Here is a 72,089-nt window from a genome sequence, read left to right as displayed (position 1 = left end):
CCAGTGGCTCTGGGAGGGAGCAGTGAGGAAATCTGGGATTAGGGGCCTCCGGCCCTCGGATGGGTGAGGCAGTGGAGAAGCCCTGAGCTCTGAGGCTGGAGTGCTTGGGCCTGTTTAGTTCCTCTTTGGTCCTTTGGCCAAAGTGAGTAGTGAGAGGGCAGGGAGGGAGGGGGCCCTCGCCACTGGTTTTCTCAATGACTGCAGTTGTGGGGGGGTGCTCCCCGCCCCCGACCTCCCAGGTGGGGGTTTCACTCTGTATTTCGCCAGCGGCTTCCGAGAAGAGGTTGGCCGGGGCTTTCCCGCCAGGGCTGCTCCTCCTTCCTCTTTCCCCGAAAAGGAAGTTGCTGAGAAATTACTGAACTTATCTGGGTTGCAGTTTCTTTCTAAGAAGGGGCAGGGCTAGAGGCCTGCCCTAAAACCCTGCTCCCACCCAGCCCTGGCCCCTACATGCCTGCCTCAGAGGGACCCAAGTGAGGAAGCAGGGATGGGAAACGAACGGGGACAGAGAGGCAGGAAAAGACAAGAAAGACAGAGAGGCCTCGGAGGCAGGGGCAGAGACCTAGAGAGACAGGAAGAAAGGGGTGGAAGACAACAATGGGAGAGGTCCTGGACTCAGTGGTTGCACTTTGGCTCTGGGGTGGCTGCGTAAAAGCAGTGTGGCCCAGGGGACAGAGCACAAACCTGAGAATCGAAAGACCTGGCTTCTAATTCTGGCTCTGCCACTTGCCTGCTGTGTGACCTTGGGAAAGTCGCCTAACTTCTCCATGCCTCCTGTCCTTCATCTGCAAAATGGCAATTTCCCCCCATTCTCCCTCCTGCTTAGACTGGGGCCTGATTCCTGTGAACCTACCCCATTGCTTAGTAAAGTGCGTGGCACATAGTAAGTGCCAAGATGATGATTGTTATTATTATCATATATTCTTATTATTAGCAGCAGCAGCAGACCGGAAAATTTAGGCCACAAACCCACTTTGGGAGCTGGATAATAATGATAATTGTGGTATTTAAGTGCTTACTGTGTGCCAGGCATTGTACTAAGTGAAGGGGTAGATGCAGCAAATCAGGCTGGACACAGTCCCTGTCCCCTCTGGGGCTCACAGTTTAAATCCCCATTTTACAGATGAGGAAACTGAGGCCCAGAGAAGTGCAGTGTCTCCCCGTTCTAGACCGTGAGCCCGCTGTTGGGTGGGTTGGCAACATATAGAGACGGTCTCTACCCAACAGTGGACTTACAGTCTAGAAGGCGGAGAGAGACAACGAAACAAAACATATTAACAAAATAAAGTAAATAGAATAGTAAATACGTACAAGTAAAATAGAGTAATAAATATGTCCAAACATATAAGCAGGGCTCAGTGGAAAGAGCCCAGGCTTTGGAGTCAGAGGTCATGGGTTCGAATCCCGGCTCCACCACGTCTGCTGTGTGAATTTGGGCAAGTCACTTCACTCCTCTGAGCCTCAGTTCCCTCATCTGTAAAAAGGGGGTTAAAACTGTGAGACCCCCGTCTGTATATATGTATGTACATATTTATTACTCTATTTATTTATTTATTTTACTTGTACATATCTATCCTATTTATTTTATTTTGTTAGTATGCTTGGTTTTGTTCTCTGTCTCCCCCTTTTAGACTGTGAGCCCACTGTTGGGTAGGGACTGCCTCTATATGTTGCCAACTTGTACTTCCCAAGCGCTTAGTCCAGTGCTCTGCACACAGTGAGCACTCAATAAATACGAGTGATTGATTGATTGATTGACAACCTGATCACCTTGTATCCCCCCCAGCGCTCAGAACAGTGCTTTGCACATAGCAAGCGCTTAACAAATACTGTCGTTATTATTATTATTATTATTATATATACAGGTGCTGTGGGGAGGGGAAGAGGAGGGGGAGAGGAAGGAGGGGACTCAGTCTGTGCCCCGCTCCAGTTGCCCACTGTTGGGTAGGGACCGTCTCTGTATGTTGCCAACTTGTACTTCCCAAGCGCTTAGTCCAGTGCTCTGCACACAGTAAGCGCTCAATAAATACGGTTGAATGAATGAATGAGTGGGAGGCCCAAAAGCCCGCTTTCCCGGCAACTAATTTCAGTGAAGTTGGGCAACCCCGGGTGGGGGAAGGGGGGCGGCTGCAGAGGAAGCATGGAGGCCGGGGTGGGGATGGGGATGGGGGGGTGACTTCCCCTGGGGTCAGTTGGAAAGGACAACTGGTCAAACCCCCAGGAGGGGTTGGGCATTGGGAAACTAAGGCAGAGGGGACCACAGGGATCGAAGGGGCAGAGGGGCAATCAATCATCATCATCAATCGTATTTATTGAGCGCTTACTATGTGCAGAGCACTGGACTAAGCGCTTGGGAAGTCCAAATTGGCAACATATAGAGACAGTCCCTCCCCAACAGCGGGCTCACAGTCTAAAAGGGGGAGACAGAGAACAAAACCAAACATACTAACAAAATAAAATAAACAGAATAGATATGTACAAGTAAAATAAATAAATAAATAAATTGATACCTCCCATCCCCCCGTGTCACCCTGGATTCTCCTTTCCGCACGACCCCTCTCCAGAGGGAATTTGGGAATTTTCCCCCTTTCCTTCAGGATGAGCATCCCCCCCCGCCCCCCCCACCCCTTACTTCTCCCCATGGCTCTCACCTCGCTCATCGCTGCCAGGCGGGGCGGGCACGTGGGAAGGAGGAGAGGTGGGGAGGGGGCGAGGGAGGGTCGGGGGTCACCGGGGGGGGGGGGGGGGAAATGGGTGGGAATGCCAGGGGAAGGTGGCACGTCTGCCGGGATCACAGGTGGCTTCGCCCGTCCCGACCGGCGCCGTCAATGCCAAGCCGTGCCGATCAATCGTATTTATTGAGCGCTTACTTTGTGCAGAGCACCGGACTAAGCCCTTGGGAAGTCCAAGTTGGCAACATCTAGAGACAGTCCCTACCCAACAGTGGGCTCACAGTCTAAAAGGGGGAGACAGAGAACAAAACCAAACATACTAACAAAATAAAATAGATATGTACAAGTAAAATAAATAAATAAGCCCCACTTCTGGTCTGTGGCGATCTCCAAGCACTGAGCAGCCTTTGCTTATCTTGCCCTTCCTCACCTCCGCCCCACCCAGGAAAAGAGGTTGGGGGCATCCAGGTTCTGAGTGAAGGGGAAAGGAGGGACAAATGAAGAGGCCTGGAGATGGGGATGGAGGGCAGTGAGGAGAGCCAAGGATGCCTACCGATCGATCAATCAATCAATCGTATTTATTGAGCGCTTACTGTGTGCAGAGCACTGGACTAAGCGCTTGGGAAGTCCAAGTTGGCAACACAGAGAGACGGTCCCGACCCGACAGCGGGCTCACAGTCTAGAAGGGGGAGACGGACAACAAAACAAAACATATTAACTAAATAGAATAAATATGTACAAATAAAATAGAGTAATAAATCCGTACAAACGTATATACATATATACAGGTGCCACTCGTGGCTCAGTGGACAGAGCCCGGGCTTGGGAGCCAGAGGTCATGGGTTCGAATCCTGGCTCCGCCACTTGTCAGCTGTGTGACCTTAGGCAAGTCGCTTAACTTCTCTGAGCCTCAGTTCCCTCATCTCTAAAATGGCGATTAAGACTGTGAGCCCCGCGTGGGACAACCTGATCACCTTGTATCCCCCCCCCAGAGCTTAGAACAGTGCTTCACACATAGTAAGCGCTTAACAAATGCCATTATTATTATTATTATTACTATTATTATTACAGGTGCTGTGGGGAGGGGAAGGAGGTAAGGCAAGGAGGGGGAGAAGAAGGAGGGGGCTGAGTGTGGGAAGGCCTCCTGGAGGAGGTGAGCTTTCAGTAGGGCCTTGAAAGTAGGAAGGGTGGAGACATTGGGTAGGTGGGAGACGCCAGGCTGGAGGGTCGTCCGAGCCCACCCACGATGGGCAGTCTAGGCCTCCCGTCCTGCCTGGAGAGGAGGAGTGGCTCAGTGGAAAAGAAGCCCGGGCTTTGGAGTCAGTGGTCATGGGTTCAAATCCCGGCTCTGCCAACTGTCAGCTGTGTGACTTTGGGCAAGTCACTTCACTTCTCTGGGCCTCAGTTCCCTCATCTGGAAAATGGTCATTGACCGTGAGCTCCCTGACCACCAAGAAACCAAGTCAGGCCCAGAATCCAGGGTCTGGGGAGCCCTGTCGGATGCTGAGCCAAACTTCCTCTGCCCTGCAGGGACAGTGACCAGAAACCTGGTTATTGATTGCAGAGAAGCAGCGTGGCTCAGTGGAAAGAGCCCGGGCTTCGGAGTCAGAGGTCATGGGTTCAAATCCCGCCTCCGCCACTTGTCAGCTGTGCGACTTTGGGCAAGTCACTTCACTTCTCTGGGCCTCAGTTCCCTATCTAGACAATGGGGATGAAGACTGTGAGCCCCCCGCCCCCCCCACCCATTGGAACAACCTGATCACCTTGTAACCTCCCCTTAATAATGATCGCATTTGTTAAGTGCTTACTATGTGCAGAGCACTGTTCTAAGTGCTGGGGGGGATACAAGGTGATCAAGTTGTCCCACTTGGGGCTCACAGTCTTCATCCCCATTTTACAGATGAGGGAACTGAGGCTCAGAGAAATGAAGTGACTTGCCCAAGGTCACACAGCAGACATGTGGTGGAGCTGGGATTCGAACCCATGACCCCTGACTCCAAAGCCCGGGAACATAGAGAAGCAGCGTGGCTCAGCGGAAAGAGCCCGGGCTTGGGAGTCAGAGGTCGTGGGTTCAAATTCCGGGTCCGCCACTTGTCAGCTGTGTGACTTTGGGCAAGTCACTTCACTTCCCTGGGCCTCAGTTCCCTCATCTGTAAAATGGGGATTAAGACTGTGAGCCCCAAGTGGGACAACCTGTATATGTTTGTACATATTTATTACTCTATTTTATTTGTACATATTTATTCCATTTATTTTATTTTGTTAATATGTTTTGTTTTGTTCTCTGTCTCCCCTTTCTAGACTGTGAGCCCGCTGTTGGGTAGGGACCGTCTCTGTGTGTTGCCAACTTGTATTTCCCAAGTGCTTAGTCCAGGGCTCTGCGCACAGTAAGCGCTCAATAAATACAATTGAATGAATAATAATAATAATAACGATTCATTTATTCATTCGTTCAATTGTATTTATTGAGCGCTTACTGTGTGCAGAGCACTGCACTAAGCGCTTGGGAAGTACCAGTTGGCAACATCTAGAGACGGTCCCTAATGATGGCATTTGTTAAGCGCTTACTAGGTGCAAAGCACTGTTCTAAGCGCTGGGGATGTTACAAGGTGATCAGGTTGCCGCACAGGGGGGATCACAGTCTTCATCCCCATTTGACAGATGAGGGAACTGAGGCTCAGAGAAGTTAAGTGACTTGCCCAAAGTCACACAGCCGACAAAGTGGCGGAGCGGGGATGAATGAACAACCTGATGACCTTGTAGCCTTCCCAGTGCTTAGAACAGTGCTTTGCGCATAGTAAGCGCTTGCCAAATAATAATAATGATAATGATAGCATTTATTAAGCACTTATTAAGCGCAAATACCATCCTCCTCCTCCTCCTCCTCCTCCTCCCCAAGCCTCCCTCTGCCCCTCCATCCCCTCCTCAAGTCCCCCTGGCAGTCAGTCACCCGTCCGGAGCTCCAGGACAGAGGCATTTGCCAACTTGTCCCTCCCAAGCGCTTAGTACAGTGCCCTGCACACAGTAAGCGCTCAATAAATACGATTGATTGATTGCTGGGACAATGCTGCCCTCTGCTGGCCCTCTGTGGGCTGGCCCTGCCCGCCTCCAGAAGCGCTTACTCTATAATAATAATGATGGTATTGGTTAAGCGCTTGCTATGTGTGAAGCACTGCTCTAAGCGCTGGGGGAGATAACAAGGTTGTTCATTCATTCAATCGTATTTATTGAGCGCTTACTGTGTGCAGAGCACTGGACTAAGCGCTTGGGAAGGACAAGTTGGCAACATCGAGAGACGGTCCCTACCCAACAGTGGGCTCACAGTCTAGAAATCATCATTATTATTATTATTATTATTATTATTATTATTATTATTATTATTATTAAGTGCTTACTATACAATAATAATGATGGTATTGGTTAAGCGCTTGCTATGTGTGAAGCACTGCTCTAAGCGCTGGGGGAGATACAAGGTTGTTCATTCGTTCAATCGTATTTATTGAGCGCTTACTGTGTGCAGAGCACTGGACTAAGCGCTTGGGAAGGACAAGTTGGCAACATCGAGAGACGGTCCCTACCCAACAGTGGGCTCACAGTCTAGAAATCATCATCATCAGCAGCATCATTATTATTATTCAGTGCTTATTATATAATAATAATGATGGCATTGGTTAAGCGCTTACTATGTGTGAAGCACTGCTCTAAGCGCTGGGGGAGATACAAGGTTGTTCATTCAATCGTATTTATTGAGCGCTTACTGTGTGCAGAGCACTGGACTAAGCGCTTGGGAAGGACAAGTTGGCAACATCGAGAGACGGTCCCTACCCAACAGTGGGCTCACAGTCTAGAAATCATCATCATCAGCAGCATCATTATTATTATTCAGTGCTTACTATATAATAATAATGATGGTATTGGTTAAGCGCTTACTATGTGTGAAGCACTGCTCTAAGCCCTGGGGGAGATACAAGGTTGTTCATTCATTCAATCGTATTTATTGAGCGCTTACTGTGTGCAGAGCACTGGACTAAGCGCTTGGTTAGGACAAGTTGGCAACATCGAGAGACGGTCCCTACCCAACAGTGGGCTCACAGTCTAGAAATCATCATCAGCATCATTAACATTATTAAGCGCTTACTATATAATAATAATGATGGTATTGGTTAAGCGCTTACTATGTGTGAAGCACTGCTCTAAGCGCTGGGGGAGATACAAGGTTGTTCAATCGTATTTATTGAGCGCTTACTGTGTGCAGAGCACTGGACTAAGCGTTTGGGAAGGACAAGTTGGCAACATCGAGAGACAGTCCCTACCCAACAGTGGGCTCACAGTCTAGAAATCATCATTATTATTATTATTATTATTATTATTATTATTATTAAGTGCTTACTATATAATAATAATGATGGTATTGGTTAAGCGCTTGCTATGTGTGAAGCACTGCTCTAAGCACTGGGGGAGATACAAGGTTGTTCATTCAATCGTATTTATTGAGCGCTTACTGTGTGCAGAGCACTGGACTAAGCGCTTGGGAAGGACAAGTTGGCAACATCGAGAGACGGTCCCTACCCAACAGTGGGCTCACAGTCTAGAAATCATCATCATCGTCATCATTATTATTATTATTAAGCGCTTACTCTATAATAATAATGATGGTATTGGTTAAGCGCTTGCTATGTGTGAAGCACTGCTCTAAGCGCTGGGGGAGATACAAGGGTCATCAGGTTGCCTCACGTGGGGCTCAGAGTCTTCATCCCCATTTGACAGATGAGGGAACCAAGGCACAGAGAATAATGTTACATCATAATATAATATATTATTATATTATCATACATTATATTATATGATATATGGCATGATATATCATGCTATATTATACTATATCATATTACATTATATTATTATCACATCACATTATATCATATCATATATTTTATAATAATGCAACACAATAGATAATATATTATAATATATAATATATTACATTATATGCTATAATAATACATCATACATCATTATATTATGACATATGGTATATTATAATAATATATTATATACCATTACATAATAAATATCATATCATTTATAAGATTATATAATGTAACAAGCACATTATACTATATATTAACATAATATAATAAATATACAATATATTATAGTGCATATAATTGCATGTATATCGTATATTCCAATGTTATATATAATATATTATATATTATAATATTATTAATGATAATGGCATTTATTAAGCGCTTACTATGTGCAAAGCACTGTTCTAAGCGCTGGAGAGGTTACAAGGTGATCAGGTTGCCCCACGGGGGGCTCACAGTTTTAATCCCCATTTCACAGATGAGGGAACTGAGGCCCAGAGAAGTGAAGTGACTCGCCCAAAGTCACACAGCTGTCAATTGGTGGAGCCGGGATTTGAACCCATGACCTCTGACCCCAAAGCCCGGGCTTTTCCCACTGAGCCATGCTGCTTCTCTAGAGAGAAGTTAAGTGACTTGCCCAGTGACACACAGCAGACAAGTGGCAGAGCTGGGATTAGAACCCATGACCTCTGACTCCCAAGCCCGGGCTCTTTCCACTGAGCCACGCTGCTTCTCTAGCCATGCCGCTTCTCTGTCAAGCACTGTTCTAAGCGCTGGGGTAATAATAGTAATAACAATAATAATAATAATAATAATAAGAATAATAAGAATAATAAGAATGGCATTTATTAAGCGCTTACTATGTGCAAAGCACTATTCTAAGCCCTGGGGTGGTAATAATAATAATAATAATAATGGCATTTATTAAGCGCTTACTATGTGCAAAGCACTATTCTAAGCCCTGGGGTAATAATAATAATAATAATAATAATAATGGCATTTATTAAGCGCTTACTATGTGCAAAGCACTATTCTAAGCCCTGGGGTAATAATAATAATAATAATAATGGCATTTATTAAGCGCTTACTATGTGCAAAGCACTATTCTAAGCCCTGGGGTAATAATAATAATAATAATGGCATTTATTAAGCGCTTACTATGTGCAAAGCAGTGTTCTAAGCGCTGGGTAGATGCTGTCGCACATGGGCCTCGCAGTCTCAATCCCCATTTTACAGATGAGGGAACAGAAGCCCAGAGAAGTGCAGCGACTTGCCCCTGGTCACACAGCAGACAAGCGGTGGAGTCGGGATTGGAACCCACAACCTCTGACTCCTAAACTCGTGCTCTAGCCACTAGGCCACCCTGCTTCAGATTATCGCTGAGGAGACAGGGAGGAGAGCTGGGATTATTATTTTTTTATTGTGTCGTCTAGTTGTTCCCGATTCATAACGACTCCATGGATATACTTTCTCCTGGGCATCCCGTCCTCTGCCATAATCCGCAACTTTTCTAATGGTTCTCCCGTTGACAGATGAGGGAACCAAGGCACAGAGAATAATGTTACATCGTAATATAATATGTTATTATATTATCATACATTATATATTATATGATATTATATGATATATGACACGATATCACTATATCATATTACATTATATGATTTGACGTTATCGTCGTGTGGTCTTTATCCATCTCGCTGCAGGTCTGCCTCTTCCACGTTTCCCCTGGACTTTTCCTAGCATTAGTGCCTTCTCCAGAGAATGAATCCTCCTCATTAAGTGTAGAAAATATGCTAATCTAAGTCGAGTCATTTGGCTTTCCAAAGACCGCTTCGGTTTAATTTGTCCCAAAAATGTGGGGCAATGTCAACCACCCTCCTCCTTTCCCTATGGCTTTCCCCCAGAGTGGTGGGACAATTAATTCTCCTCCGCTTCAAAGCCTTATTGGAGGCACATCTCCTCCAAGAGGCCTTCCCTGATTGAGGCCACATTTCCTCTTCTCCCATCCTTTCTGTGTTGCCTTAGCACTGGGATTTGCTCCGTTTATTCACCCCTCCATCATCATCATCAATCATATTTATTGAGCGCTTACTATGTGCAGAGCACTGTACTAAGCGCTTGGGAAGTACAAATTGGCAACATAGAGAGACAGTCCCTACCCAACAGTGGGCTCACAGTCTAAAAGGGGGAGACAGAGAACAAAACCAAACATACTAACAAAATAAAATAAATAGAATAGATATGTACAAATAAAATAGAGTGAAAAAAAATATGTACAAACATACATATTTTTATGTATGTATACATATACATACATATATACATATGTATATACATATGCATATACATATATGTATATACATATGTATATACATATACATATACATACATGTATATGCATACATGTATATACATATGTATATACATATACATATACATATATGTATATACATATATACATACGTATAACATATATACAGGTGGTGTGGGGAAGGGAAGGAGGTAAGATGGGGGGATGGAGAGGGGGACGAGGGGGAGTGTAGCTGTAATTAATTTGTTAATGTCTCCCCCTCTAGACTGTAAACTCCTTGTGGGCAGGGAACCTGTCTTACCGACTGTTATAATAATAATAATAATAATGGCATTTATTAAGCGCTTACTATGTGCAAAGAACTGTTCTAAGCGCTGAGGAGGTAACAAGGTGATCAGGTTGTCCCACGGGGGGCTCAAAGTCTTAATCCCTATTTTACAGATGAGGTCCCTGAGGCCCAGAGAAGTGAAGTGACTTGCCCAAAGTCACACAGCTGACAATCGGCGGAGCTGGGATTTGAACCCATGACCTCTGACTCCAAAGCCCGCGCTCTTTCCACTGTTATACTGTGAAATTGTACTCTTCCAAGCTGTCTGCTCTGCACCCAGTAAGCACCCAATAAATACGATTGAGTGATTGATTGAGGTGATTAGCTTGGGGTGTCAAGAGACCCAGATTCTAGTCCCGCCTTAGCCTTGGCCTGTTTTGTGAAGCAAGCAGGCATTGAAGCAGCATGGAATAGTGGCTAGAGCCACTACATGGTTAAGGTCATGGGTTCTAATCTCCGCTGCGCCACTTGTCTGCAGTACGACCTTGGGTAAGCCACTTAACTTCTCTGTGCCTCAGTTACCTCACCTGTAAAATGGGAGTCGAGACTGCGAGCCCCACGGGGACAGGGACTGTGTTCAACCCTATTAGCTTGCATCCACCCCAGCACTGAGTACAGTGCCTGGCCCATTGTAAACACTTAATAAATACCATAATAATAATCAATATTCATTTGTCGAATAATAATAATGATAATAATAATAATGGCATTTATTAAGTGCTTACTATGTGCAAAGCACTGTTCTAAGCGCTGGGGAGGTTACAAGGTGATCAGGTTGTCCCTGCCGGGGCTCACAGTCTTAATCCCCATTTTACAGATGAGGTCGCTGAGGCACAGAGAAGTGAAGTGACTTGCCCAAAGGCACACAGCCGACAATTTGCAGAGGCGGGATTTGAACCCACGACCTCTGACTCCAAAGCCCGGGCTCTTTCCTACTGAGCCACACTGCTTCTCTAAATCAAATTTGATTCGAGAGCTTCTCGAATCAAATTTGAGTGCTTATTGTGTGCAGATCATTATAATAATAATAATAATGATGGCATTTATTAAGCGCTTACTATGTGCAAAGCACTGTTCTAAGCGCTGGAGAGGTTACAAGGGGATCAGGTTGTCCCACGGGGGGGCTCACAGTCTTAATCGCCATTTTTACAGATGAGGCCACTGAGGCCCAGAGAAGTGAAGTGCCTTGCCCACAGTCACCCAGCTGACAATTGGAGGGGCCGGGATTTGAACCCGTGACCTCTGGCTCCAAAGCCCGGGCTCTTTCCACTGAACCAGAAGTGCTTACCATCTCTGGGCCGCGGTTTTTTTTTTTTTTTTATGACACCCCTTCTCTGCACACAGTAAGCGCTCAATAAATACGATTGATTGATCGATTCTCTACCTCACAGGGGTGTCAAGAGGTCCAAGTGGAAACACTGAAAGGACAGAGGGGCTCTAAGGATCAGGGTCATGGAAGCTCAGCCGGACCATCCACCTCCTCCCCAGCTTTGTTCCTTATCCCGTTCTCTTTCCCTAGAGATGGGTAAAGATTGCAGGCTTCGTTTTAAAAGACGGAGCCGGGCAGGGGAGAGGGGATATTGGAAATTAGAGCGTCTGGGGAGGCTGTCGGCCGCTCTCCCTCCTTTTTTTCAATGGCGCCCTACTGAGAGCTCACCTCCTCCAGGAGGCCTTCCCAGACTGAGCCCCTTCCTTCCTCTCCCCCTCGTCTCCCTCCCCATCCCCCCCACCTTACCTCCTTCCCTACAGCACCTGTATATATGTGTATATGTTTGTACATATTTATTACCCTATTTATTTTACTTGTACCTATCTATTCTATTTTATTTTGTTAGTATGTTTGGTTTTGTTCTCTGCCTCCCCCTTCTAGACTGTGAGCCCACTGTTGGGTAGGGACTGTCTCTATATGTTGCCAGCTTGTACTTCCCAAGCGCTTAGTCCAGTGCTCTGCACACAGTAAGCGCTCAATAAATACGATTGATTGATTGATTCAGCCCTCTCAGAGTGGCACCCGGAGGGTTTCCAGTCTCGGCTACGGGAGGGAGAGTCAAGCGGAGGCCTACCCGTTCCGTTCCTAGCTTGGCCAGCGGCTAGCGAGCGGAAGGCAATCTGCTTCAAGTCAAAACTCACGGGGGAGAGTCGAGGACGGAGATTGGAGTTGACCGCGCGGAAGGCGGCAGTGGAAAACCACTTCCGGATTGCTACCGGAGAAGCAGCGTGGCTCAGTGGAAAGAGCCCGGGCTTTGGAGTCGGAGGTCATGGGTTCAAATCCCGACTCCGCCAGTTGTCAGCTGCGTGACTTTGGGCAAGTCACTTCACTTCTCTGGGCCTCAGTTACCTCGTCTGTAAAATGGGGATTAAGGCTGTGAGCGCCCCGTGGGACAACCTGATCACCTTGTAACCTCTCCAGCGCTTAGAACAGTGCTTTGTACATAGTAAGCGCTTAATAAATGCCATCATTATTATTACCAAGAAAACTCTACGGATCCACTACCAGAACGACTGCGGATGGAGAGCGGCACGTTCTGGGAGAGATGCGTCCCTGGTGTCGCTGTGGGTCGGAAACGACTGTAACCTCTCCAGCGCTTAGAACAGTGCTTTGTACATAGTAAGCGCTTAATAAATGCCATTATTATTATTATTATTACCAAGAAAATTCTACGGATCGCTTGCGAGGTGTCCAGCACTGTTCTAAGCGCTGGGGTAGAGACAAGGTCACCAGGTGGGACCCGGTCCCTGTCCCGCATGGGGCTCGCAGTCTAAATCGGAGGGCTGGAGGAGTTTATCCCCATTTAACAGACAAGGTAACTGAGGCACAGTCTTCATCCCCATTTTACAGGTGAGGGAACTGAGGCTCAGAGAAGTTAAGTGACTTGCCCAAGGCCACACAGCAGACATGTGGCAGAGTCGGCATTCAAACCCATGACCTCTGACTCCAAAGCCCGGGCCCTTTCCACTGAGCCGCGCTGCTTCTCGTTACAAGGTGATCAGGTCGTCCCACGGGGGGCTCCCAGTCTTCATTCCCATTTTCCAGATGAGGGACCTGAGGCCCAGAGAAGTGAAGTGACTTGCCCAAAGTCACCCAGCTGACTAGTGGCAGAGCCGGGATTAGAACCCACGACCATCTGACTCCCAAGCCTGGGCTCCTTCCATTGAGCCATGCTGCTTCTCCAAGCTGCTGCTTGGGATCCGAGGCTGGTGGTCTTTAGAAGACGCCCCTGCCCCCAGCACCTGTATATATGTTTGTACATATTTATTACTCCATTTATTTTACTTGTACATATTCTATTTATTTTATTGTGTTAATATGTTTTGTTTTGTCGTCGGTCTCCCCCTTCTAGACTGTGAACCCGCTGTTGGGTAGGGACCGTCTCTATATGTTGCCACTTTGGACTTCCCAAGTGCTTAGTACAGTGCTCTGCACGCAGTAAGCGCTCAATAAATATGATTGAATGAATGAACAGGGAAGCGATACGGAAAAGTCACTCAGCAAGCGATTCAGTCATTCATTAAATTCACTCAGTCGTATTTATTGAGCACTTACTGGGTGCAGAGCATTGTACTAAGGGCTTGGAAGAGCACGATATAGCAATAAACAGAGACGTTCCCTGCCCACAGCGAGTTTACAGTCTAGAGTGATCGGCAGAGCTGGGATTAAAACCCCGGGCCCATGATTCCCAGGCTCTTGTTCTTCCCACTAGGCCCTGCTGCTTCCCTGATAGAGAAGCTTATCGTGGGCTTCCAGGCTGTCCATCGCCTCGCCCCCTCCTACCTCACCTCCCTTCTCTCCTTCTGCAGCCCACCCCGCACCCTCTGCTCCTCCACCGCTAATCTCCTCACGGTACGGCCTCGTTCTCGCCTGTCCCGCCATCGACCCCCGGCCCACGTCCTCCCCCGGGCCTGGAATGCCCCCAATCCCTCTGCCCATCCGCCAAGCTAGCTCTCTTCCTCCCTTCAAGGCCCTACTGAGAGCTCACCTCCTCCAGGAGGCCTTCCCACACTGAGCCCCTTCCTTCCTCTCCCCCTCGTCCCCCTCTCCACCCCCCATCTTACCTCCTTCCCTTCCCCACAGCACCTGTATATATGTATATATGTTTGTACATATTTGTTACTCTATTTTACTTGTACATATCTATTCTATTTAGTTTATTTTGTTAGTATGTTTGGTTTTGTTCTCTGTCTCCCCCTTTTAGACTGTGAGCCCACTGTTGGGTAGGGACTGTCTCTCTGTGTTGCCAACTTGTACTTCCCAAGTGCTTAGTACAGTGCTCTGCACACAGTAAGCGCTCAAGAAATACGATTGACGATGGATGATGATGGGGAGAGGGAGGGGTCCCGCAGACGCCCGTTCACTCCAGCTCATCCGAGGAATCCCCATCCGCCTCCGAGGGGCCCTCGCCGCTAGCCGCTTGCGCCATGGCGCTCATCCAACGTCGCTTCAGCTCCTCGGACTCGGCCCTGAAGGTGTAGGCCTGGCCTGACTGAAGCAGCCGGAAGGCTCGGGGGTCCGTGGGGGGTCCGTCTTTCACCTGGTATCCAAGCAGGGGGATGGAGGTGTGGGCTTTCACGTCCTACAGCAGAGGGAGGAAGACCGTGAGCCCCTTGGGGGACAGGGACTCATCATCATCATCATCATCAATCGTATTTATTGAGCGCTTACTGTGTGCAGAGCACTGGACTAAGCGCTTGGGAAGTCCAAGTTGGCAACATAGAGAGACAGTCCCTACCCAACAGTGGGCTCACAGTCTAAAAGGGGGAGACAGAGAACAAAACCAAACATACTAACAAAATAAAATAAATAGAATAGATATGTACAAGTAAAATAAATAACTATGGACTATGTCCAGTGTGATTAACTAGTACCTACCACAGTGCTTAGAACAATGCTCGGCACATAGTAAGCTCTTAACAAGTACAATTATTATATTATTCATTCATTCAATCATATTTATTGAGCACTGTGTGCAGAGCACTGTACCAAGCGCTTGGGAAGTACAAGTTGGCAACATATAGAGACAGTCTCTCCCCAACAATGGGCTCATATTTACTATTCTGTTTATTTTATTTTGTTAATATGTTTCGTTTTGTTGTCTGTCTCCCCCTTCTAAACTGTGAGCCCGCTGTTGGGTAGGGACCATCTCTATATGTTGCCAATTTGTATTTCCCAAGTGCTTAGTACAGTGCTCTGCACACAGTAAGCACTCAATAAATACGATTGATTGATTGATTAATATAATATATAATGTGGTCTTCCCAGACTGAGCCCCCTCCTTCCCCTCCCTTCCCTCCCCCTCCCCATGCCCCCTCCTTACCTCCTTCCCCTCCCCACAGCACCTGTATATATGTATATATATTTGTACTGATTTATTACTCTATTTATTTATTTTATTTGTACATGTTTATTCTATTTATTTTATTTTGTTAATATGTTTTGTTTCATTGTCTGTCTCCCCCTTCTAGACTGTGAGCCCGCTGTTGGGTAGGGACTGTCTCTAGATGTTGCCAACTTGGACTTCCCAAGGGCTTAGTACAGTGCTCTGCAGACAGTAAGCGCTCAATAAATACGATTGAATGAATGAATGAACTAGTAGCTACCCCAGCGCTTAGAACAACGCTCGGCACATAGTAAGCTCTTAACAAATACTATTATTATATTATTCATTCATTCATTCAATCGTATTTATTGAGCGCTTACTGTGTGCAGAGCACTGTACTAAGCGGTTGGGAAGTACAAGTCGGCAACATATAGAGACAGTCCCTACCCAACAACGGGCTCATTATATAATATGATATATAATATAATAAAATATATAATATAATATATTCTTCTTATATACTGTGTATATATGTATATACTTGTAATTCTATTTACTTTATTAACGGTGTGTTTATATAATTGTATTTATAATGATCCCACTGATGCCTGTTTACTTGTTTTGATGTTTCTCTCTCACTCAATCGTATTTATTGAGCACTTACTGTGTGCAGAGCACTGTACTAAGCGCTTGGGAAGTACAAGTCGGCAACCTATAGAGACGGTCCCTACCCAACAACGGGCTCACAGTCTCTTCTCTGGGCCTCAGTTACCTCCCCCCGGCTTCTAGACTGTGAGTCCGTTGTGGGTAGCGATTGTCTCTATTTGTTGCTGAACTGTACTTCCCAAGCGCTTCGTACGGTGCTCTGCACACAGTAAGCGCTTCATTACATATGATTGAATGAATATTATTATTATTATTTTTGCTACTATTATCTCAAGGGCAGGGGGAAGAGGAGGCCCCGGCTGCTGCTTTTTTCTCCCCCACCCCCTCACCTTTTGGGATGGCTTCCTCCTTAGGCCAGCGCCTGAATGTCCAGTGATGTCCAACGCTTCCTGGCCGGCCGATATCCGCCCCCCCGACCCCCGACCCCCGTCCCTGTCCGCCCCCAGGCCCGTTCCCACCTGTGGGGCGGCGTAGATGTACAGGACCAGCGGGTCATCCCGGGGGATCACGAACCAGCCCCGCAGGCCGCCCTTCCCACCCTTGTCTCCCAGCAGCTGCAGGAAGCTGCAGATCAAGCTCTGCCCCGACGCCTTCGCTGACTCTTTCTGGCAGACAGACAGACGGACAAACGGACAGAGTCGGTCAGTCCCCGGACCGGCGGGAGGCCCGATCCCCAGCCTCCAGGGTGACTCCCCTCGTCCCCAGGCCCCAGCCCCGAGGACTCAAGGCCTCGGCCTGTGGTCCCCCACCCCAAGCTTTGCCTTCCCGCTCCGGCCCCCACCCGCCTGCACCTCCAGGATCCCCTTCCGTCTCTCCTCCTTTTCCTCGGGGAGCAGATTTCCAGTCAGGAAGACGTAGCATTCCAGGCAGACGCGATTGGGCCGGTTCTCGTCGTATTTCAGCTCAGCACGGAAGTCCGAGCATCTGGCACAGACCACCTTCGGGGAAGGCTGAGGGTCAGGCCCGGCAACCAGGGAGGGGGACGGGGCGGGGGGTCCAGGGAGAACCGGAGGGCGGGAACCGGGAAGGGACGGGCGATGAGGGTGAGAGGCAGAAGGTGATCGGTAATATTTATTGAGGCTTACTGTGTGCAGAGCACTGTACTCAGTGCTTGGATGAGTAAAATATAACAGGTGGTAGACATGTTCCCTGACCACAACGAGCTTACAGTCTAGAGGCGATGGGATCTTCCAGTTATCGCCCCATCTCCCTTCTACCATTCCTTTCTAAACTCCACAAGTCAGTTGTTTACACCCACTGCCTCCACTTCCTCTCCTTCAACTCTCTCCTCAACATCCTGCAATCTGGCTCCCCCCATCTTCACGGAAACTGCCCTCTCTAAGGTCACCAACTTATATACATATATACTGACTGTATATATGTATATATGTTTGTACATATTTATTACTCTATTTATTTTACTTGTACATATCTATTTTATTTATTTTATTTTGTTAGTATGTTTGGTTTTGTTCTCTGTCTCCCCCTTTTAGACTGTGAGCCCACTGTTGGGTAGGGACTGTCTCTATATGTTGCCAACTTGTACTTCCCAAGCGCTTAGTACAGTGCTCTGCACATAGTAAGCGCTCAATAAATACGATTGATGATGATGATGACGATGATGATCTCCTTCTAGACTGTGAGCCCGTTGTTGGGTAGGGAGACCGTCTCTATATGTTGCCGACTTGTACTTCCCAAGCGCTTAGTACGGTGCTCTGCACACAGTAAGCGCTCAATAAATATGACTGAATGAATGAATCTCCTTCTTGCCTGATCCAACGGCCTCTACTCCATCCTAATCCTCCTTGACTTCTCTCAGCTGCCTTCAACACTGCGGACCAAACTCCTCTCCTGGAAACATTATCCAACCTTGGCTTACAGACACTATCCTCTCTTGGTTCTCCTCCTATTTCTCTGACCGCTCCTTTTCAGTCTCTTTCGTGGGCTCCTCCTCTTCCTCCCACCCCCTAACTTTGGGAGTCCCTCAAGGTTCAGTTCTGGGTCCCCTTCCATTCTCCAGATACACTCAGTCCCTTGGAGAATTCATTTATTCCCACAGCTTCAACTACGATTTTTATGTAGTCCAGTGCTCTGCACACCGTAAGCGCTCAATAAATACGACTGAATGAATGGATGTGGAAGATTCCCAAATCTACCTCTCCAGCCCTGGCCTCTCTGCTTCTTGGCAATCTCACGATTCCTCCTGCCTTCAAGACATTTCTACTTGGATTTCTACTAGAGAAGCAGCGTGGCTCAGTGGAAAAAGCCCGGGCTTTGGAGTCAGAGGCCTTGGGTTCAAATCCCGGCTCCGCCAATTGCCGGCTGTGTGACTTTGGGCAGGTCACTTTACTTCTCTGTGCCTCAGTTCCCTCATCTGTAAAATGGGGATTGACTGTGAGCCCCCCATGGGACAACCTGATCACCTTGTAACCTCCCCAGCGCTTAGAACAGTGCTTTGCACATAGTAAGCACTTAATAAATGCCATCATCATTATTATTATTATTACTTGGGAGTCAGAAAGTCATGGATTCTAATCCTGGCTCCCCTACATGTCTGCTGTGTGACCTTGGGTAAGTCACTGCTCTTAGTCTAGGCCTCAGTTACCTCATCTGTAAATTGGGGTTGAGACTTTGAGCCCAATGTGGAACAGGGACTATGTTCACCCCGATTTCCTTGTAACCACCCCAGCGCTTAGAACGGCACCTGCCACATAGTAATCAATCAATCAATCAATCATATTTATTGAGTGCTTACTGTGTGCAGAGCACTGTACTAAGCGCTTGGGAAGTACAAGTTGGCAACATATAGAGACAGTCCCTACCCAACAGTGGGCTCTCAGTCTAGAAGGGGGAGATAGAGAACAAAACCAAACATACTAACAAAATAAAATAAATAGAATAGATATGTACAAGTAAAATAAATAAATAGAGTTAGAGGTCATGGGTTCAAATCCCAGCTCCGCCAATTGTCAGCTGTGTGACCTTAGGCAAGTCACTTCACTTCTCTGTGCCTCAGTTACCTGATCTGCAAAAAGGGGATTAAGACTGTGAGCCCTCTGTGGGACAGCCTTATCACCTTGTAACCTCCCCAGCGCTTAGAACAGCGCTTTGCACATAAGCACTTAATAAATGCCATCACTATTATTATTATTACAAGCAAATCAGGTTGCACAGAGTTCCTATCATTCACTCATTCATTCATTCAATCGAATTTATTGAGTGCTTACTGTGGGCAAAGCACTGCACAGAGTGCTTGGGAGAATACAAAATAACAATTAACAGACACATCCCCTCCCTACAACAAGCTTGCCCACAGAGGGCTCGCAGTCTTAATTCCCATAGTAAGTGCTTAACAAATACCATAATCATTATTATTATTATTATTGTTATTATTATGTCCCACTGTCCCTTCAAACTAAACTGGTCCAAAACAGGATTTCTCATCTTCCCCCCCCAAACCCTGCCTCCCACTAACTTTCCCATCCCATCTTTTAGACTGTGAGCCCACTGTTGGGTAGGGACTGTGTCTATATGTTGCCAATTTGTACTTCCCAAGCGCTTAGTACAGTGCTCTGCACATAGTAAGCACTCAATAAATACGATTGATGATGATGATGATCCCTTTAGAAAATACTACCACGCACCTTGGCACCTTGGCATTAGCCTTGATTCATCCATCTCATTCAACCTGCACATTCGGTCTGCCACCAGATCCTGTCAGTTCTACGTTCCCAGCATCTCTAGACTCTGCCTCTTCATCCCAACTGCTTCCACACTGACCGGAACACGGGCTGCCTTGCTAACCACAGGGAAGGGCAGGGAAGGGGGCTTGGGAACGGGACTACTCACGTAACCACAGGCCCGACAGTGGTGCCGCCGGCGGGTGAGGGCGTTGAAGGGCTCCCGGCAGCGCATGCACATGGTCACCATCTTGTCTCGCACCCACTGTGGGGCCCGCAGACCCAGTTCCTCGCACTTGAGCTGCGTGTGGGGAAGGAGAGGCTAATCATCCCCTTCCTGGGGCTCTCCCCCACCAGCCTCTCCCTCCAGCTCTCCCTGACCACTCCCACCCCCCTCCGCGTGTCCCATGTGGAGAGGACCGGACCCAAGGGTCTGGGCTCCAAACCTTGACTCTCCCCATCTCCTCCAAGAGGCCTTCTCTTTCCTAAGCCCCCCTTTCCTCTTCTCATCGTCATCATCATCAATCGCATTTATTGAGCGCTTACTGTGTGCAGAGCACAGGACTAAGCGCTTGGGAAGTACAAGTTGGCAACATATAGAGACAGTCCCTACCCAACAGTGGGCTCACAGTCTAAAAGGGGGAAGACAGAGAACAAAACCAAACATACTAACAAAATAAAATAAATAGAATAGATATGTACATAGATATGTATAGATATATAGAATAGATATATAGAATAGATATAGAATAGATATCATCATCATCATCATCAATAGTATTTATTGAGCGCTTACTGTGTGCAGAGCACTGGACTAAGCGCTTGGGAAGTACAAGTTGAGAACATATAGAGACAGTCCCTACCCAACAGTGGGCTCACAGTCTAAAAGGGGGAAGACAGAGAACAAAACCAAACATACTAACAAAATAAAATAAATAGAATAGATATGTACATAGATATGTATAGATATATAGAATAGATATAGAATAGATATAGAATAGATATCATCATCATCATCATCAATCGTATTTATTGAGCGCTTACTGTGTGCAGAGCACTGGACTAAGCGCTTGGGAAGTACAAGTTGGCAACATATAGAGACAGTCCCTACCCAACAGTGGGCTCACAGTCTAAAAGGGGGAGACAGAGAACAAAACCAAACATACTAACAAAATAAAATAAATAGAATAGATATGTACATAGATATGTAGAGATATATAGAATAGGTATATAGAATACAGAATAGATATAGAATAGATATAGAATAGATATGTATATATGTATAGACATGTATATCTCCCACTCCCTTCTGCGCCACCTTGACTGGTTCCCTTTCTTCATCCCCCGTCCCAGCCCCACAGCATTTATGTCCATATCTGTCACTTATTTACATTAATGTCTGTCTCCCCCTCTGGACTGCAAGCTTGTCATGGGCAGGGAATGTGCCTGTGATATTGTTATACCATCCTTCTCTCCCAAGTGCTCGGTACAGTGCTCTGCACATCGTAAGTGCCCAATAAATAGATCGACTGGCAGACTGCCTGACTGACTGAGTTACCTGGGGCGCCTGAAGGTCCCCCTCAGGTCCCTGGACCGCAGCCTTGAAGGTTTTATTCCTCTTCTCGCACTGGCTGATGGCTATGAGGCAGGTCTGGGACACAGAAAGGAATGGGGTGCATTCTGCCTCCCCCCAGTCTCCCAGAGCCACTGGTCCCTGGTTCCTGGGGGCTGGGGGGAGGCCGGGAGGGACCTTCAGGAAGGACCAGGACAGGGCCAGTGAGAAGCACCCAGGGGCAGAGGTCATGAAATAAAGCCAATAAACAGAGAGATGGAGCCAAGGGGGCCCTTCTTCCTTCCCTCCCTCCCTCCCTTCTCCACTCACAGCCCAGGCAGGGCTCATTACCTGGATCCAGGAATTCATTTCCTCCGGAGACCTGTCCAGAGAGGGGAAGCAGTTCTTAGAGGGGTGCGGGGGGAGTCCTTGACCAAACCATTTCTCCTCCCTTATTGACACCCATGCCCGTCATCCCTGTCAGCTCTTCCATACATTTAACTCCCTTCTCAGGCCCCCTGTTCCTCCCCCTCCTCTGTCCCTCACCCCCAACGATCTGGCCTCCTACTCCATTAATAAAATTAACTCCATCAGGTCTGAGCTCCCCAAATTCACTCCTCCCCCTTCTCCAACCCCCCTGCTCTCAACCCTCTCTGCTACTCTCCCATCCTTCCCAGCAGTATCTTCAGATGAGATCTCCTCCTTCCTCTCAAGTGCTACTCCATCCACCTGTGCTTCAGACCCCATTCCCTCTCGTCTTATGAAGTCTCTCGCCCCTTCCCTTCTCCCCTCCCTAACTTCCATCTTCAACTGCTCACTTTCCACTTGTTCCTTCCCCTCTGCCTTCAAATAAGCCAATGTCTCCCCCATCCTAAAAAAACCCTCCCTTGACCCCACGGCCCCCTCCAGTTACTGTCCCTTCTCCCTCCTACCTTTCCTTTCCAAAATCCTGAAGCGAGTCGTCTACATTCGCTGCCTCGAATTCCTCCCCTCCAACTCTCTCCCGGACTCCTTCCAATCTGGCTTCCGTCCCCTCCACTCCACTGAAACCACCTTCTCTAAGGTCACCCACGACCTCCTTCTTGCCAAATCCAATGGCTCCTACTCCATCCTAATCCTCCTCGACTTCTCAGCTGCCTTTGACACTGTGGACCATCCTCTTCTCCTCAACATGTTATCCAACCTTGGCTTCACTGACTGTCCTCTCCTGGTTCTCCTCATCTCTCTGGTCATTCACTCTCTGTTCTCCTTCGTGGACTCCTCCTCCCCTCCCAACCCTTACTATAGTGGTTCCTCAAGGGTCAGTTCTTGGTCTCTTTCTGTTCTCTATCTACACTCACTCCCTTGGTGAACTCATTCACTCCCACGGCTTCAATTATCATCTCTACGTTGATGACACCCAAATCTACATCTCTGCCCCTGCTCTCTCTCCCTCCCTTCAGGCTCGTGTCTCCTCCTGCCTTCAGGACATCTTCATCGGGATGTCTGCCCGCCATGTAAAACTCAATATGTCCAAGACTGAACTCCTTATCTTCCTCCCAAACCCTGCCCTCTCCCTGACTTTCCCGTCACCGTAGACAGCACTACCATCCTTCCTGTCTCACAAGCCCACAATCTTGGTATCATCCTCAACTACACTCTCTCGTTAACCCCACACATCCAATCCATCACCAAAACCTGCCGGTCTCACCTCCACAACATCGCCAAGATCCGCTTTTCCTCTCCATCCAAACCACTACCCTGCTGGTTCAATCTCTCATCCTATCCCGACTGGATTACTGCATCAGCCTCCTCTCTGATCTCCCATCCTCCTGTCTCTCCCCACTTCAGTCTATACTTCACGCTGCTGCCTGGATCATCTTTGTGCCGAAACGCTCTGGGCATGTCACTCCCCTTCTCAAAAATCTCCAGTGGCTGCCTGTCAACCTATACATCAAGCAAAAACTCCTCACTCTTGGCTTCAAGGCCGTCCATCACCTCACCCCCTCCTCCCTCACCTCCCTTCTCTCCTTCTCCAGCTCAGCCCGCACCCTCCACTCCTCTGCCGCCGCTAACCTCCTCATTGTACCTCGTTCTCGCCTGTCCCACATTCGACCCCCGGCCCACATCCTCCCCCTGGCCCGGAACGCCCTCCATCCGCACATCTGCCGAGCTAGCTCTCTTCCTCCCTTCAAGGCCCTACTGAGAGCTCACCTCCTCCAGGAGGCCTTCCCAGACTGACCCCCCTTTTTCCTCTCCTCCTCCCCATCCCCCCGGCCCTACCTCCTTCCCCTCCCCACAGCACTTCTATGTACATTTGTACAGATTTATCACTCTATTTTACTTGTACATATTTACTATTCTATTAACTTTGTTAATGATGTGCATCTAGCTTTAATTCTATTTGTTCTGACGACTTTGACACCTGTCTCCATGTTTTGTTTTGTTGCCTGTCTCCCCCTTCTAGGCTGTGAGCCCATTGTTGGGTAGGGACCGTCTCTAGATGTTGCCGACTTGGACTTCCCAAGCGCTTAGTACAGTGCTCTGCTCACAGTAAGCTCTCAATAAATACGATTGAATGAATGAATGAAACCTTTGTCCTTCCTTCCTTCTCCTTCCTTCCTTCTTTCTTTTCTTCCTTCCTTCCCTCCCTCAGTCCCTCCCTCCCTCAATTCCTCCTTCCCTTCCTCCTTCCTTCCCTCCCTCAATCCCTCCTTCCTTCCCTCCCCCAAGTCCTCCTTCCTTCCCTCCCTCAATCCCTCCTTCCTTCCCTCCCTCAATCCCTCTTTCCCTCCTTCCCTCCCTCCTTCCTTCCCTCCCCTCCTGTCTCAACATTCCTGGCCTCGCAGGCACCTTACCGAGCTTGTAATTCCAGGGTTCGCTGTTTCCCCGAGACGAGGAAGGAATTGGGGAACTCCACATCATTCAGCTCTCGGACCTGCGAACACAGTGAGCAGTGGCACCCCAACTTTTCCCTCCAACCCTCAGCTCTTCCTCTTCATGGGAATAATCACTGGGCAGCCACAGGGTAGCCAGGGCCGGGCTTGGGGATCAAGGGTGGGCAGCGGGTAGGGGGACAGAAGGCCCAGATGATGAAGGACAAGCAAGACAGAACAATGTTCGGCAATACTAGAACAGTGCTCAGCACATAGTAAGCGCTGAGCAAATACCATTATTAGAGTAATTATGGCACTTGTTAAGCACTTACTATGTGCCAAGCACTGTTCTAATCACGTTGGACGCACTCTTAATCCCCATTTTACAGATGAGGTAACTGAGGCCCAGAGATGTTAAGTGACTTGCTCAAGGTTACACAGCAGACGTGTGGTGGAGCCAGGATTAGAACCCAGGTCCTTCTGAATCCCAGGCCTGTGCCATATCCACTAAGCCAGGCTACTATGTGTCAAGCACTATACTAAGCGCTGTGGAAGGTACAAGATCATCAGGTCAAACTCAGTTCCTCTCCCCCAAGAGGCTCACAGCTTGGGGGGGGGGGTGGAAGAACAGGTATTGAATTCCCATCTTACTGATGAGGAAACTGAGGCACAGAGAAGTTAAATGGCTTGTCATGCCACGCAGGAAGCAGGTAGCAGAGCCGGGATTAAAATAATAATCATTATAATAATGATCGTATTCGTTAAGCGCTTACTATGTGTCAAGCACTGTTCCAAGCGCTGGGGAAGAGAAAAACAAATCAGGTTGGACACAGTCCCTGTCTCACATGGGGCTCACGGTCTTACTCCCCATTTTACTTCTCTGAGGAACAGAGAAGTGAAGAGACTTGCCCAAGGTCACACAATGGACAAGTGGTGGAGCTGGGATTGGAACCCAGGTCCTCTGAATCGCAGGCCCCAGCTCTTTCCGTTAGGCCACACTGCTTCTCCATTTCTATTCATTCATTCATTCATATTTATTGAGCGCTTACTGTGTGCAGAGCACTGGACTAAGCGCTTGGGAAGTCCAAGTTGGCAACATCTAGAGATGGTCTCTACCCAACAGTGGGCTCACAGTCTAGAAGGGGGAGACAGAGAACAAAACCAAACATATTAACAAAATAAAGTAAATAGAATAAATAGGTACAAATAAAATAAATAGAGTAATAAATATGTACTGTGAGCCCGCTGTTGGGTAGGGACCGTCTCTATATGTTGCCGACTTGTACTTCCCAAGTGCTTAGTACAGTGCTCTGCACACAGTAAGCGCTCAATAAATACTATCATCATCAATCGTATTTATTGTTAATGTGTATAAATACGTATTTATCGTATTTATAGTTGGCAACTATCGAATGAATGAATGAATGAATTTGGTCCAGACAGACGTTGTCTGATTATTCAGGGGTCGATGATGCAGTTTTTAGAATACTACTCCTACTAATAATAATGGTATTTGTGAAGCACTTACTACGTGCCAAGCACTGTTGTAAGTACTGAGGTAATCAGGTTGTGCCACGCAGGGCTCACAGTTTTAACCCCCTTTTTACAGATGAGGTAACTGAGGCGCAGAGAAGTTAAGTGGCTTGTCGGAGATCACACAGCGGACAAGTGGCGCAGCAGGGCTCAGAACCCCACATCCTCTGACTCCCAAAGACGGGCTCTTGTCACTTAGCCACGCTGCTTCTCTTCTCCTTTTATCATTATCATCATTATAATAATAATGATGGTATTTATTAAGCGCTTACTATGTGCAAAGCACCGTTCTAAGCGCTGGGGAGGTTACAAGGTGATCGGGTTGTCCCACGGGGGGCTCCCAGTCTTCATCCCCATTTTCCAGATGAGGGAACTGAGGCCCAGAGACGTGAAGTGACTTGGCCAAAGTCATGAGCCCCTTCCTTCCTCTCCCCCTCGTCCCCCTCTCCATCCCCCCCATCTTACCTCCTTCCCTTCCCCACAGCACCTGTATATATGTATATATGTTTGTACATATTTATTACCCTATTCATTTATTTATTTTACTTGTACATATCTATTCTATTTATTTTATTTTGTTAGTATGTTTGGTTTTGTTCTCCGTCTCCCCCTTTTAGACTGTGAGCCCACTGTTGGGTAGGGACCGTCTCTATATGTTGCCAACTTGTACTTCCCAAGCGCTTAGTCCAGTGCTCTGCACATAATAAGCGCTCAATAAATACGATTGATGATGATGACAGTTGGCGGAGCCGGGATTTGAACCCACGACCTCCGACTCCAAAGCCCGGGCTCTTTCCACCGAGCCACGCTACATATTTATTACTCTATTTATTTTGCTTGTACATTTCTATCCTATTTATTTTATTTTGTTGGTACGTTTGGTTTTGTTCTCTGTCTCCCCCTTTTAGACTGTGAGCCCACTGTTGGGTAGGGACTGTCTCTATGTGTTGCCGATTTGTACTTCCCAAGCGCTTAGTACAGTGCCCTGCACATAGTAAGCGCTCAATAAATACGATTGATTGATTGATTGATTGATTCTCTGGGCCTGCGGGCCCCCGGGGCCCCGCTCCCCGGACTCTCCGCCGGCGGCCGACTCACCTTCATCCCCTCCACGTCGATCCGTGTCCTCACCTGGAACTCTGCGCCCACCTGGATCATTTTGGGCACGCAGTACAGTAGCATGTTGTTGAACTGTGGCAACCAAGGGGCCTGTCAGGAGGTGGGCATAGGCGGGCAGCTCCTGGTCCCAACCCTCCCTCCACCCCTGGTCCGGTGAGACCCACCCGCCGGGCGTTGGACCTGATTATCTGTATTCAAGCGCTTAGTACAGTGCTCGGCGCACAGTAAGCGCTCAATAAATTTTTTTTTACTCTATTTATTTCATTTGTACATATCTATTCTATTTATTTTATTTTGTTAGTATGTTTGGTTTGGTTCTCTGTCTCCCCCTTTTCGACCGTGAGCCCACTGTTGGGTAGGGACTGTCTCTAGATGTTGCCGATTTGTACTTCCCAAGCGCTTAGCTTGGGAAGTATTTGTTAAGCGCACAGTAAGCGCTTAACAAATACCATAATAATAATAATCGATCAATCAATCAATCGTATTTATTGAGCGCTTACTGGTGCAGAGCACTGTACTGAGCACTTGGGAAGTCCAAGTCGGCAACACATAGAGACAGTGCCTGGCGCACAGTAAGCGCTTAACAAATACCATAATAATAATAATCAATCAATCAATCGTATTTATTGAGCGCTTACTGGTGCAGAGCACTGTACTAAGCGCTTGGGAAGTCCAAGTCGGCAACACATAGAGACAGTGCCTGGCGCACAGTAAGCGCTTAACAAATACCATAATAATAATAATCAATCAATCAATCAATCGTATTTATTGAGCGCTTACTGTGTGCAGAGCACTGGACTAAGCGCTTGGGAAGTCCAAGTCGGCAACACATAGAGACAGTGCCTGGCGCAGAGTAAGCGCTTAACAAATACCATAATAATAATAATCAATCAATCAATCAATCGTATTTATTGAGCGCTTACTGTGTGCAGAGCACTGTACTAAGCGCTTGGGAAGTCCAAGTCGGCAACACATAGAGACAGTGCCTGGCGCACAGTAAGCGCTTAACAAATACCGTAATAATAATCAATCAATCAATCAATCGTATTTATTGAGCGCTTACTGTGTGCAGAGCACTGGACTAAGCGCTTGGGAAGTCCAAGTCGGCAACACATAGAGACAGTGCCTGGCGCACAGTAAGCGCTTAACAAATACCGTAATAATAATCAATCAATCAATCAATCGTATTTATTGAGCACTTACTGTGTGCAGAGCACTGGACTAAGCGCTTGGGAAGTACAAGTCGGCAACACATACAGTGCTCTACACATAGTAAGCGCTCAATAAATACGATTGATGATGATGACTGAATGAATGAATCTTGTATTTAGCTCGGTGCCTAGTACCGTGCTTGGCACACAAGCAATTAACAAATATTACAAGTAAAGATAATTATTATTATTACCTGTATATATGTATATATGTTTGTACATATTTATTACTCTATTTATTTACCTTACATGTACATATCTATTCTATTTATTTTATTTAGAATAGATATTTTATTTAGAATAGATACTTCCCAAGCGCTTAGTACAGTGCTCTGCACGTAGTAAGTGCTCAATAAATACGATTGATGATGATGATGATGATTTAGTTGGTATGTTTGGTTTTGTTCTCTGTCTCCCCCTTCTAGACTGTGAGCCCACTGTTGGGTAGGGACTGTCTCTTATGTGTTGCCGACTTGGACTTCCCAAGTGCTTAGTACAGTGCCCTGCACACAGTAAGCGCTCAATAAATACGATTGATTGATTGATTGATTATTATTATTATGGTATTTGTTAAGCGCTTATTGTGCACCAGGCACTGTATGTGTTGCCGACTTGTACTTCCCAAGTGCTTAGTACAGTGCTCTGCACACAGTAAGCGCTCCATAAATACGATTGATTGATTGATTATTATTATGGTATTTGTTAAGCACTTACTGTGCGCCAGGCACTGTGTGTGTTGCCGACTTGTACTTCCCAAGCGCTTAGTACAGTGCTCTGCACACAGTAAGCGCTCAATAAATACGATTGATTGATTGATTATTATTAGGGTATTTGTTAAGCGCTTACGGTGCGCCAGGCACTGTCTCTATGTGTTGCCGACTTGTACTTCCCAAGCACTTAGTCCAGTGCTCTGCACACAGTAAGCGCTCAATAAATACGATTGATTGATTGATTGATTATTATTATTATGGTATTTGTTAAGCGCTTACTGTGCGCCAGGCACTGTCTCTATGTGTTGCCGACTTGGACTTCCCAAGTGTTTAGTACAGTGCTCTGCACACAGTAAGCGCTCAATAAATACGATTGATTGATTGATTATTATTATGGTATTTGTTAAGCACTTACTGTGCGCCAGGCACTGTCTCTATGTGTTGCCGACTTGGACTTCCCAAGCGCTTAGTCCAGTGCTCTGCACACAGTAAGCGCTCAATAAATACGATTGATTGATTGATTGATTATTATTATTATGGTATTTGTTAAGCGCTTACTGTGCGCCAGGCACTGTCTCTATGTGTTGCCGACTTGGACTTCCCAAGTGTTTAGTACAGTGCTCTGCACACAGTAAGCGCTCAATAAATACGATTGATTGATTGATTATTATTATGGTATTTGTTAAGCACTTACTGTGCGCCAGGCACTGTCTCTATGTGTTGCCGACTTGGACTTCCCAAGCGCTTAGTACAGTGCTCTGCACACAGTAAGTGCTCAATAAATACGATTGATTGATTGATTGATTATTATTATTATTACGGTATTTGTTAAGCGCTTACTGTGAGCCAGGCACTGTCTCTATGTGTTGCCGACTTGGACTTCCCAAGTGCTTAGTACAGTGCTCTGCACACAGTAAGCGCTCAATAAATACGATTGATTGATTGATTGATTATTATTATTATGGTATTTGTTAAGCGCTTACTGTGCACCAGGCACTGTACTAAGCACTGGAGTGGATACAAGCTAATTAATAATAATAATAATAATGATGATGGTATTTATTAAGCACTTACTACGTGCCTAGCACTGTTCTAAGCACTGGGGTAATAATAATAATAATAATGGCATTTATTGAGCTCTTACTATGTGCAAAGCACTGTTCTAAGCGCTGGGTAGATACAAGATAATCAGATTGTCCCATGTGGGGCTCACAGTCTTAATCCCCATTTTACAGAGGAGGGAACTGTCCGGGAATAATAATAATAATAATAATGGCATTTATTAAGCGTTTACTATGTGCAAAGCACTGTTCTAAGCGCTGGGGAGGTTACAAGGTGATCAGGTTGTCCCACGTGGGGCTCACAGTCTTCATCCCCATTTTCCAGATGAGGGAACTGAGGCCCAGAGAAGTGAAGTGACTTGCCCCAAGTCACCCAGCTGACAGTTGGTGGAGCCGGGATTTGAACCCCTGACCTCTGACTCCAAAGCCCGGGCTCTTTCCACTGAGCCACGCTGCTTCGGGAAGACAGAGTAGTGACCATTACCCGGCTGATATGTGAGGGAGCCGGGATTAGAACCCATGACCTCTGGCTCCCAAGCCCGGGCTCTTACCACTAAGCCACGCCGCTTCTCATCAGCTGTGTGACTTTGGGCAAGTCACTTCACTTCTCTGGGCCTCAGTTCCCTCACCTGTAAAACGGGGATGAAGACTGTGAGCCCCACGTGGGACAACTTCATCACCACGTATCCTCCCCAGCGCTAAGAACAGGGCTTTGCACATAATTAGCGCTTAACAAATGCCATCATCATCATTATTATTGTTATTAAAGTGCTTGTCATATTAATTATACCCCAATAAGAATAGGGATAATAAACAGGGAAGCCGCACGGCCTGGTGGATTGAACGCAGGCCCGGGAGTCAGAAGGACCCAGGTTCTAATCCTGGCTCCGCCACCTGTCTGCTGTGTGACCTCGGACAAGTCATTTCATTCTCTGTGCCTCAGTTCCCTCATCTGTCAAATGGGGATTAAGACGGCGAGCCCCAGGCGGGACAGGGACTGTGTCCAATCTAACTTGGATCTACCCTAGTGCTTAGGACAGGGCCTAGGAAGCGTAAAACATAGTCAAGAACCCTTGGACCCCCAGCTTTCGGCCCCGGCCCACCAGAAACAGGTAGCGCTCGGCAGTGTGGCTGTGGCGGAAGGAGATCTTCTGGATGGGGCCCTCTCTGAGCAGCTCGTTGGAAGGATCCACGATGTCGTTCTCCAGCCCCAGCCGCTGGTACACTTCCCAAAGGTTCTGGAGGCGCTCCTGGAAAGCCGGAATACCAACAGGTGCCGGGCGGGATGGGGGGCCGCCGGGAGGCCTCATCGGGGGGGAAGGCGAGGAACTCGGCTCGGGGTCGGGGGGAGAAGGGCGACGGGGTGGAGGGCTTAGCAGAGGGCGAAGGAGGGAGGTCTTGGCAATCGGGGAGCAGGGAGCGTATCCAATCAATCAATCAATCAATCGTATTTATTGAGCGCTTACTGTGTGCAGAGCACTGGACTAAGCGCTTGGGAAGTACAGGTTGGCAACATATAGAGACAGTCCCTACCCAACAGTGGGCTCGCAGTCTAGAAGGGGGAGACAGACAACAAAACATATTAGCAAAAGAAAATAAATAGAATAGATATGTACAAGTGAAATAGAGTAATAAATACGTACAAACATATAATACGTATAACCAGGTGCCGATTTGATCATTTGGAATCTGATCATTGTCAGATTGCAAGCCTTTAGGTGATCTTGATGGCAAATGGATGAGTCCTTCAATCAATCAGTGGCATGCGTGGCTCAGTGGAAAAGAGCCCGGGCTTTGGAGTCGGAGGTTATGGGTTCAAATCTCGGCTCCGCCAACTGTCAGCTGTGTGACTTTGGGCAAGTCACTTCACTTCTCTGGGCCTCAGTGACCTCATCTGTAAAATGGGGATTAAGACTGGGAGCCCCACGTGGGACAACCTGAAAACCGTGTAACCTCCCCAGCGCTTAGAACAGTGCTTTGCACATAGTAAGCGCTTAATAAATGCCATCATTATTATTATTATTTGTTGAGCGCTTACTATGTGCAGAGAGCACTGTACTGAGTGCTTGGGAGTGTACAATACAACAGAATTAAGGAGTGAAGACTGGGTAACCAGGGAGAGAGGAGGAAGGGAGGGCTAGAAGGTAGTAACTAGATATTGCACACAGGTGTTGCATTAAGCTGTCATTGCACAGACCATTCAACCCCAGAACTTTGTACTGCAGCCTCCACTGCCACCCAACAGCTTTTCCGGGAACCCAAGGCTGTTCCCTATGGAGCTTGAGTACATGGAAATCCTAACCTCTAACGGGAAAAACTTCCTGGAAAGGGGAAAACAGAACTTTGAGGGCCTCCTGAGTCCGAGGGACCTGGGATCAAGCAGCCCTGTAGAAATGTCTTCTCCATAGTGGGAAGGGAACCGGTGGGGGTTTACAGAATCGATCAATCAATCAATCGTATTTATTGAGCGCTTACTGTGTGCAGAGCACTGGACTAAGCGCTTGGGAAGTACAAGCTGGCAGCATATAGAGACAGTCCCTACCCAACAGTGGGCTCACAGTCTAGAAGGGGGAGACAGAGAACGAAACCAAACATTAACAAAATATAATAAATAGAATAGATAGGTACAAGTAAAATAAATAGAGTAATAAATATGTACAAACATATATACATATATACAGGTGCTGTGGGGAAGGGAAGGAGGCAAGATGGCATTCAGTAGTATTTATTGAGTGCTTACTGTGTGCAGAGCACTGTACTAAGGGCTTGGGAGAGTACAATACTACAATAAATTCCCTCCCACCAGGGAGTTTACAGAATGCCTCATCCTCCCACTCCAACCTTCTCCCCCGGATTTTTTCATCGCCGCAGACAACGTCACTAGCCTCCCCGCTTCACAAGCCCATAACCTGGGCATTACCTAATCCCGGCTCTGCTACTTGTCAGCTGTGTGACTTTGGGCAAGTCACTTCACTTCTCTGGGCCTCAGTGCCCCCATCTGTAAAATGGGGATTAAGACTGTGAGCCCCTCGTGAGACAACCTGATCACCTTGTATCCCCCCCCAGCGCTTAGAACAGTAGTTTGCACATAGTAAGTGCTTAACAAATACCATTATTATTATTATTATTATTATTACTCTCACCTCACCTACCGAGAGCTCACCTCCTCCCGGAGGCCTTCTCACACTCAGCCCCCTTTTTCCTCTCCTCCTCCCCATCCCCCCCGCCCTGCCTCCTTCCCCTCCCCACAGCACTTGTATATATATTTGTACAGATTTATCACTCTATTTGACTTGTACATACTTACTATTTTATTTATTTTGTTAATGATGTGCATATAGCTTTAATTCTATTTGTTCTGACGATTTTGACACCTGTCTCCATGTTTTGTTTTGTTGTCTGTCTCTCCCTTCTAGACTGCAAGCCCATTGTTGGGTGGGACCGTCTCTATATGTTGCCAACTTGAACTTCTCCGGCACTTAGTGCAGTGCTCTGCACATAGTAAGTGCTCAATAAATATGATTGAATGAATGAATGAAATGAATAATAATAATAATGATGGCATTTGTTAAGTGCTTCCTATGTGTGAAGCACTGTTCTAAGCGCTGGGATGAATCGCCGCCCCTGACTCTTGTTGCAGCAGAGAAGCAGCGTGGCTCATTGGAAAGAGCCCGGGCTTTGGAGTCAGAGGTCATGGGTTCATATCCCGGCTCCCTCACACGTCAGCTGTGTGACTTTGGGCATGTCACTTCACTTCTCTGGGCCTCAGTTCCCTCATCTGTAAAATGGGGATGAAGACTGTGAGCCCCAAGTGGGTCAACCTGATCACCTTGCATCCTCCCCAGCTCTTTGCACATAGTAAGTGCTTAACAAATGCCATCCTTATTATTATTACCGAGCTCTTGGAAGCGCTTAGAGTGGTGAGTGCTCAATAAACACCACTGATTGATTGATTGGAAGGGGGGTATTGGGGGAGAGGGGTTGGGGTGTCCCGAGGGGTCCCCCTCACCACTCTACTGACCATCTCGGCGATGGCCTCGTTGGAGTGCTGCGCGGCCGAGAAGATGACATCCAGGGCTTCTGGGGACAGGGAGGACAGGAGGGGAGAGGAAGGGGAGGAGGGGAGGAGGGTAGGAGAGGAGGAGAGGAGGAGAGGAGGAGGGGAAGAGAGGGAGGAGGGGAGGAGAGGAGGAGGGGAAGAGAGGGAGGAGGGGAGTAGGGGAGGAGGGGAAGAGAGGGAGGAGGGGAGGAGGGGAAGAGAGGGAGGAGGGGAGGAGGGGAGGAGGAGAGGAGGGGAGGAGAGGAAGAGAGGGAGGAGGGGAGGAGGGGAGGAGAAGAGGAGGGGAAGAGGGAGGAGGGGAGGAGGGGAAGAGGGGGAGGAGGGGAGGAGAGGAGGACGGGAGGAGAGGAGGACGGGAGGAGAGGAAGAGAGGAGGAGAGGAAGAGAGGGAGGAGGGGAGGAGGGGAAGAGAGGGAGGAGGGGAAGAGAGGGAGGGGGGAGGAGGGGAGGGGAAGAGGAGAGGAGGGGAAGAGGGGAAGAGGGGAAGAGAGGAGGAGGGGAAGAGGGGAAGAGAGGAGGAGAGGGGAGAGGAGGAGAGGGGAGAGGAGGAGAGGGGAGAGGAGGAGAGGGGAGAGGAGGAGAGGGGAGAGGAGGAGAGGGGAGAGGAGGAGAGGGGAGAGGAGGAGAGGGGAGAGGAGGAGAGGGGAGAGGGGAGAGGGGAGAGGATCGGCGGGGAGAGGGGAGAGGGGAGAGGATCGGCGGGGAGAGGGGAGAGGGGAGAGGATCGGCGGGGAGAGGGGAGAGGGGAGAGGATCGGCGGGGAGAGGGGAGAGGGGGAGAGGGGGAGAGGGGGAGAGGGGAGAGGGGGAGAGGGGAGAGGGGGAGAGGGGAGAGGGGGAGAGGAGGAGAGGGGGAGAGGAGGAGAGGGGGAGAGGAGGAGAGGGGAGAGGAGGAGAGGGGAGAGGAGGAGAGGGGAGAGGAGGAGAGGGGAGAGGAGGAGAGGGGAGAGGAGGAGAGGGGAGAGGAGGAGAGGGGAGAGGAGGAGAGGGGAGAGGAGGAGAGGGGAGAGGAGGAGAGGAGGAGAGGGGAGAGGAGGAGAGGGGAGAGGAGGAGAGGGGAGAGGAGGAGAGGGGAGAGGAGGAGAGGGGAGAGGAGGAGAGGGGAGAGGAGGAGAGGGGAGAGGAGGAGAGGGGAGAGGAGGAGAGGGGAGAGGAGGAGAGGGGAGAGGAGGAGAGGGTTGGCCCTCGGCTGGCAGCCCTCTCTCCCCCCCCCCCCCATGACCCACTAATAGGCCCCGCCCACTTAAGGCCCCTCAAATAGGCCCCGCCCATCAACAGGCCCCGCCCACTCGTATCCCCACCCAGTAGGGTCCGCCCACTGGCAGGCCCCGCCCATCAACAGGCCCCGCCCACTCGTATCCCCACCCAGTAGGGTCCGCCCACTGGCAGGCCCCGCCCACCAACAGGCCCCGCCCACTTGTCTCCCCACCCAATGGGAGCCGCCCACTGACAGGACCCGCCCACTTATGGCCCACACGGCCCCGCCCACCAGCAGGCCCCGCCCACTTGCGTCCCCGCCCAATGGGATCAGCCCACGGACAGCCCCCGCCCACTTATGGCCCACACGGCCCCTCCCATCAGCAGGCCCCGCCCACCAGAAGACCCCACCCACTTGCGCCCCACCCAATAGGGGCCCACCCACAGGCAGGCCCCGCCCACCATCAGGCCCCGCCCACTGGAGCCCCCACCTAATGGGATCCGCCCACCAACAGGCCCCGCCCACCAACGGGCCCCACCCAATGTGAACCGCCCACTAACAGGCCACACCCACTTATGGCCCACACGGCCCGCCCACCAACAGGCCCCGCCCACTTGAGTCCCCACCCGATATGAGCCGCCCACTGAGAGGCCCCTCCCACTTATGGCCCACACGGCCCTGCCCACCGACAGGCCACGCCCACTTGCGCCCCCACCCAACAGGAGCCGCCCACTGACAGACCACGCCCACTCATCACCCAAACAGGCCACGCCCACCGACAGGCCACGCCCATTTGCGGTCCCACCCAATAGGCCCCGCCCATCGACCGGCCACGCCCACTTATGGCCCACACAGGCCCCGCCCACTTACGGCCTCTCCAATAATAATAACGATGGCATTTGTTAAGCGCTTACTATGTAAAATGGGAATGAATGCTGTGAGCCTCACGTGGGACAACCTGATCACCTTGTATCCTCCCCAGCGCTTAGAACAGTGCTTTGCACATAGTAAGTGCCTAACAAATGCCATCATTATTATTATTATGTGCACATAGTGAGCACTTAACAAATGCCATTATTATTATTATTAGGTGCAAAGCACTGTTCTAAGCGCTGGGGGGGATACAAGGTGATCAGGCTGCCCCCCGTGGAGCTCATAGTCTTCATCCCCATTTTACAGATGAGGGGACTGAGGCCCAGAGAAGTGAAGTGACTTGCCCAAGGTCACACAGCAGACATGTGGTGAAGGCAGGGTTCGAACCCATGACCTCTGACTCCTAAGCCCGGGCTCTTTCCACTGAGCCATGCTGCTTCGAATAGGCCCCACCCAGGACACGCCCACGTACGGCCCCTCCAGCGTGGAAAGAGCCCGGGCTTTGGAGTCAGAGGTCATGGGTTCAAATCCGGCTCCACCAATTGTCAGCTGGGTGACTTTGGGCAAGTCACTTCATTCATTCATTCAATCGCATTTATTGAGCGCTTACTGTGTGCAGAGCACTGGACTAAGCGCTTGGGAAGTCCAAGTTGGCAACATATAGAGACGGTCCCTCCCCAACAATGGGCTCGCTGTCTAGAAGAGGGAGACTTATGGGGTTCTTTTCTGAAAACGCTCTGGCTTCTCTGGGCCTCAGTTCCCTCATCTGGAAAACGGGGATGAAGACTGTGAGCCCCCCGTGGGACCACCTGATCACCTTGTAGTCTCCCCAGCGCTTAGAACAATGCTTTGCACAGAGCAAGCGCTTAATAAATGCCATCATTATTATTATTATAAGGCCACGCGCACCCAGCCGCGAGCCCGGCCCACTTACAAAATCGCCCATGGGCCCTGTTGTTAGGTAGGGACCGTCTCTCTGTGTTGCCGACTTGTACTTCCCAAGCGCTTAGTGCAGTGCTCTGCACACAGTAAGCGCTCAATAAATACGATTGAATGAATGAATGAATGAATGAATGAATGCCCATCCATGGCACCCACTAATGCCCCCTCCGACAGGCCCCATCCACCCCGTCCGAGCCCCCGGCCCCTACTCTGAGCGTGGGCCCGGTCGGGCGAGTGGGCGTCCAGGTTTCGGATGTAGTCCTTGAGCAGCAGCTCGTAGCGCGGGACCCGCTGCACCGGCTCCAGCATGTGATGCTGCAGGCTCAGCTGCGACGACGCCTCGCTCTGCTGTATATGTGTTTGTACATATTTATTACTCTATTTATTTATTTATTTTACTTGTACATATCTATTCTATTTATTTTATTTTGTTAGTATGTTTGGTTTTGTTCTCTGTCTTCCCCTTTTAGACTGTGAGCCCACTGTTGGGTAGGGACTGTCTCTAGATGTTGCCAATTTGTACTTCCCAAGCGCTTAGTACAGTGCTCTGCACACAGTAAGCGCTCAATAAATACGATTGATGATGATGATGATGGGCACCGGGGCGAGGAGGAAGAGGAGGAGGAGGAGGAGGAAGAATGGCCCTGTCCGGCGGCCCACAACCCCGACGGACAGACAACCCCGACAGACGGACGGCCTCGCGCCCAGGAACCGTCTACACGTTTGCTTTTGTTGTCTGTCTATATATGTATATGTTTGTATGTGTTTATTACTATATTTATTTATTTATTTTACTTGTACATATTTATTCTATTTATTTTACTCTGTTAATATGTTTTGTTTTGTTCTCTGTCTCCCCCTTCTAGACTGTGAGCCCACTGTTGGGTAGGGACCGTCTCTATATGTTGCCAAATTGTACTTCCCAAGCGCTTAGTACAGTGCTCTGCACACAGTAAGCGCTCAATAAATACTATTGAATGAATGAATGAATGAATGAATGAATGTGTTGCTAGGTAGGGACCGTCCCTCTCTATAATAATAATAATGATGATGGCGTTTATTAAGCGCTTACTATGTGCCAAGCGCTGTTCTAAGCCCCGGGACCCTTTCCTCTTCTCCCACTCCCTTCTGCGTCGCCCCGACTTGCTGGGCCTCAGTTCCCTCACCTGTAAAATGGGGATGAAGACTGTGAGCCCCCCGCCGTGGGACAACCTGATCACCTTGTACCAGTGCTTTGCACATAGTGAGCGCTTAATAAATGCCATTATTATGATTATGATTACGATTATTCATCCCCGTGCCATCCCCACAGCACTTGAGAGGCAGCGTGGTCAGCGGAAAGAGCCCGGGCTTCGGAATCAGAGGTCATGGGTTCAAATCCCGGCTCCGCCACCTGTCAGCTGTGTGACTTTGGGCAGGCCACATCACTTCTCTGGACCTCAGTTACCTCATCTGGAAGATGGGGATTAAGACTGTGAGCCCCACGTGGGACAACCTGATCACCTTGTGACCTCCCCAGCGCTTAGAACAGTGATTTGCACATAGTAAGCGCTTAATAAATGTCATTGTTATTATTACAAGGTGATCAGGTTGTCCCGTGGGGGGCTCATAGTCTTCAGGGGAGGTCAGGGGACAGCTCTGGGATTGGGGGGCTACCACAGTAATAATGATGGTATTTGGGATGCGCTTACTGTGTGCCAAGCACTGGGGGGGAATACAAGGGGATCAGGTTGTCCCACGTGGGGCTCACGGTCTTCATCCCCATTTTCCAGATGAGGTCAGGGGTTCAACTCTGGGATTGGGGGGCTACCACCACTTAATAATAATAATGGTATTCGGGAAGCGCTTACTATGTGCCAAGCACTAGGGGGGAATACAAGGTGATCAGGTTGTCCCACGTGGGGCTCACAGTCTTCATCCCCACTTTACAGATGAGGGAACTGAGGCCCAAAGAAGTGAAGTGACTTGCCCAAAGTCACGCAGCTGATAATTGGCGGAGCTGGGATTTGAACCCATGACCTCTGGCTCCAAAGCCCAGGCTCTTTCCACTGACCCATGCTGCTTCTCAATATGTTGCCAACTTGTACTTCCCAAGCGCTTAGTCCAGTGCTCTGTACACGGTAAGCGCTCAATAAATATGATTGAATGAATGAATGAATACCCCCTTCCCTCCCCACAGCACTTGCATAGATTTGTCCACAGTGTGGCCCAGTGGAAAGAGCCCGGGCTTTGGAGTCAGAGGTCACGGGTTCAAATCCTGGCTCCACCACTTGTCAGCTGGGTGACTTTGGGCAGAAGCAGCGTGGCTCAGTGGAAAGAGCCCGGGCTTTGGAGTCAGAGGTCATGGGTTCAAATCCCAACTCCTCCACTTGTCAGCTGTGTGACTTCGGGCAAGTCACTTAATTTCTCTGGGCCTCAGTTCCCTCACCTGTAAAATGGGGATTAAGACTGTGAGCCCCACGTGGGACAACCTCATCACCTTGTAACCTCCCCAGCGCTTAGAACAGTGCCTTGCACATAGTAAGCGCTTAATAAATGCTATCATTATTATTATTATCATTCACTTCTCTGGGCCTCAGTTCCCTCATCTGTAAAATGGGGATGAAGACTGTAAGCCCCACGTGGGACAACCTCATCACCTTGTAACCTCCCCAGCGCTTAGAACAACGCTTTGCACATAGCGCTTAATAAATGCTATCATTATCATTATTATTATTATTCACTTCTCTGGGCCTCAGTTCCCTCATCTGTAAAACGGGGATGAAGACTGTGAGCCCCACGTGGGACAACCTCATCACCTTGTAACCTCCCCAGCGCTAAGAACAGTGCTTTGCACATAGTAAGCGCTTAATAAATGTCATTAAAAAAATTAAAAAAAAAGGAATCAATCAATGACTCAAGCTCTAAAGCTCTTCCCTGAGGCCTCCCCAGTCCCCAGGCCCCACTGTCCCCTCCACTCTGTCTCTCCTTTTTGCTTCCTTTTTAATGGCATATGTTGAGCACTTTCTGCGTGCCAGGCACTGTGCTGGGCACCACTGTAGATACAAGACAGGTTGGACACGGTCTCTATGACACATGGGCAAGTCACTCAACTTCTCTGGGCCTCAGTGACCTCATCTGTCAAATGGGGATGATGACTGTGAGCCCCCCGTGGGACAACCTGATCACCTTGTATCCTCCCCGGCACTTAGAACAGTGCTTTAGCTGTTCTAACAGAGCCAAGCTAGCTCTCTTCCTCCCTTCAAGGCCCTGCTGAGAGCTCACCTCCTCCAGGAGGCCTTCCCAGACTGAGCCCCTTCCTTCCTCTCCCCCTCGTCCCCCTCTCCATCCCCCCATCTTACCTCCCTCCCTTCCCCACAGCACCTGTATATATGTATATATGTTTGTACATATTTTTTTACTCTATTTATTTATTTAATTTATTTGTACATATCTATCCTATTTATTTTATTTTGTTGGTATGTTTGGTTTTGTTCTCCGTCTCCCCCTTTTAGACTGTGAGCCCACTGTTGGGTAGGGACTGTCTCTATGTGTTGCCAATTTGTACTTCCCAAGCGCTTAGTACAGTGCTCTGCACGTAGTAAGCGCTCAATAAATACGATTGATGATGATGATGATGATGCTTTGCTCCTCGTAAGCGCTTAATAAATGCCATTATTATTATTATTATTTATTTTACTAATGATGTACACCCAGCTATGATTCTATGTGTCTATTTTGATGCCGTTGACACCTGCCTACTTGTTTTGTTGTCCGTCTCCCGCTTCCAGGCTGCGACCCCGTTGTCGGGTATGTGTTTGTTGTCCGTCTCCCGCTTCTAGACCGCGCTGTTGGGAACGTGTTGCCGAATTCTACTTCCCAAGCCCTTAGCACAGTGCTCTGCACACAGTAAGCGCTCAGGACGTACGACGGAATGAATGAGCGCTTAGTAGAGTGCTCTGCACAGCCCAAGCGCTCAATCAATGCCAATGATTGATAGGGGCAGGGCCCGGGCCCACCTGGATGTTGGCGATGAGCTCTTGGAACGGCGGGCACTTCTCCGTCCACTCGGCCAGCAGCTCCAGGGCCCGGTCGAAGTTCTTCACGAACTCGCTGTACATCTTCAGGAAGGGCCCCAGTTTCTGGATGACGTCTCCGATCCGGGGGTTGGAGTCCCTGCGGCGGAGACCCCGGAGAGGAGTTTCCAACTCAACTCACCCCAATCTCCCTCCCTCCCCAGGGACCTCCATCCATCATAATAAATCACAAATAATAATGGCGTTTGTTAAGCGCTTACTATGTGCAGAGCACCATTCTAAGCGCTGGGGAGGTTACAAGGTGATCAGGTGGTCCCACGGGGGGGCTCACAGTCATCATCATCATCATCAATCGTATTTATTGAGCGCTTACTATGTGCGGAGCACTGGACTAAGCGCTTGGGAAGTACAAATTGGCAACATCTAGAGACGGTCCCTACCCAACAGTGGGCTCACAGTCTAAAAGGGGGAGACAGAGAACAAAACCAAACGTACTAGCAAAATAAAGTAAATAGAATAGATATGTACAAATAAATTAAATAAATAAATAAATAGAGTAAAAAAAATATGTACAAACATAGACACATATACAGGTGCTGTGGGGAAGGGAAGGAGGTAAGATGGGGGGATGGAGAAGGGGACGAGGGGGAGAGGAAGGAAGGGGTTCAGTCTGGGAAGGCCTCCTGGAGGAGACTTCACCTCCATTTTATCAATGAGGTCACTGAGGCCCAGAGAATAATAATAGCAATAATGATGGCATTTATTAAGCGCTTACTATGTGCAGAGCACCGTTCTAAGCGCTGGGGAGGTTACAAGGTGATCAGGTTGTCCCTTCCGGGGGCTCACAGTCTTCGCCTCCATTTTACCGATGAGGTCACTGAGGCCCAGAGAATAATAATAATGATGGCATTTATTAAGCGCTTACTATGTGCAAACCACCGTTCTAAGCGCTGGGGAGGTTACAAGGTGATCAAGTTGTCCCTTCGGGGGGCTCACAGTCTTCACCCCCATTTTACCGATGAGGTCGCTGAGGCCCAGAGAATAATAATAATTATAATAATGGCATTTATTAAGCGCTCACTATGTGCAAAGCACCGTTCTAAGCGCTGGGGAGGTTACAAGGTGATCAGGTTGTCCCTTCGGGGGGCTCACAGTCTTCACCTCCATTTTACCGATGAGGTCACTGAGGCCCAGGGAATAATAATAATAATGATGATGGCATTTATTAAGCGCTTACTATGTGCAGAGCACCGTTCTAAGTGCTGGGGAGTTTACAAGGTGATCAGGTTATCAGGTTGTCCCTTCCGGGGGCTCAGAGTCTTCATCCCCATTTTACCGATGAGGTCACTGAGGCCCAGAGAAGTCAAGTGGCTTGCCCAAGGTCACCAGCTGACAATTGGTGGAGCCGGGATTTGAACCCATGACCTCCGACTCCAAATAATTATAATAATAATAATGATGGCATTTATTAAGCGCTTACTATGTGCAAAGCACTGTTCTAAGTGCTGAGGAGGTTAGAAGGTGATCAGGTTGTTCCACGGGGGGCTCACAGTCTTAATCCCCATTTTACAGATGAGGGAACAGGCACAGAGAAGTAAAGTGACTTGCCCAAAGTCACACAGCTGACAATTGGCAGAGCAGGGATTTGAACCCATAACCTCCGACTCCAAAGCCCGGGCTCTTTCCACTGAGCCACGCTGCTTCTCTAATCATCGATCTATTAGGTCTATTAGATTATTAGATCTAACAATCTAATCGATCACTGGGGTGGCGGGGGGCAGAGGTGGCTGACGGCTAGGAGATGGCTCTAATAATGATAGATCTAATGATCGAACTATTAGATCGATCTATTAGATGATTAGATCTAACAATCTAATCGATCACAGGGGTGGCGGGGGGCAGAGGTGGCTGGCGGCTAGGAGATGGCTCTAATAATGATCGATCTAATAATCGATCTATTAGATTATTAGATCTAATAATCTAATCAATCACGGGGGTGACGGGGGGCAGAGGTGGCTGACAGCTAGGAGATGGCTCTTATAATGATCAATCTAATAATTGATCTATTAGATCGATCCATTAGATTATTAGATCTAATAATCTAATCGATCACGGGGGTGGCGGGGGGCAGAGGTGGCTGATGGCTAGGAGATGGCTCTAATAATGATCGATCTAATGATCAATCTATTAGATTGATCTGATTATTAGATCTATCAATCTAATCGATCATGGAGGTGGCGGGGGGCAGAGGTGGCTGACGGCTAGGAGATCAATCAATCAATCAATTGTATTTATTGAGCGCTTACTGTGTGCAGAGCACTGTACTAAGCGCTTGGGAAGTACAAATTGGCAACATATAGAGACAGTCCCTACCCAACAGTGGGCTCACAGTCTAAAAGGAGATGGCTCTAAGAATGATCGATCTAATAATCGATCTATTAGATCGATCTATTAGATTATTAAATCTAATAATCTAATCGATCATGGGGATTGTGGGGGGCAAAGGTGGTTGACGGCTAGGAGATAGCTCTAATAATGATCGATCTAATGATTGGTCTATTAGATCAATCTATTATATTATTAGATCTAACAATCTAATCGATCATGGGGGTGGCGGGGGGCAGAGGTGGCTGACGGCTAGGAGATGGCTCTTATAATGATCAATCTAATAATCGATCTATTAGATCGATCTATTCGATTATTAGATCTAACAGTCTAATCGATCATGGGGGTGGTGGGGGGCAGAGGTGGCTGACAGCTAGGGGATGGCTCTAATAATGATCAATCTAATAATCGATCTATTAGATTATTGGTTCTAATAATCTAATCAATCACGGGGGTGGTGGGGGGCAGAGGTGGTTGACAGCTAGGAGATGGCTCTTATAATGATCAATCTAATAATCGATCTATTAGATCGATCTATTCGATTATTAGATCTAACAGTCTAATCGATCATGGGGGTGGTGGGGGGCAGAGGTGGCTGACAGCTAGGGGATGGCTCTAATAATGATCGATCTAATAATTGATCTATTAGATCGATCTATTAGATTGTTAGATCTAATAATCTAATCAATTACGGTGGTGGGGGGGCAGAAGTGGCTGGCGGCTAGGAGATGGCTCTAACAATGGTCAATCTAATAATCGATCTATTAGATCTATTAGATCGATCTATTAGATTATTGGATCTAATACTCTGATCACGGGGGTGGCGGGGGGCAGAGGTGGCTGACAGCTAGGGGATGGCTCTAATAATGATCAATCTAATCATTGATCTATTAGACTGATCTATTAGATTGTTAGATCTAATAATCTAATCGATCACGGGTGTGGCGGGGGGCAGAGGTGGCTGACGGCTAGGAGATGGCTCTAATAATGATTGATCTATTAGATCGATCTATTAAACTATCAGATCTAACAATCTAATCGATCATGGGGGTGGCAGGGCGCAGAGGTGGCTGACGGCTAGGGGATGGCTCTAATAATGATCGACCTAATAATCGATCTATTAGATCGATCTATTAGATGATTAGATCTAACAATCTAATCCATCACGGGGGTGGCGGGGGGCAGAGGTGGCTGACAGCTAGGAGATGGCTCCGGTCATTTATTCATTCATTCAATCGCATTTATGGAGCTCTTACCGTGGGAAAAGCACTGTACTAAGCGCTTGGGAGACTATAATATAAAAATAAACACACATACCCTGCCCAGAACGAGCTTCCCGTCTCCCTCCTTCCCCAGGGTCTAGGAAGGAGGGCAGAGGAGCCACCCGAGGCCTGCTCTCCTTCAGAAGGCCACGTCGTCGGGCCCCGCTGGGAATCCCCCCGGCCTCTTGGGACCCACCAGTTTTCCATGCGCCTCTGCAGCTCCGGGAGGAAGAACTGGGAGTGAAACTGGTGGATGGAGGAGATGTTGGAGAAGATGAGTCTGACCACTTCCTCTGGGAAGGCCTTGCTGCTCCTGGCTTCCTTGAGCAACTCTGCGAAGAACACCTGGAGAGAAGGAGCGTCAGGGGGTGGGATCCAAGGGGGGGAAGCATGGATGGGCCGGGCCCACGGGCGATTTGGTAAGTGGGCCGGTCTCCCGGGAGGGATCGCGGGTGGGCGGGGCCACATAATAAATAATATCATCAATCGTACTAATGATGATAATATAATAATTATTATAATTATAATCGTACAATTAATTATAATGATAATAATATAATAATAATCGTATTAATAAGCATAATAATAATGATGGCATGTGTTATCGATCAATCAATCGTATTTATTGAGCGCTTACTGTGTGCAGAGCACTGGACTAAGCGCTTGGGAAGTACAAGTTGGCAACATAGAGAGACAGTCCCTACCCAACAGTGGGCTCAGAGTCTAGAAGACTGTGTTAAGCGCTTGCTACATGCTGTTCTAGGCGCTGGGGAGGTTACGAGGTGCTCAGGTGGTCCCACGGGGGGCTCACAGTCTTCACCCCCATTTTCCAGATGAGGGAACTGAGGCCCAGAGAAGCCAAAGCGTTTTCAGAAAAAAACCCCATAAGTCTCCCCCTTCTAGACTGTGAGCCCGCTGTTGGGTAGGGACCGTCTCTATATGTTGCCAACTTGTAATAATAATAATAATACTGTTGGCATTTGTTAAGCACTTACTATGTGCAAAGCACTGTTCTAAGCGCTGGGGGAATCAGGTTGTCCCACGTGGGGCTCACAGTCTTAATCCCCATTTTACAGATGAGGTAACTGAGGCTCAGAGAAGTGAAGTGACTTGCCCAAAATCACACGGCTGACAAGTGGCGGAGCCGGAATTCGAACCCATGACCTCTGACTCCAAAGCCTGGGCTCTTTCCACTGAGCCACGCTGCTTCTCAAGCGCTTAGTACAGTGCTCTGCGCACCGTAAGCGCTCAACAAATGCGATTGAATGAATGAATGAACACCAATCAATCATATGTATTGAGCACTGTACTGAGTGCTTGGGAGAGTACAATAGAACAGAGTTGGTAGGCATTTTCCTTTCCCCCGTTTAGACTGTGAGCCCACTGTTGGGTTGGGACCGTCTCTATATGTTGCCAACTTGGACTTCCCAAGCGCTTAGTCCAGTGCTCTGCACACAGTAAGCGCTCAATAAATACGATTGATTGATTGATTGATTGATTGATTTTCCTGCCCACAGTGAGCTTACAGTCTAGACCAAGGGAGGACGCTGAGTTCGAGGGACCAGACAGAGGGCCAGAAGGCCAGGAGAGTAGCAGTGGGGACACCAAAAATACCTACTAGACTGTCAAGGGGGGTCTGGAGAGCCTGGTGGGGGACATCTGGGACTCTGAGGCATCTAATGTTGGCATATTTTATTTTATTTTGTTAATATGTTTTGTTTTGTTCTCTGTCTCCCCGTTTAAGACTGCAAGCCCACTGTTGGGTAGGGACTGTCTCTATATGTTGCCAACTTGGACTTCCCAAGGGCTTAGTACAGTGCTCTGCACACAGTAAGCGCTCAATAAATATGATTGATTGATTGATTGATTGATTTAAGAGGCATTTTACTAGGTGGAAAGACCCAAGATAATCAGATCAAAGTCCCAGTCCTGCATGGCTCAGAATCGAAGGGGAAGGGAGAACAGGTTTCTTGTTCCCTTTTTACGGAGGAGGACTCTGCGACCCAAAGAGGTTAAATGACTTGCCCACGGTCACACAGCAGTTTAGTGACAGAGCCGTGACTAGAATCCAGTCCTTCTTGCTCCCAGTCTGGTGCTCTTCCAATCAATCGATCGATCATATTTATTGATCACACTGCACTGTCCTAAGCGCTTGGGACTGTGAGCCTTTCGCAGTGTGGGACTGTGTGGGACTTTCTAGACCGTGAGCCCGCTGTTGGGTCGGGACCGTCTCTCTATGTTGCCGACTTGGACTTCCCAAGCGCTTAGTACAGTGCTCTGCACACAGTAAGCGCTCAATAAATACGATTGATGATGATGATATGTTGCCAACTTGGACTTCCCAAGCACTTAGTACAGTGCTCTGCACACAGTAAGCGCTCAATAAATACGATTGATGATGATGATATGTTGCCAACTTGGATTTCCCAAGCGCTTAGTACAGTGCTCTGCACACAGTAAGCGCTCAATAAATATGATTGATGATGATGATATGTTGCCAACTTGGACTTCCCAAGCGCTTAGTACAGTGCTCTGCACACAGTAAGTGCTCAATAAATACGATTGATGATGATGATATGTTGCCAACTTGGACTTCCCAAGCGCTTAGTACGGTGCTCTGCACACAGTAAGCGCTCAATAAATACGATTGATGATGATGATATGTTGCCAACTTGGACTTCCCAAGCGCTTAGTACAGTGCTCTGCACACAGTAAGCGCTCAATAAATACGATTGATGATGATGATATGTTGCCAACTTGGACTTCCCAAGCGCTTAGTACAGTGCTCTGCACACAGTAAGCGCTCAATAAATACGATCGATTGATTGATTGATTGAATAAGTATGATTGATTGATTGGGAGAATACAATATAACAAGAGTTGGTAGGCACATTCCCTGCCCACAAGAAGCTTACAGCCTAGAGGGGAAGACAGACATTGATATAAATAAATACGTAAATTACGGATTCTTACTTAAGTGCTTTGGGGCTGAGAGGGGAGCAAATAGAGAGTTCAAATCCAAGTCGAGATTAGAACCCAGGTCCTCTGATTTCCAGGCCTGTGCTCTTTCCACTAGACCGCACTGCCGCTTCTTGGAGCAGATGTGCTTTCAATAAGGCTTTGAAGGTGGGGAGAGTGATTTTTCTGCCCACTAAGGGGTTTTTACCTGGAGGTCAATCAATCAATCAATCAATCGTATTTATTGAGCGCTTACTGTGTGCAGAGCACTGTACTAAGCGCTTGGGAAGTACAAGTTGGCAACGTATGGTCCCCGCCGATCCCGCTCAAAATGAAAACCTGTTCCCAGGGCAGCCTCAAGGGTCTGAATGGGTCTGCCCAGGCCCCAGAGGAGCCCCAGGTTGTGGCCAACAGCTCGATGAGTTTGGCTCCCTGTCTTTTGGGTGGAGATGAGGTTGGGGAAGCAGCGTGGCTCAGTGGAAAGAGCCCGGGCTTGGGAGTCAGAGGTCATGGGTTCAAATCCCGGCCCCGCCACTTATCAGCTGGGTGACTTTGGGCAAGTCACTTCACTTCTCTGGGCCTCAGTTCCTTCATCTGGAAAATGGGGATTAAAACTGTGAGCCCCCCGTGGGGCCACCTGATCACCTTGTAACCTCCCCAGCGCTTAGAACAGTGCTTTGCACATAGTAAGCGCTTAACAAATACCATCATCATTATGAGAAGCAGCATGGCTCAGTGGAAAGGACACGGGCTTTGGAGTCGGAGGGCGTGGGTTCAAATTCCGGCTCCGCCAATTGTCAGCTGGGTGACTTTGGGCAAGTCACTTCACTTCTCTGGGCCGCAGTGACCTCATCTGTAAAATGGGGATCATCATCATCAATCGTATTTATTGAGCGCTTACTGTGTGCGGAGCACTGGACTAAGCGCTTGGGAAGTCCAAGTTGGCAACATATAGAGACAGTCCCTACCCAGCAGTGGGCTCACAGTCTAAAAGGGGGAGACAGAGAACAAAACCAAACATACTAATAAAATAAATATTTTTATTTATATATATATTATATATATTATATATATATGAAGACTGTGAGCCCGCCGTGGGACAACCTGATCACCTTGTAACCTCCCCAGTGCTTAGAACAGTGCTTTGCGCATAGTAAGTGCTTAATACATGCCATTATCATTATAAGTGCTTAGTCCAGTGCTCTGCACCCAGTAAGCGCTCAATAAATACGATTGATTGATATTGATTGATTGAGAGAGGGGACCAAGAGTAACACTAGCCTGGTCCAGCAGATGCAGGCGGGACACGTAAGCCTGCTCCGTCTCCAGCAGCTCCCGGGCGATCTTCTTCTCTTCTGGTTCCTGTGGGCACAGATCATCATCATCATCATCAATCGTATTTCTTGAGCGCTTACTCTGTGCAGAGCACTGTACTAAGCGCTTGGGAAGTACAAATTGGCAACATATAGAGACAGTCCCTACCCAACAGTGGGCTTACAGTCTAAAATCTCCAGGCTTCTGCGCGCCCGGCCACTGAAAATGCCCCCTCTCCCCGCACCTCCACCCCATCACCAACAAAACCCTCGTGTTCCCAGGCCCCCAAAAGAGCTGGGCCGAGGAGCGGTCTCTCTCCCTGAGTCCCTTCTCCCCCTTCTCCATCCGGGATTCCTCCCCGGTTTGGAAAGGGGGAAAAGGGGAAAGTCCTGGCCTCACCTGCTTCTTGCCATCTGCCTTGCCAGGCTTCTGGGTGGTCCGCCAGTCGCTGCCCGAGATGTTGCTCTTGAAGGAGCTCAGGTAGCGCATGCTTGCGGCCCGGCGAGCCGGAGCGGGCTGAGCCTCCTGGCCGGGCCCCGGCTCCAGGGACGACAGCAGCCCGGGGCCCGGCTGGCATTTGGAGGGCGGCGAGGGTCCGAGCGGCTGCCCCCGGGCACCGGGGGGCTTCTGGGGTCCTGCAGAGCGGGCGGACGGAGCCGCCACGGGGACCGGCCTCCTCTTGTTGGTCTCGCCCAGCCCCTGGTGTCGGTCCCCTTGGGTGGCTCTGAAGGCAAGATCATCACCATCAATCGTATTTATTGAGCGCTTACTATGTGCAGAGCACTGTACGAAGCCCTTGGGAAGTACAAATTGGCAACATATAGAGACAGTCCCTACCCAGCAGTGGGCTCGCAGTCTAAAAGGGGGAGACAGAGAACAAAACCAAACATACTAACAAAATAAAATAAATAGGATAGATATGTACAAGTAAAATAAATAGAGTAATAAATATGTACAAACATATATACATATATGCAGGTGCTGTAGGGAGGGGAAGGAGGTAAGGCGGGGGGATGGAGGGGGGGACGAGGGGGAGAGGAAGGAAGGGGCTCAGTGTGGGAAGGCCTCCTGGAGGAGGTGAGCTCTCAGTAGGGCCTTGAAGGGAGGAAGAGAACTAGCTTGGCGGATGGGCAGAGGGATTGGGGGCATTCCAGGCCCGGGGGAGGACATGGGCCGGGGGTCGACAGCAGGACAGGCGAGAACCAGGCACGGTGAGGAGATTAGCGGCAGAGGAGCAGAGGGTGCGGGCTGGGCTGGAGAAGGAGAGAAGGGAGGTGAGGTAGGAGGGGGCGAGGGGATGGATGGACAGCCTTGAAGCCCAGGGGGAGGAGTTTCTGCCTGCAAGATGTACCTGAGTCGAGACCCGTCTCCACCTCGGCCCCCCGTCCCTCCTTTTTTTCATAGATTTTAAAAATGTATTTCTTTTTAGTGGCATTTGTTAAGCGCGGACGCAGTACTAAGCACTGGGGTAGACACAAGCTAATCAAGAGAAGCAGCGGGGCTCAGTGGAAAGAGCCCGGGCTTTGGAGTCAGAGGTCGTGGGTTAAAATCCCATCTCCGCCACTCGTCAGCTGTGTGACTTTGGGCAAGTCACTTCACTTCTCTGGGCCTCAGTTACCTCATCTGTAAATGGGGATGAAGACTGGGAGCCCTACGTGGGACAACCTGCTCACCTTGTAACCTCCCCAGCGATTAGAACAGTGCTTTGCACATAGTAAGCGCTTAACAAATACCATCATTATTATTATTATAGGCTGCTGCTCCCCCATCCATCCTCCATTCCTGCGCCCCTCCGTCTCTCTCCCACCCCCAACTGTCCCTCCTTCCTGCTCCCCTGTCCATCCCTTCCTTCCTCCTGCTTCCCCTTAACCATCCCTCCCTCCCTCCTCCTCCCCTCATTCCTCTCCTCCTGTGACCCTACCTTCATTCAATCGTATTTATTGAGTGCTTACTGTGTGCAGAGCACTGTACTAAGCGCTTGGGAAGTAAGTACCTCACTCTCCCATCTCTCATCCATCCTTCCTTCCTGCTCCCCATCCATCCATCCATCCAGCCATCCATTCATCCATCCGTCCGTCCATCCATCCATCCATCCATCCATCCCTTCCTTCCTTCCTTCCTCCTGCCTCCCCATCCATCCAGCCCTTCCTCCCGCTTCCCCAACCTCTCCCCACTCCCACCCACTCCCCCACCCAAACCGTGAGCTGCCCGGAGCGGGGAGGACCCCTAACCCTCCAGCCCCGAGCTCTCAGCAGGGAGCCCTGAACGGGAAGCCAGCGAGGAGCAGAGGAACTGAAAACTGAAAACTCCACAAGGGCAGTTTTCTGAGGGAACTTCTGTCTTTGGAAATGTGTCAAAGCGGCTTTAGTTTTGCTTCTGCTGAACGACGCGGACCTTCCTGCTTAAATCCCCCACCGGTGCATGCACATGCTAACCCGCAGATGCACACAGACGTGCGCACGTGGGCCTGTACATACAAACACACCGTCTGCTCCCTTCCCCAGTGCACAACACATGCACAGACACGCGTGCAGGACCTGTGGCCTTTCGGCTACTCCCCAGCTGCCCATCCCGTCGTCCTCACCCTGGGTCTGGGGTCCCAGCTATTGTTTCAGGAGCCCGGGCCTCGCCGCCTCTGAGTGGGCACCGTTGCTGCCATGGCTGCACATGGAGGGACGAAGACCCCTGCCCCATTACAGTGCTCTGCACACAGTAAGCGCTCAGTAAATACGATTGAATGAAGGAATGAATGATTGGCTAGTCCCTTCAGGGTGGGGCACGGTCCCTGTGTGCCCAGCCTGTCTGTGCCTGGCATGCTCCCTGCATACATGCCCTCCTGGACCCTTCTGGCTAGTCCCAGATCCCGCTGCCCTCCTATAATAATAATAATAATGACGGCATTTGTTAAGCGCTCACTCCTTCCGCTTAACACCCCATCTCCCTCCTATCATTCCTCTCCAAACTCGTTGAGGAGTTACCTACACTTGCTGCCTCAAATTCCTCTCCTCCAATTCTCTCCTTGATCTCCTTCAATCTGGCTTCTGTCCCCTTCACTCCACAGAAACCACCCTCTCAAAAGTCATCAATGATTTCCTTCTTAACCAAATCCAACGGCCTTTACTCCAACCTAATCAGCCCCTCAGCTGCCTTCGACACTGTGGACCCCCCACTACTCCTGGAAGACTGTGAGCCCGTTTTTGGGTAGGGACCCTCTTTTTATGTTGCCACCTTGTACTTCCCAAGCGCTTAGTCCAGTGCTCTGCACACAGTTAGCGCTCAATAAATACGATTGAATGAATGAATGCACTGTTCTAAGCACTGGAGAGGACACACGGTGATCAGGTTGTCCCACATGGGGCTCACAGTCTTAATCCCCATTTTACAGATGAGGTCACCGAGAAGTGAAGTGACTTGCCCAAGGTCACCCAGCTGACAGTTGGCGGAGCCGGGATTTGAACCCATGACCCCTGACTCCCAAGCCCGGGCTCTTTCCATTGAGTCACGCTGCTTCTCTCTAGGCATGCCCTGGTCCTCGGGGGATTCCTAGCAGTGACCTTCAGGGGAGATCCTGAGAGGGAATAATGATGATAATAATAATGGCATTTATTAAGTGCTTACTAGACTGTGAGCCCACTGTTGGGTAGGGACCGTCTCTATATATTGCCAACTTGTACTTCCCAAGCGCTTAGTACAGTGCTCTGCACACAGTAAGCGCTAAATAAATATGAATGAATGAATTACTATGTGCAAAGCACTGTTCTAAGCGCTGGGGAGGTTACAAGGCGATCAGGTTGTCCCACGGGGGGCTCACAGTCTTCATCCCCATTTTCCAGATGAGGTCACTGAGGCCCAGAGAAGTGAAGTGACTTGCCCAAAGTCACACAGCTGACAATTGGCGGAGCTGGGATTTGAACCCACGACCTCTGACTCCAAAGCCCGGGCTCTTTCCACTGAGCCACGCTGCTTCTCTCTAAGTTCACTGTGGACAGACTGTGAGCCCACTGTTGGGTAGGGACCGTCTCTATATGTTGCCAACTTGTACTTCCCAAGCACTTAGTACAGTGCTCTGCACACAGTAAGCGCTCAATAAATACGATTGATTGATTGATTGATTGACAGGGAACGTGCCTACCAGCTCTGTTATGTTTTTGTATTGTCCTCTCCCAAGTGCTGAGTACGGTGCTCTGCACACAGTAAATGCTCAATAAATGCCATTGATTGATTGATTGATTGATTGGGGGCCTCCAGTGGGAATCCTTAAGGGGGCCCGCCTCAGCAGAGACCCTTGCCAAGGACCACCCCCCATCCCCGACCCCTGAAGTGGAAACCCTCGGCAGGGACCTAAAATGGGGACCCCACTGCCACTTTTCCTTTTTGAAGTGACCACAGTCCCTCTCATCCACTCCACCGGTCCTCTCCCAGCCGGTCCTCGGAGTCGAGGGCGAGGGGCTAGTCTGGGTAAGGACGGACCCTCAATCGTTCGTTTGATTTTTTTAAAAACTAGCATTTGTTAAACGCTTACTATGTGCCAGGCACTGTACTAAGCACTGGAGTAATCAATCAATCATATTTATTGAGCACCTACTGTGTGCAGAGCACTGTACTAAGCACCTGGGAAGTCCAAGTTGGCAACATCTAGAGACGGTCCCTACCCAACAGTGGGCTCACAGTCTAGAAGGGGGAGACAGAGAACAGAACAAAAGATATTAACAAAATAAAATAAATAGAACAGATATGTACAAGTAAAATAAATAGAGTAATAAATCCGTGCAAACATATATACATATATACAGGTGCTGTGGGGAAGGGAAGGAGGTAAGGCGGGGGGGATGGAGAGGGGAAGGACGGGGAGAGGAAAGAGGGGGCTCAGCCTGGGAAGGCCTCCTGGAGGAGGTGAGCTCTCAGTAGGGCCTTGAAGGGAGGAAGACGTGGGGAGTAGATACAAGTTCTGTCGTTCATTTGTTCCATCGTACTTATTGAGCGCTTACAATGTGCAGAGCACTGTACTAAGTGCTTGGGAAGTACAAGTCGGCAACATATAGAGACGGTCCCTACCCAACAGCAGGCTCACAGTCTAAAAGGGGGAGACAGACAACAAAGCAGAACATGGAGACAGGTGTCCAAATCGTCAGAACGAATATTAACAAAATAAAATAAATAGAATAAATATGTACAAGTAAAATAGAGTAGTAAATATGTACATATTTGTACGTATTTTTTTGTCCCAACGAGTGAGGATAGAACCGGCAGATGGGCAACCACTGGCACCGAAGACATGAGGCTGGAGCCCCTCATTAAGTTGGACCCAGTCCATGCCACACGAGGGGCTGACAATCTTTATCCCCGCTTTAGATGAAGTAAGATGATCCCCCTCTAGACCGTAAGCTTGTTTTTTTATAATGGCATTTATTAAGCACTTACTATGTGCAAAGCACTGTTTTAAGCGCTGGGGAGGACGCAAGGTGATCAGGTTGACCCACTTGGGGCTCACAGTCTTCATCCCCATTTTACAGATGAGGTAACTGAGGCCCAGAGAAGTGAAGTGACATGCCCAAAGTCACACAGCTGACGTGTGAGGGAGTCGGGATTTGAACCCATGGCCTCTGACTCCAAAGCCCGGGCTCTTTCCACTGAGCCACGCTGCTTCTCGTTGTGGGCAGGAAACAAGTCTACCAACTCTGCTATATTCTACTCTCCCACTTAGTACGGTGTTCTGCATACAGGAAGCGCTCAATAAATACCATTCGCTGATTGGTGTGGTAACTGAGGCACAGAGAAGTTAACTGACTTGCCCAAGGTCACACAGCGCCCAAGAGGAGGAGCCAGGGTGAGAACCCAGGTCTTTCTCACTTCCAGGCCCGTGCTCTACCCACTAGGCCACAAGTCCGGCAGTTCTGTCCTGGCTCATTTGGTTTCCGTTCCCCATTTGGTTTCTCATTCTCCGTCTGACTTCTGCACTTCCCCCTGAAAGTCCCGAACGAGCTGCTGTTTCCTCTTGTTTGTCAAAGCCCAGGCCCAGGTCCGGCTCAGAGCGGAGCAGCCGGGCAGGTGAGCCAGGATAATAATAATAATAATAATAATAATAATAATAATAGTGGCATTTATTAAGCGCTTACTATGTGCAAATCACGGTTCTAAACTCTGGGTGGGTTGCAAGGTGATCAAGTTGTCCCACATAGGGCTCACAGTCTTAATCCCCATTTTACAGATGAGGTCACTGAGGCCCAGAGAAGTTCATTGACTTGCCCACAGTCACACAGCTGGAAATTGGTGGAGTCGGAATTCGAACCCATGACCTCTGACTCCAAAGCCCGGCTCTTTCCACTGAGCCACGCTGCTTCTCATCCCCCCCGGGGACCCGTGATGCCCGCTGTCCCCGAGATGCGGGCCTCCGAACTTCCTCCCCACCACCACCGGCTGCCCGGGCCGTGCCAGCCGAGCCTCTCCACCGTCCAGGCACCTGGGTCAGTCCGTCAGCCAATCGGCGCTGCCGCTTGTCAGCTGTGTGACCTTGGGCAAGTCACCTAACTTCTCTGTGCCTCAGTTACCTCATCTGTAAAATGGGGATAAAGACTGTGAGCCCTATGTGGGACAACCTTGTATCTCCCTCAGCGCTTAGAACAGTGCTTGGCACACAGTAAGTGCTTAACAAATGCTATTATTATTAATCGCATTTATTGAGCGCTTACTGTGTGCAGAGCACTACACTACGCGCTTGAGAGAGAACAATGTAACAATACAGCGGGCACATTCCCTGCCCACACCGAGTTTACAGTCTAGAGGGGGAGACAGACATTAATATAAATAAATAAATTACAGATAAGACTGTGAGCCCACTGTTGGGTAGGGACTGTCTCTATATGTTGCCAACTTGTACTTCCCAAGCGCTTAGTACAGTGCTTTGCACACAGTAAGCACTCAATAAATACGATTGATTAGGGGACTTGTTGGGGGGGATGACTAAATGGAGCAAGTCAGGGCGATGCAGAGGGGAGTGGGAGAAAAGGAAAAGAGGACTTTGGACTGTAAGCTCATTGTGGGCAGAGAATGTGTCTGCTTATTGTTATATTGTACTCTTCCAAGTGCTTAGTACAGTGCTCTGCACACAATAAGCAATCAGTAAATACATTTGGATGAATGAATGAAAGGGCTAAGTCAGGGAGGGCCTCTTGGAGGAGATGTGCCTTCAACAATCAATCAATCAATCAATCGCATTTATTGAGCGCTTACTGTGTGCAGAGCACTGTACTAAGCACTTGGGAAGTACAAGTTGGCAACATATAGAGACAGTCCCTACCCAACAGTGGGCTCACAGTCTAGAAGGGGGAGACAGACAACAAAACCAAGCATATTAACAAAATAAATAATTAGTACAGTCCTCTGTCCCCAGGAGGCACACAATAAATACTCTAGTTTGAGCTCCCTCTCCGTGGCAAGGAGAAAACCCAGATCCGGTCCTCAGGGCACAAAAAGTGGACTAGGAGAGAGACAGACAGGATAAATTCGAGTGGCAGGTCTGGTTTTCTGCTGGTTCGGACACGGCCCTGGACTCATTTTCGTCTGGAATTTTTCTTTCCCGCCTCCAGCCTCCCTCTACGGCAGCTTCTGTGATGGGAAGTGGCTCCCGCTTCCACAGGGACCCGGGAACGGATCACCATGGTCGGGGAATGACGGAAGGACACGGGCAGGATGTCCCCTGGGAACCAACTCAGCAACTACTTACAACTTCTTCCTGTGTGCCTGCCTTAGACCCCCTGAAATTCTGTTATAATAATAATAATAGTAATGATAACGATGGTAGTTGTCAATAATAATAATGGTATTTGTTAAACACTTACTATGTGCAAAGCACTGTTCTAAGCGCTGGGAGGGATACAATGTGATCAAGTTGTCCCACGTGGGGCTCACAGTCTTAATCCCCATTTTTACAGATGAGGTAACTGAGGCTCAGAGAAGTTAAGTGACTTGCCCAAGGTCACAAAGCAGACTTGTGGTGGAGCCGGGATTCGAACCCATGACCTCTGACTCCAGAGCCCGTGCTCTTTCCACTGAGCCACGCTGCTTCTCTGTTGAGCTGTTAAGCGCTTACTATAATAATAATATTAATAATAATAATGGCATTTGTTAAGCGCTTATTATGTTCTAAGCGCTGGGGGGGATACAAGGTGATCAGGTTGTCCCACGGGGGGCTCACAGTCTTCATCCCCATTTTACAGATGAAGTCACTGAGGCTCAGAGAAGTGAAGTAACTTGGGTCACACAGCAGACTTGTGGCAGAGTCGGGATTCGAACCCATGACCTCTGACTCCAAAGCCCGTGCTCTTTCCACCGAGCCACGCTGCTACTGTGTGCCAGGCACTGTGCCGAGCGGTGGGGTGGAAACAAGCCAGTCGAGTTGGATACAGTCCCTGTGCCGTGAGGGGCTCACAGTCTTAACCCCCATTTTCCAGATGAGGGAACTGAGGCACAGAGAAGGGAAGTGACTTGCCCGAGGTCAACCAGAGGACAAGTGGCGGGGCCGGAATTAGAACCCAGTGCTTTGGACTCCCAGGGCCTGTCACCTTCCCAGTGAGGTGGGATGGGGTCAGACCAATGTGCGTGAAAGGGATGGAGGGGATCAAATAGGGGCCGGGGTCTCTGTAGCTGCGTCTCGACAACTGCCAGGGAGGGTCAGTCAATCAGTCAGTCAGTCAATCGTATTTATTGAGCACTTACTGTGTGCCGAGAACTGTACTAAGCGCTTGGGAGAGCAAAATGTAACAATAAAAGATGGAGAAGCATAGTGGCTCAGTGGAAAGAGCCCGGGCTTGGGAGTCAGAGGTCACGGGTTCTAATCCCAGCTCCGCCACTTGTCAGCTGTGTGACTACGGGCAAGTCACTTCACTTCTCTGGGCCTCATCTGTAAAATGGGGATGAAGTCTGTGAGCCCCACACGGGATAAGCTGATCACCTTGCATCCCCCCGGCGCTTAGAACAGTGCTTCGCATTAACAAATACCATTCATTCATTCATTCAGTCGTATTTATTGAGCGCTGACTGTGTGCAGAGCACTGGACTAAGCGCTTGGGAAGTCCAAGTTGGCAACATATAGAGATGGTCTCTACCCAACAGTGGGCTCGCGGTCTAGAAGGGGGAGACAGATGACAAAACAAAGCATATTAACAAAATAAAATAAATAGAATAAATATGTACAAATAAAATAAAGAGTAATAAAAACGTACAAACATATATACATATATACAGCACTTGTTCATTCATTCATTCCATCGTATTTATTGAGCGCTTACCGTGTGCAGAGCACTGTACTAAGCGCTTGGGAAGTCCAAGTTGGCAACATAGAGAGACGGTCCCTACCCAACAGCGGGCTCACAGTCTAGAAGGGGGAGACAGATGACAAAACCAAACATATTAACAAAATAAAATAAATAGAATAAATATGTACAAATAAAATAAAGAGTAATAAAAACGTACAAACATATATACATATATACAGCACTTGTTCATTCATTCATTCCATCGTATTTATTGAGCGCTTACAGTGTGCAGAACACTGTACTAAGCGCTTGGGAAGTCCAAGTTGGCAACATAGAGAGACGGACCATCATCATCATCAATGAACAGGCACAATCCCTGCCCACAGCGTAAAAGAGGGGAGTCACCCCTGACCCACCTGCCCATCGCCAGGCCCTGCCCACTGTTACCTGGAGGCTGCAGGGGGAGGGAGAGATGGACAGGACGCGAGGGGAACAGCGAGTTGGCAGAGTGAAGCATAAGAATGGGATCGGAGAGCAGTTTCAGCTCAGGGATGCCATGAGCCACAGCCCGAGACCCCCTCAGCCTCCTGCCTCCCTAGGCTTTGGGGGTGGTCTCGGGATGGCGGGGAGGCTCGGGACCCAACGATAGGCACCTCTCGCTTCATGTGGCCTGGTAGGAGGGGGATGGTTGAGGACCCTCAAAAATCTCCAGTGGCTACCAATCAATCTGCGCGTCAGGCAGAAACTCCTCACCCTGGGCTTCAAGGCTGTCCATCCATCCCCTCGCCCCCCCCTACCTCCCCTCCCTTCTCTCCTTCTCCAGCCCAGCCCGCACCCTCCGCTCCTCTGCCGCTAATCTCCTCACCGGGCCTCGTTCTCGCCTGTCCTGCCATCAACCCCCGGCCCCCGTCCTCCCCCGGGCCTGGGATGCCCTCCCTCCCAACATCTGCCAAGCTAGCTCTCTTCCTCCCTTCAAGGCCCCACTGAGAGCTCACCTCCTCCAGGAGGCCTTCCCACACTGAGCCCCTTCCTTCCTCTCCCCTCCTCCCCCTCCCTATCACCCCCCATCTTACCTCCTTCCCTTCCCCACAGCACCTATATATATGTATATATGTTTGTACAGATTTATTACTCTATTTATTTATTTATTTTACTTCTACATATCTATTCTATTTATTTTATTTTGTTAGTATGTTTGGTTTTGTTCTCTGTCTCCCCCTTTTAGACTGTGAGCCCACTGTTGGGTAGGGACCGTCTCTATACGTTGCCAACTTGGACTTCCCAAGCGCTTAGTCCAGTGCTCTGCACACAGTAAGCGCTCAATCAATACGATTGATTAATTGATTGATTGACTGTCCCTATATGTTGCCAACTTGGACTTCCCAAGCGCTTAGTCCAGTGCTCTGCACACAGTAAGCGCTCAATCAATACAACTGATTGATTGATTGATTGACCCTCGGCATTCCAGGAGGATGGGACCGAGAGAGAGGGACAAACCCGGGATGGGGTGGCTCATCAAGGTAGGGAGGTAGAGTGGCTGACGGCTTCCTGCAATGACCTCTCCCCAAATTCCCCAGGCTCTTGGGGCGCTGACCCAGCGTCCCAAGCATGCTGTCCAGCTGCCAGCCTCCTCCATCCCCCATACCTGCCATCTTCAAACACAGCTACCAGGTTGACCACACTTCTCCAGGCATTTCCCTCCTCTTCCTCTTCCATCCTGGGGGTGATGGTTCAGGGCTTCCCCCTTCCCTGCGCCCGGCTACCAGGGAAGAGGGGGACTCCCAGCCTGAGGGTCAGCGCCGAGGATCCTTCTCCCTGAAGAGGCGGCTCCAGAGTCCCTGACTCGACCTCGCTCCGAGGAAGAGGAAGTAGTTCCAGCTGGGCTCCCACTTCTGAGGTGGAGGGAGCTGCCATTTGCTCCTTTTGGGAGGGAGGAAGGTGAGGGGGGTCGGGGCAGCCCCGGCAGCAGAGGGGAAAGCCCTGGCAGCCCGCTTCATTGCTCCGGGATCCTTGTCCGGGCCCGGTGGGTATCGGAAACCGGCTCTCCAAATCAGGGGAAACTGAGGCCCAGAGAGGGGAACCAACCCTCCTAAGATGGCGTGGCAAACTAGGGCTAGGAACAGGCCCGGAGTCAGGGTGGGCACACTAATGCCAGCCCTGGCTCGACTGTGACCCCCTAACCGGGGTCCCTCAGCACACGGGGCTCGGTTTCCCCCTACACTCCGGGATGCCAGTCTGGAGCAGGCAGAACGGGGCAAGGCAGAGAGAGAAACTTCGGGTCCTGACTCTGGCCTCTCCAGTCTCAATCAATCAATCAATCAATTGTACTTATTATTATTAGTAGTAATAATAATAATAATGGCATTTGTTAAGTGCTTACTATGTGCAAAGCACTGTTCTAAGCACTGGGGAGGTTACAAGGTGATCAGGTTGTCCCACGGGGGGCTCACAGTCTTTAACCCCCATTTTACAGATGAGGTAACTGAGGCCCAGAGAAGTTAAGTGACCTGCCTAAAGTCATACAGCTGACAATTGGCGGAGCCGGGGTTTGAACCCACAGCCTCTGACTCCAAAGCCCAGGCTCTTTCCATTGAGCCACTCTGCTTCTCTTCGCTACTTATTGAGCACTTCCTGTGTGCAGGACACTGTACTAAGCACTTGGGGAGTACAGCACAACAAAACAACAGACACATTCCCTGCCCACAACGTGCTGGGTGAAAAAAGGGAACAAGTCATCAGGGCGACGCAGAAGGGAGTGAGAAAAGAGGAAATGAGGGCTTAGGTAAGGAAGGCATCTCGGAGGAGGGGTGTGCCTTCAAAAAGGCTCTGAAGGTGAGGAGAGTAATTATCTGTCGGATAGGAAGTGGATATGGAGGGCACTCCGGGCCAGAAGCAGCATGTAGGCAAGACGTCGGTGGTGAGATCGATGAGATTGAAGTATACTGAGGTAAAATGGGTCCCCAGTGCTCTCCTGGGTAAATCGACTGCCCCTGTAATAATAATAATAATAATAATGGCATTTGTTAAGTGCTTACTATGAGCAGAGCACTGTTCTAATTGCTGGGGAGGATACAAGGTGATCAGGTTGTCCCACATGGGGCTCACAGCCTTAATCCCCACTTTCCAGATGAGGGAACTGAGGCCCAGAGAAGTTAAGTGGCTTGCCCAATGTCACACAGCTGACAAGTGACGGAGCCGGGATGAGGACCCATGACCTCTGACTCCCAAGCCTGGGCTCTTTCCACTGGGCCTTGCTGCTTCTCATAAGAAGCAGTGTAAGCTCGTAAGCTTCCCAACGTAAGCTCGTAAGCTTCTCAAGGTAAGCTCATTGTGGGCAGGGAATGTGTCTGTTTATTGGAATATGGTACTCTCCCAAGCGCTTAATATGGTAGGCTTTGCACACAGTAAGCGCTCAATAAATATGATCAAACGAATGAATGAACGCTCTGGGCCCACCGGGATTCTCTGGGTGATGCCCAGTGCCCCAGAGAGAAAGGAAATGGATCAGGGCTGTTGGCCAGCCATTCCCTAGGGCACTGTAGGTTGGGATAATAATGAAGGTATTTGTTAAGCGCTTACTATATGCCAAGCACTGTTCTATGCGCTGGGGGAGATACAAGGTGATCAGGTTGTCCCACGTGGGGCTCACAGTCTTCATCCCCATTTTCCAGATGAGGGAACTGAGGCCCAGAGAAGTTAAGTGGCTTGCCCAAAGTCACACAGCTGACGAGCGGCGGAGCCGGGATTAGAACCCACGACCTCTGACTCCCAAGCCCGGGCTCTTTCCACTAAGCCACGCTGTTTCTCCAGTTGGGGAATCTCCAGGCCATGCAACTACCTGCAAACTCCCCCTAAAAGGAGGCTGGGAGCTCTCAGGCTTGGTGGGCTGCACATAGTAAGCACCCCAGTGGGTCTGGGGCCCGGGAGAACCTGGGTTCGACGGCTCCCCTGCACTCGCCCTGAGTTTGGGCAGAAGCTAGTAGAAGCAGCGTGGCTCAGTGGAAATCAATCAATCAATCAATCATATTTATTGAGCGCTTACTGTGTGCAGAGCACTGGACTAAGCGCTTGGGAAGTACAAGTTGGCAACATATAGAGACAGTCCCTACCCAACAGTGGGCTCACAGTCTAAAAGGGGGAGACGGAGAACAAAACCAAACCTACCAACAAAATAAAATAAATAGAATAGATATGTACAAGTAAAATAAATAAATAGAGTAATAAATATGTACAAACATATATACATGTATACAAGTGCTGTGGGGAAGGGAAGGAGGTAAGATGGGGGGGATGGAGAGGGGGACGAGAGGGAGAGGAAGGAAAGAGCCCGGGCTTGGGAGTCAGAGGTCATGAGCCCACTGTTGCATAGGGACCGTCTCTATATGTTGCCAACTTGTACTTCCCAAGCGCTTAGTACAGTGCTCTGCACACAGTAAGCGCTCAATAAATACGATTGATTGATTGATTGATTCCAATCCTGGCTCCACCACTTAATAATAATAATAATAATGATAATGGTATTTGTTAAGTGCTTACTTTGTGCCAAGCACCGTTCTAAGTGCTGGGGAGGTTACAAGGTGATCAGGTTGTCCCATGGGGGGGTCCCAGTCTTCATCCCCATTTTACAGATGAGGGAACTGAGGCCCAGAGAATCAATCAATCAATAGTATTTATTGAGCGCTTACCGTGTGCAGAGCATCATCAATCATCAATCGTATTTATTGAGCGCTTACTGTGTGCAGAGCACTGTACTAAGTGCTTGGAAAGTACAAGTTGGCAACATATAGAGACAGTCCCTACCCAACAGTGGGCTCACAGTCTAAAAGTGAAGAGACCTGCCCAAAGTCACACAGCTGACAGTTGGCGGAGCCGGGATTTGAACCCATGACCTGACTCCAAAGCCCGGGCTCTTTCCACCGAGCATTGTCGGCTGTGTGACTTTGGGCAAGTCATTTCACTTCTCTGGGCCTCAGTTACCTCATCTGTAAAATGGGGGTTAAGACTGTGAGCCCCACGTGGGACAACCTGATCACCTTGTATTCTCCGCCCCCAGCACTTAGAACAGTGCTTGGCACATAGTAAGTGCTTAACAAATACCATCTTTTCTTTTCTGGACCCCCAGGGCCTGAAGACTCTTGGACTGAGGGGGTGTAAGCTCGTTGTGGGCAAGAGACAAATCTACCAACAATATATGGTACTCTCCCAAACGCTACCTCCTTCCCCTCCCCACAGCACCTGTATATATGTATATATGTTTGTACGGATTTATTACTCTATTTATTTATTTTATTTGTACGTACTTATTCTATTTATTTTATTTTGTTAGTATGCTTGGTTTTGTTCTCTGTCTCCCCCTTCTAGACTGTGAGCCCACTGTTGGGTAGGGACCGTCTCTCTATGTTGCCAACTTGTACTTCCCAAGCGCTTAGTCCAGTGCTCTGCACACAGAAAGCGCTCAATAAATACGATTGAATGAATGAATGCTCTGCACACAGTAAGTGCTGAAAAAATACCACTGATTGAATGATTGAACGGAGGCTCCACCAGCTAAGTGGAGAGTTGGTTCCCAGAAGTGAATGAGGATAAAGGAGGCAAGAGACCCTGAGGAAAAGAACAGGAAGAAAAGTCTGAAGAAGAAGGGAGGTGATGGGCTGGTGAAAAGGACAACACAAATTTGACCAACAAACCCCTCAAAAAAACCCCACAGAGGAGGGAATATGGTGTAGTGGAAAGAGCAAAGGAGCCTGGAAACCTGGTTCAATCAATCAGTCAATCCATAATAATAATAATAATAATAAAAATGGCATTTGTTAAGTGCTTACTATGTGCAAAGCACTGTTCTAAATGCTGGGGAGGTTACAGGGTGATGAGGTTGTCCCACGGGGGGCTCACAGCCTTAATCACCATTTTACAGATGAAGTAACTGAGGCCCAGAGAAGTGAAGTGACTTGCCCGAAGTCACACAGCTGACAGTTGGCGGAGCCGGGATTTGAACCCGTGATGATGAGGATGATGATGGTATTTGTTAAGCGCTTACTATGTGCAAAGCACTGTTCTAAGCACTGGGGGGATACAAGGTGAGCAGGTTGTCCCACGTGGGGCTCACAGTCTTCATCCCCATTTTACAGATGAAGTAACTGAGGCACAGAGAAGTGAAGTGACTTGCCCAGAGTCACACAGCTGACAATTGGAGGAGCCGGGATCTGAACCCGTGATGATGAGGATGATGATGGTATTTGTTAAGCGCTTACTATGTGCAAATCACTGTTCTAAGCACTGGGGGGATACAAGGTGAGCAGGTTGTCCCACGTGGGGCTCACAGTCTTCATCCCCATTTTACAGATGAGGTAACTGAGGCACAGAGAAGTGAAGTGACTTGCCCAAAGTCACACAGCTGACAATTGGAGGAGCCGGGATTTGAACCCATGACCTCTGACTCTATTCATTCATTCATTCAATCGTATTTATTGAGCACTTACTGTGTGCAGAGCACTGTACTAAGCGCTTGAGAAGGACAAGTTGGCAACATATAGAGATGGTCCCTACCCAACAACGGGATCACAGTCTAGAAGGGGGAGACAGACAGAAAAGCAAAACAAAACATATCAACAAAATAAAATAAACAGAATATCAATCAATCAATCAATCAATCGTATTTCCACTGGTCTATATTCCTTCTCCAGCATGGGGATTTAAACACTGGACCGTGGTCCTTGGATCTCACAATATAATCAGTCAATCAATCAATCCTATTTATTGAGCGCTGACTGTGTGCAGAGCACTGTACTAAGCGCTTGGGAAGTCCAAGTTGGCAATATATAGAGACAGTCCCTACCCAACAGTGGGCTCACAGTCTAGAAGGGGGAGACAGAGAACCAAACAAAGCATATTAACAGACTAAAATAGAATATGTACAAGTAAAATAAATAAATAAATGGAGTAATAAATATGTACAAACATATATACAGGTGTATGGGGCTCACAGTCTAAACAAGGAGGGAGTAGGATTTAATCCCCATTTTACAGATGAGGACATTGAGGCACAGAGAAGGAGTTACTTGCCCCACATCACTCATTGGAAAGAGCCCGGGCTTTGGAGTCAGAGGTCATGGGTTCAAATCCCGGCTCCGGCACTTGTCAGCTGTGTGACTTTGGGCAAGTCACTTCACTTCTCTGGCCTCAGTTCCCTCATCTGTAAAATGGGGATTAAGACTGTTAGCCCTGAGTGGGACAACCTCATCACCTTGTATCCTCCCCAGCGCTTAGAGCAGTGCTTTGCACATAGTAAGTGCTTAACAAATGCCATTATTATTATTCTTATTATTATTATTATTATTATTATTATTAAACAGACAAGTGGCAGAGCTAGGGATAGATTCCAGTTTTCCCAGATTTCCTGCCCTCTTTCCACTGGTCTATATTCCTTCTCCAGCATGGGGATTTAAACGCTGGACCCTGGCCCTCGGAGCTCACAATATAAATGACCTCTTGCTATTCATTCATTCAATCGTATTTATTGAGCGCTTACTGTGTGCAGAGCACTGGACTAAGTGTTTGGGAAGTGCAAATGGGCAACATATAATAATAATAATAATAATGACATTTATTAAGCGCTTACTATGAGCACTGTTCTAAGCGCTGGGGAGGTTACAAGGTGATCAGGTTGTCCCCCACAGGGCTCACAGTCTTCATCCCCATTTTACAGATGAGGGAACTGAGGCCCAGAGAAGTGAAGTGTCGAGCACAGTGTCAAGCTATGTGTCAAGCACAGTGTAGATCCAAGGTAGAATCGAGAAGCCGCGTGGCTCAATGGAAAGAGTCCGGGCTTGGGAGTCCGAGGTCTTGGGTTCAAGTCCCAGCTCCGTCAATTGTCAGCTGTGTGACGTTGGGCAAGTCACTTCACTTCTCTGAACCTCGGTTCTCTCGTCTGGAAAATGGGGGTGAAGGCTGTGAGCCCCACGTGGGACAACCTGATTGGCTTGAATCCTCCCCAGCGCTTAGAACAGTGCTTGGCACATAGTAAGCGCTTAACAAATGCCATCATTATTATTGTTATTGTTATTATAATCAGATCAGAAATGATCCCTGCCCTACCTGGGGCTCATTCACTAAGAAGGAGGGATGAAGAGCTGGGGGTTTATCCCTATGTCGAGAAGCAACATGGCACAGCCGATGGAGCACAGGTCTGGGAGCTGGAAGGTCATGGGTTCAAATCCCGGCTCCCCCAATTGTCAGCTGTGTGACTTTGGGCAAGTCACTTCACTTCTCTGGGCCTCAGTTGCCCCATCTGTAACGTGGGGATTAAGACTGTGAGCCCCATGTGGGACAGGGAAGCAGGATGGGGAGAGGGAAGTGGAGAAGCAGCGTGGCTCAGTGGATAGAGCACCGACTTTGGAGTCAGAGGTCATGGGTTCAAACCCAGCTCCCCCAGTTGTCAGCTGGGTGACTTTGGGCAAGTCACTTCACTTCTCTGGGCCTCAGTTACCCCATCTGTCAAATGGGGATGAAGACTGGGAGCCCCACGTAGGACAACCTGATGGCCTTGTAACCTCCCCGGCGCTTAGAACAGTGCTTTGCACATAGTAAGCGCTTAATAAATGCCATCATTATTATTATCTCCTATCCACCCCAGCGCTTAGAACAGTGCTTGACACTTAGTAAGCGCTTAGCAAAAACCATTATTATTGTCATTATTATTATTTACAGATAAGGAAAATGAGGCTCCTTGAAGGCAGGAAACATGTCCGCCAACTGTGTTATATTGTACTCTGCCAAAGTAAGCGCTCAATAAATACGATTGAATGAATGACTGTGAGCCCACTGTTGGGTAGGGACTGTCTCTATATGTTGCCAACTTGTACTTCCCAAGCGCTTAGTACAGTGCTCTGCACACAGTAAGTGCTCAATAAATACGATTGATTGATTGAATGAATGAATGAAATGCTTAGTACGGTGTTTTGCACACAGTAAGTAATAATAATAATGATGGCATTCATTAAGCGCTTACTATGTGCCAAGCACTGTTCTAAGTGCTGGGGGGAGATACAAGGTAATCAGGCTGACCCACGGGGGGCTCAGTCTTAATCCCCATTTTACAGATGAGGCAACTGAGGCACAGAGCAGTTAAATGACCTGCCCAAAGTCACACAGCTGACAAGTGGAGCGGCCGGGATTAGAACCCACAACCTCTGACCCCGAAACCCAGGCTCTTTATGTTTGTACATATTTGTTACTCTATTTATTTAGTTAGTTTACTTGTACACATCTATTCTATTTATTTTATTTTGTTAGTATGTTTGGTTTTGTTCTCTGTCTCCCCCTTTTAGACTGTGAGCCCACTGTTGGGTAGGGACTGTCTCTATGTGTTGCCAACTTGGACTTCCCAAGCGCTTAGTACAGTGCTCTGCACACAATAAGAGCTCAATAAATATGATGGATTAATAATAATAATAATAATAATGGCATTTGTTAAGCACTTGCTATGTGCAGAGCACTGTTCTAAGCTCTTTCCAGTGAGCCACGCTGCGATGAAGCCCAAATGACTTGTCCAAGGACACCCAGCAGCTAATTTGTTAAGGAAAAATTGGAATCCAAGTCTTCGGATTCCCAGCTCCATACGCTTCTCCCCGGACCGCACAGCTTCCACTCTTGCCACATTGTGCCCGCAAACCGCCGCGACAATTCATCAGCGAGGAAGAAACGGGGACCAAAACTGGCAGGAATCAACGTGTCGGAGTTTAGGCCCGACCGCTGTGTATATTTATTATTATATTGTAATACTACTACTACTAATCACGATATTTGTTAAGTGATTACTATGTACCAGGCAACGTACTAAGCGCCGGGATGGATACGAGCAAATTGGGCTGGACACAGTCCCGTCCCATGGCGGGCTCAGTCTCAATCCCCATTTTACAGATGAGGGAACTGAGGTCCGGAGAAGTGAAGTGACTTGCCCGAGGTCACACAGCAGACAAGCAGCGGAGCTGGGATTATAATAATAATGGCATTTATTGAGCGCTTACTATGTGCAAAGCACTGTTCTAAGCGTGGGATTAGAACCCACGACCTTCCGATTCCCAGGCCCGACCTCTATCCACTAGGCCGTGCTAATTCCCTACTGTATTCATTCAATTCATTCATTCATTCATTCAGTCGTATTTACTGAGCGCTTACAGCGGCGTACAGGGCACTGTATTATACTGTACTCTCCCAAGCGCTTGATACAGTGCTTTGCACACTTAGTAAGCGCTCACCAAAGACGACTGAATGAATGGCTCAGTGGAAAGAGCCCGGGCTTGGGAGTCAGAGGACGCGGGTTCTAATCCCGGCTCTGCCACTTGTCTGCTGTGTGACCTTGGGCAAGTCGCTTGACTTCTCTGGGCCTCAGTGACCTCATCTGTCGAATGGGGATGAAGACTGTGAGCCCCACCTGGGACAATGCAGCGTGGCTTAGTGGAAAGAGCCCGGGCTTGGGAGTCAGAGGTCGTGGGTTCCAATCCCGACCCCGCCACTTGTCAGCTGTGTGACTTTGGGCAAGTCACATCATCATCATCATCATCATCATCATCATCAATCGTATTTATTGAGCGCTTACTATGTGCAGAGCACTGTACTAAGCGCTTGGGAAGTACAGATTGGCAACATATAGAGACAGTCCCTACCCAACAGAGGGCTCACAGTCTAAAAGGGGGAGACAGACAACAAAACCAAACATACTAACAAAATAAAATAAATAGAATAGATATGTACAAATAAAATAAATAAATAAATAAATAGAGTAATAAATATGTACAAACATATATACGTATATACAGGTGCTGTGGGGAAGGGAAGGAGGTAAGATGGGGGGATGGAGAGGGGGACGAGGGGGAGAGGAAGAAAGGGGCTCAGTTTGGGGAGGCCTCCTGGAGGAGGTGAGCTCTCAGCAGGGCCTTGAAGGGAGGAAGAGAGCTAGCTTGGCGGATGGACAGAGGGAGGGCATAATAATAATAATAATAATAGCATTTGTTAAGCACTTACTATATGCAAAGCACTGTTCTAAGTGCTGGGGAGGATACAAGGTGATCAGGCTGTCCCATGTGGGGCTCGCAGTCTTAATCCCCATTTTACAGATGAGGTAGCTGAGGCCCAGAGAAGTGAAGTGACTTGCCCAAAGTCACACAGTTGACAATTGGCGGAGCCGGGATTAGAACCCATGACCTCTGACTCCCAAGCCCGGGCTCTTTCCACTGAGCCATGCGGCTTAACCTCTCTGTGCCTCAGTTAATGAATGAATGACAACCTGATGACCTTGAGTGCTTGGCACATAGTAAGCGCTCAACAAATACCATCCTCATGCCCTACCTCCTTCCCCTCCCCACAGCACCCGTATATATGTTCGCACAGATTTATTACTCTATTTATTTTACTTGTACATATTTACTATTCTATTTATTTTCTTAATGATGTGCATCTAGCTTTATTTCTACTTGTACTTCCCAAGCGCTTAGTACAGTGCTCTGCACACAGTAAGTGCTCAATAAATACGATTGAATGAATGAATGAGTGAATATTATTATTAATGAATAAATAAACCATTGAGACTCAGGGAAGCAACGTGGCTCACTGGAAAGAGCCTGGGCTTTATTATTATTATTTATTATGTATGACATTACATAAATGCTATTATTATTATAATATACTGCAATAATAATAATAGCATTCATACAGTGTCATTAATAATAATATACTATAATAATAGCATTTATGTAATGTCATACATAATAAAGAATAATAATAAAGCCTGGGCTCTTTCCACTGAGCCACGTTTAATGACATTTATGGCATTTATGTAATGTCATAAATAATAATGATATGCTATAATAATAACGGCATTTATGCAATGTCATAAATAACATACTATAATAATAATCGCATTTATGCAATGCCATAAATGATAATAATATACTGTAATAATAATAGCATTTATACAATGTCATTAATAATAATATACAATAGTAATAGCATTTATGTAATGTCATAAATAATAAATAATAATAATAAAGCCCGGGCTCTTTCCACTGACCCACGTTTAATGACATTGTCATTAATAATATACCATAATAATAGCATTTATGTAATGTCATATATAATAAATAATAATAATAAAGCCCGGGCTCTTTCCACTGACCCACGTTTAATGACATTGTATAAAGGCTATTATTATTACAGTATATTATTATTGTTCATGGCATTGCATAAATGCGATTATCATTATAGTATGTTATTTATGACGTTGCATAAATGCCGTTATTATTATAGTATATTATTTATGACATTGCACAAATGCCGTTATTATTATAGCATATCGTTATTATTTATGACATCACATAAATGCCATTATTATGGTATATTATTATTATTTATGACAGCACACAAGTGCTATGTATGTATTATTATGTATATTATTATTATTTGACATTGCATAAATGCCGTTCTTATTATAGCATATCATTATTATTTATGGCATTACATAAATGCCGTTATTATGGCATATTATTATTATTTATGACAGTACATAAATGCTATTTATGTATTATTACGTATATTATATATATTATTATTATTATTTGACATTGCATAAATGCCGTTATTATTATAGCATATCATTATTATTTATGACATTACGTAAATGCCATTATTATGGTATATTATTATTATTTATGACAGCACATAAATGCTATGCATGTATTATTATGCATATTATGTATATTATTATTATTTGACACTGCATAAATGCCGTTATTAGTATAGCATATCATTATTATTTATGGCATTACATAAATGCCATTATGGTATATTATTATTATTTATGACAGTACATAAATGCTATGTATGTATTATTATGTATATTATGTATATTTTCATTCTTATCATTATTATGGTACATTATTATTATTTATGACAGCACATAAATGCTATGTATGTACATTATGTATATTATTATTATTTGACATTGCATAAATGCCGTTATTATTATAGCACATCATCATTATTTATGACATCACATAAATGCCATTATTATGGTATATTATTATTATTTATGACAGTACATAAACGCTATGATTATAGTATATCATTATTATTTATGGCATTCCAGAAATGCCATTATTATGGTATATCATTGTTTATGACAGTACATAAATGCTATGATTATAGTATACCATTATTATTTATGACATTCCATAAATGCCATTATTATGGTACATTATTATTTATGACAGCACATAAATGCTATGATTATAGTATATCATTATTATTTATGGCATTCCATAAATGCCATTATTATGGTATATCATTATTTATGACAGTACATAAATGCTATGATTATAGTATATCATTATTATTTATGACATTCCATAAATGCCATGATTATGGTATATCATTATTCATGACAGTACATAAATGCTATGATTATAGTATATCATTATTATTTATGGCATTCCATAAATGCCATTATTACGGTATATCATTATTTATGACAGTACATAAATGCTATGATAATAGCATATCATTATTATTTATGGCATTCCATAAATGCCATTATGGTATATCATTATTTATGACAGCGCATAAATGCTATGATTATAGTATATCATTATTATTTATGGCATCCCATAAATGCCATTATTATGGTATATCATTATTCATGACAGTACATAAATGCTATGATTATAGTATATTATTATTATTTATGACATTCCAGAAATGCCATTATTATGGTATATCATTATTTATGACAGTACATAAATGCTATGATTATAGTATATCATTATTATTTATGGCATTCCAGAAGTGCCATTATTATGGTATATCATTATTTATGGCAGTACATAAATGCTATGATTATAGTATATCATTATTATTTATGGCATCCCATAAATGCCATTATTATGGTATATT

At 47.9% G+C, this 72,089-nt stretch overlaps 1 protein-coding gene and 1 non-coding gene across 2 annotated transcripts; both read right to left on the bottom strand.

The window, feature by feature from the left end:
• Window positions 1–14,476: 14,476 nt before the first annotated feature.
• On the bottom strand, window positions 14,477–59,936 carry FGD2 (FYVE, RhoGEF and PH domain containing 2). Its single transcript, XM_038749320.1, has 16 exons — window positions 59,791–59,936; window positions 49,291–49,615; window positions 48,859–48,939; window positions 44,816–44,964; window positions 40,955–41,111; window positions 37,166–37,304; window positions 33,906–33,964; window positions 30,988–31,134; window positions 26,882–26,974; window positions 24,233–24,312; window positions 21,747–21,777; window positions 21,402–21,494; window positions 20,013–20,144; window positions 16,955–17,101; window positions 16,622–16,768; window positions 14,477–14,753 (listed from the first exon to the last, which is right to left on the bottom strand). The coding sequence occupies exons 1-16, from the start codon at window positions 59,859–59,861 to the stop codon at window positions 14,532–14,534; spliced, it is 2,073 nt and encodes a 690-aa protein (XP_038605248.1). The 5' UTR covers window positions 59,862–59,936; the 3' UTR covers window positions 14,477–14,531.
• LOC119931254 lies at window positions 54,109–54,219 on the bottom strand. Its single transcript, XR_005452104.1, has one exon. It is a non-coding gene; the product is annotated as a small nucleolar RNA SNORA57 (small nucleolar RNA).
• Window positions 59,937–72,089: the final 12,153 nt, after the last annotated feature.

The sequence above is a fragment of the Tachyglossus aculeatus genome, chromosome 7 (assembly GCF_015852505.1).
Source record: "Tachyglossus aculeatus isolate mTacAcu1 chromosome 7, mTacAcu1.pri, whole genome shotgun sequence".
Taxonomy (NCBI): Eukaryota; Metazoa; Chordata; class Mammalia; order Monotremata; family Tachyglossidae; genus Tachyglossus; species Tachyglossus aculeatus.
The sequence above is the reverse complement of the archived record's forward strand: the minus strand, read 5'-3'. Positions and strand labels throughout refer to the sequence as shown.

What these genes read in the sequence shown, in the direction of transcription:
- FGD2 (XM_038749320.1), bottom strand. Translation starts at nt 59,861, where the DNA reads ATGGAAGAGGAAGAGGAGGGAAATGCCTGGAGAAGTGTGGTCAACCTG. An exon ending in GCTGTGTTTGAAGATGGCAG is followed by an intron (nt 49,616 to 59,790) that starts GTATGGGGGATG and finishes TCTTGCCTTCAG; the next exon opens with AGCCACCCAAGGGGACCGAC. An exon ending in ACCCTGGAATTACAAGCTCG is followed by an intron (nt 21,778 to 24,232) that starts GTAAGGTGCCTG and finishes CTCTCTGGACAG; the next exon opens with GTCTCCGGAGGAAATGAATT.